The sequence below is a fragment of the Phoca vitulina genome, unplaced genomic scaffold, assembly GCF_004348235.1.
Source record: "Phoca vitulina isolate PV1807 unplaced genomic scaffold, GSC_HSeal_1.0 scaffold11, whole genome shotgun sequence".
Lineage (NCBI taxonomy): Eukaryota > Metazoa > Chordata > Mammalia > Carnivora > Phocidae > Phoca > Phoca vitulina.
This window is the reverse complement of record NW_022589714.1, coordinates 38932661-38999266: the sequence shown is the minus strand read 5'-3', so window position 1 is coordinate 38999266 and position 66606 is coordinate 38932661. Positions and strand designations below refer to the sequence as shown.

Here is a 66606-nt window from a genome sequence, read left to right as displayed (position 1 = left end):
CAAAAGTCCTCCCCAGTCTGTGAGGGACTGCCTTCTCACTTTGTTTTTAGTGTCTTTTGTTAATTTGAAAGTTTTTGAATTAGCTGGGTGATTGAAGCCAGGTGATTGATACATGGGGGTTTGTTACACTATTATCTCTACTTTTATGTAATTTTGAAAATGACCATAACAAAAAGTTTATAAAAATCCATAAAACAGATAATCCTCTACTATCTCAAATTCATAAAGATCAGCTCCTATATTGTATAGTTTTGCTTTCAGATCTCTAATGCCACCGGAATATATTTGTTTGTTTGTTTTTAAAGATTTTATTTTTGAGTAATCTCTACACCCAGTGTGGGGCTTGAATTCACCAACCTGAGATCAAGAGTTACATGCTCTACCAACTGAGCCAGCCAGGCGCGCCATACATTTATAGTTGGTACGGCAGAGGATCAAAATTTACCTTCCCTCTCATGGATGGCCAACTGTCCCAGCCCCATTTCCGACCCTGTATTCTGAACCTGTCCCTCCTCTTCTGATCAGAAACTCCCTCTTCTGCCCTATATATTCTTGGGTCTGTTTCTAAATTCTCTATTCTGAAAAAAAATTTTAAATAAAAATGAGTTCTCTATTTTGCTCCTTAGTCCCTGTGTCTATTTTTGCATTTTGCCACACCATTGTAATTCTCATATTAATAGATTGGCCACACTTGGTATTATCTCTTCTTTTTCTTCTCAGATTGACTTGGCTGGGGCACCTGGGTGGCTCAGTAGGTTAAGTCTCTGCTTTCTTGGGTACTGAGATTGAGCCCCATATGGGGCTCCCTGCTCAGCAGGGAGCCTGCTTTTCCCTCTGCCCCTCCCCCTGCTTGTGTGTATGTGCACGCTCTCTCTCTCTGTCAAATAAATATTTATTTGACAGAGAGAGAGAGCACACAGAGAGAGGGAAGGAGAAGCAGTTTCCCCAGCGGGCAGGGAGCCCGATGCGGGACTTGATCCCAGGACCCCGAGATCATGACCTGAGCTGAAGGCAGACGTTTAACCAACTGAGGCACCCAGGCGCCCCAAATAAATAAAATCTTAAAATCTTAAAAAAAAAAAAAGATTGACTTGGCTATTCTTGGTCTTTTTTTCTTCCATATAAATTTTTTGATCAGCTTACTCGATTCCAGAAAGGGAAAAATCAACACTGTTGGGATCTTAATTGGAGTCACATTGAATTTCCAGATTAATTTGAGGGAGAACTAACATTTGTATAACATGATGTTTTCCTGACCATTATTACCTTGGCACATTAATCCATATATTTAGGTCTTCTTTTTTGGTCCCTTGGTAAAAACTGTGTTTGCTTTCGCCACTAGGGTCTTGCTCAGTCCTTGTTAGATTTACTCCTGCGGCTTGCGGGTTTTGCCCCTCTCCCTCCCCGCGTCAGATGTGCCAGGCATGTCCTTCCTCACCTCCTGCTCCTGCCTCTTGGTCCACACCCCTCCTTCCCACCGTCCAGAAAGCAGCTGCCCTGCCCCAACAGCTGACTTTCCTGTGAGGCCAGTGTGAGTAGAGCTCACACTTCCCACCTCAGGTCCTGCCAGCTGAGTCTGAGGAGAGTGACGGTTGTTTTGGTGGGGACAATGGGCTGCATTCTGTACGGGCTCCCCTCTGGGCCCCCTTCTCCCTGGCCACAGCAACTGTTCTTGGAGATAGGGTAGGGCCCCACCTGTCAGCTCTAATTACTCTCCAGACGACACCCAACTCCCTGGCTCATTTCTTCATGCTTGGTTGACAAGTCTAGTATGTGTTCTCCTACCCAGTTGCCTGTTCAGGGGTCTATCATTGCCTGGAATTGGTGGGCAGAGGAATGGTGGTCATGGGTATGGGACTGTTCCTCCCAAGGGCATGATCTCTCACCTCGGAGGAGCTGCAAGTTCCCAAAATGTTCTCTGAGTTGTCACCACATCCAGGCCTCGGATCCTCACCACAGCTCCACTCAGATAGTTGAGCCGAGAGGAGCTGTGATAGGGAACAGGGCTGAACTCCCGATTCCAGGCTAGTGTTCTGCCCTTCCCCACCAACACTTCCTACCCCTGGCTGGCCTCCACACCTGCCCCTCAGCACCCGTACCCTTTTTTTTTTTAAAGATTTTATTTATTTATTTGACAGAGAGAGACACAGCAAGAGAGGGAACACAAGCAGTGGGAGGGGGAGAGGGAGAAGCAGGCTTCCCGCGGAGCAGGGAGCCCGATGCGGGGCTCGATCCCAGGACCCTGGGACCATGACCTGAGCTGAAGGCAGACGCCTAAGCATCTGAGCCACCCAGGCGCCCCAGCACCCCTACCCTTGATGAGGCCTCCCTGGCTTCTTTTGAGAACTTTGTTCAGGGGTCAACACTGCCCTCAACTTCCCACAAATGGGAAGGGCTCCAGGCCAGTGCTGATCCCTGAGAGGGGACAACAGGACAGTGAAACCTGACAGAGCCAGCAGCTGCAAGGGGACCCAGGCCTCCATCGATTTTTCCAGCTTTCGCTGAGGCCCCACATCCACTCGCAGGGGCTGGTCATGAGCATCAGGGTGCCTCACAGCAGGCCTTCGAGGAGCAGCCAATCGGGTGACTTACTGTCCAGTTCACAGGCCTCAGACATAGGGTGTACTGAGAGGTAAAACCCAAACGATGAAAGGAGGGAGACTCTTTGTCTACTGGACACCTTCTAGGAGCTAGCCCTGGACCTAGTATTTTCCCATGTCTTGATCCTGTTAGAGGCAGGAGTTATGGTAATTCCCACGTTAGAGAAGAGGGCCACCAGACAGCACAGCTCCTAGAAGGTGTTATTCCTTTTTTTTTTTTTAAAGATTTTATTTATTTATTTATTTGACAGAGAGAGACACACAGGGAGAGAGGGAACACAAGCAGGGGGAGTGGGAGAGGGAGAAGCAGGCTTCCCGCTGAGCAGGGAGCCCGACGCAGGGCTCGATCCCAGGACCCCGGGATCATGACCTGAGCTGAAGGCAGATGCTCAACGACTGAGCCACCCAGTGCCCCTAGAAGGTGTTATTCCTATCCCCACTTGTGCAGTGAACGGTCTGCTCATGGGGCGCCTGGGTGGCTCAGTCAGTTAAGCATCTGCCTTCGGCTCTGGTCGTGGTCCCAGGGTCCTGGGATCGAGCCCTGCATTGCATCATGTCCTGCCGGGTTCCCTGCTGGGGGGGGGGCTGGGGGGGGCTGCTTCTCCCTCTCCCTCTGCCCCTCTCCCCCCAGCTCATGCTCTCTCTCTTAAATAAATAAAATCTTTAAAAAACCCAATCTGCTCAAGGCATCCCTAGAGCCCTGACAGAGGGTCCCAAAGCCAGCCTGTGAACCCATTCTTTACCTCGTGGCCGGGGAGGACATGCAGTTGAGTGTTGTGGACCCCTGGATGGGGACAAGCAGAAAGGGGTGGGAGAAGCAGGAGGCCCAGTGCTCCAGGGTCCCGCAAGAACCCATTGGCTATATGGAGCGCCTGGCTGGTTCAGTGGGTGGAGCACGACTTAATCTTGGGACTGTGAGTTCAAGTCCCACATTGGGTGTAGAGATTGCTTGGGAAAAAAAAAAAAAAAAGCCCACAACAAAACCATTAGCTATATTGCAACTCTCACCCCCAGGCCTGGTCTCCCAGCTGCCTTTCTGGCACCCTATCTGCTGACTCTCAGTTTATCTGTTCCTCCGTGCCTTGCACAGGCCTGGCACACGCTTGTTTGCGCTCCAGGGCTTGTTGTTGACATGAATGGCCCAATTAATGGAAGCCTAATTAGGGGGGCGGGGGGGGCTCTCCAGAATGCTCCTGGACGGCCCTGAGGGTCTGGGAAGAGGACCAGGGAGGAGGATTGCAGGGGTGACTTACTGTCCAGTTCACAGGCCTCAACTTCACAAGTTGGCACGGAGATCCCTTTTTTTTTTTTTTTTAATTGACTTTAAGGAACAGGAGGTTTGGCGGATTTCCTCAAAGCTGTTGGCCTCTCCCCAGCAGCAGGGGGTGGGGGGTAGAGGTCAAGGTGGTGCAGGCAGGATCCATTACACAGGCTAAATCAGGAACTAGAAGGAATTGCTCTGTGGTAGCTCTCTTGCCAGAGAGGATGATTATCTTTCCAGGAAAGGCTGAGGAAATCCTTAGCAGAGCCCTTGGTTTTCTACCTTGGAGAAAATGTCTGGGGCAGGCTGATGGGTGTGGGGAAGGATTAATCCAGGTGAGGGTGGGGAGGAGGTGGACAAGGGCGTTAATCCCGGGGGAGTTGCGGGGTAGAGAGTAAGCTATGACCTGCCCCAGGTGGTGGCAGCTATTCCCCCCCACACCCCGCACCTCTACCCGCCCCCCCCTGCCCGGGGTTCCCCATTGTTACCAGAGACAACATCCTGTTTCTCTTACTTGCCTCACTGGCCCAGGCCCTGGATCCCCTCACTCTGCTGGGGTGGGGGTGAGGGGATGGGGGATGGGGCTGGCTCCAGTTCCAGGGTCCAAGGACCTCACAGCTGGGGAAACTGAGGTTGGGGGGGGTGACTTGAGGTCACAGCAGTGGCTTATGTGGGCCAGTGCTGGGTTGGGACCCCATGGTTCCCTCAAAATTACACACTTCAGAGGGGCCCAGAGGGAACCATCGAGTCTGACTTCTTCTCCCTTGGGTTCATGAGGTTGGTTCCCCCTCTCCAAAAGGCTCTCTCAGCAAGTGGGATTCTCACATCCTAGGAGTGTATCCAGATCAATGGAGCTCTGGGGTTCTGCAGCACAGGCTCTGGACGAGCAGGCCTGAGGTTGGGTCCCATCACAGAACCTCTAGTGATTTCGTCTTTTTTTTTTTTTAAGATTTTATTTATTTATTTATTTGTCAGAGAGAGGGAGCGCACAAGCAGGGGGAGCGGCAGGCAGAAGGAGAAGCAGGTTCCCCGCTGAGCAGGGAGCCCGATGCGGGGCTGGATGCCAGGACCCTGGGATCGTGACCTGAGCCAAAGGCAGACGCTGAACCCACTGAGCCACCCAGGTGTCCCCTCTACTGATTTATTCTTACATTGTTTATTGCCAAGCACTGAGGACACAGCAGCAGATAAAAGAGAGGTAAATCCCTACATTCTTGTGGGGGAGGCAGAGAATCAACAAGATAAGGAAGTAAAATAAAATATATAGCATTACGGATAATGATTCGCTGTGGAGATAAGTAAAACAGAGGTTTGGATAGAGAGGAGACAGAGGGGATGGGGTGGAGGAGCGTACTTTTAAATAGAATGGATAGGGACGCCTGGGTGGCTCAGCTGGTTAACCGTCTGCCTTCGGCTCAGGTCATGATCCCAGGGTCCTGGGATCGAGTCCCGCATCGGGCTCCTTGCTCAGCGGGGAGCCTGCTTCTCCCTCTCCCACTCCCCCTGCTTGTGCTCTCTCTCTCTCTCTGACAAATAAAATTTTTAAAAATAAATAAATAAATAAATAGAATGGATAGGTAGCATATGGGCAAAGACTTGGAGGTGAGAGATAGAGCGAGATAGATACCTGGAGAAAGAGCCTTGTGCAAAGGAGCAACAATAGGTGCAAAGGCCCTGAGGTAGAAAATACATCTGGCACAGTTAAGGAAAAGCAAGGAAGCCAGTGTGGCTGGAGCAGAATGACAGAGACAAGGATAGAAGTTGAGTCAGAAAGCTAGGGGAGGTCAGACCACCCAAGGCCTTGTAGGTCACAATGAAAGCCTTTGGCTTTAACTCTGAGTGAGGTGGGAGCCCCTGGACAGTTTGTGCAGAAAGAAGACAGGATCTGATTCATGTTTTATAAAGATCATTCTGGTCTCTGTATGGAAAAGAGAAACAGGAACACCAGTTAGCAGGCTACTACAATAATTCAGGTGAGAAATGATGAATGCTGAGACAAAAGGTAGTCATGACGACATCAGTGAGGTGGTGAGATTCTGAATATTTTGATAGTAGAGCTACCAGGATTTACTAATACGGGTAGTGAACTGTGATGGGAAGAGAGAAGTCAAGATAACGTCCAAGATTTTGGCCAGAGGAACTAGAAAGTGGCAGTTGCCACTTACAGAGGTGGGAAGGCCTGAGGGAGGGGCAGGTCGGGGGGGAGATCAGGCCATTTATCTGCTGTATGACTTTGGGTAAGTTGCTTAAACACTCTGAACCTCAGTTTCCTCATCTTTACAATGGTTATAATAATGGCAATCCTGCAGAGCGGAGGTAAGAGCTGAGTGAGATCATGAATTCACAGGATTGGCCCATATGTGGACTCAGTATATGTCCCGCCCATGGCCTGGGGATGGCCCGCGGCCAACACGTCTGCTGGGGAAGCACCCCGAAGGAGAGGAGCACTATGTCAGTAAATCTGTGCTCTAGCTCCTCTCCCCTGCTTCCTCCAGGCACAAGTGGGCCGGGCATTTTTGATATTTACGTTTTCTTTCTTCAAGGTCTTTGACAGTTTTAGAGACAGGGATGGTACTGATGGAGGCTGGTGGTGGAATGAGGATCATTGATACTCCCGAGGCTGGGAAGCTTACAAAATACTTTCATGGCCATCATCTCTTCTGACTCCAGAAAGGCAAAAAGTAGACCCATTTTAGGAAGTAGGAGGATGAGGTATTTAAAAACAAAACAAACCCAGGCTGTCTCTGTATGAGGCTATCTCATGGAGCTTCACTTAATCTTGGGGGAAAAGTGGGCAACGAGTGTCCTAAAGTGGGTCTCCCTCTTCCTGTCCTGAGTGGGAGTGCCACCCCACTGTGTCCAACTCGGCCCAGCTACCTGACGGACTGTGACCCCACTCCTCTACCCGCCGGAGACAGCCCACAAGCGCTTGCCCACGTCCTATTCTCCCTGTGTGGGTCACTCTCTGCTGGTGTGTCTAGGCCGCAGTCTTCCTGCTTCTGAGATTTGGGCAAGTGGGTCCCTCACATTGTTCCATTCTCGTTACCCCTGCCAGTTAACTCCCAGTTACTGAGTGAACAGAGGATGGGACTGGAGACCAGAGGAGTCAATGTGCCTGAGTCACACCATTAGAAAGTGCAGCCTGGGTTCTACAACCAGCAGGAAGAATTCCTGCATCTGTTCCTTCCACTTCTTCTAGCCCAGCAGCCTCCTCCCCTCAATATACCAGGTGCCAGAACACAGCTGTCTCTTCGTGGCTCCCCCCACCCAGGCAAGCTGTCCTAGGGTGGGGCTGAGCTTGGTGGGGCAGCCGGGTAGGGGCCAGTGAGGCTGTGCCCCTGCACGCAAATCCAGCCAGAGGTTCATTCTGAGCAACAGTTCTGACTGGTGAGAGCGGCTGCTGACCGGTGGGTGTGGGGGATTGGGAGGGTCGGAAGTGTCAGGTCAGGGTGGATCAAGGGGCCTCAGAGGAAAACTTAGAATTGCCTGGGGAAGAACTCCTGCTGGATTGAGAGGAGTTGGGGAATGCCAGGGAGCCTGAGGGTGTGAATGGGGTGAGGTGCGGGGTGGGGGGGGGAGATCTAGGGAACAGTAGGAGCCCCTGGAGGCTGGGAAGGGCAAACCGTAAGTCCTAGCCCCAGCTTTACTTTTGCCTTGGTGTCTTCATCTGCGCTATGGTAAGAACCCTCCTGCCCCAGCTGCCTTGCCAAGAGAAAGGGCTTCTGGAAAGCAAAAATGACCCATAAATTGAGGTGTGGGGGGGAGCATAAGGGTAGAAACTGAGGCGGAGGGGGGAAGCCTGCCCACCCCGAGTTTTTGCCCGGTGAGGATGGAGCAGGAAAGGGGCAAGCCTAGAGCCTGGATTGCCTCCACAGTCCCGGACCCAGCCATGCCCGTCCCACTGCTCCCGTTACTGCTGCGAACGCTGGCGGGCCGCCTGCTTCTGCCCGCCGCCCGCCTGGCCCGCCGGCACCTCCTGCCCCTGCTGCGCCGACTGGCCCGCCGCCTAGGCTCGCAGGATGTTCGAGACGCTTTGCTGGGCTGTGTGTTGTTCGTCCTCAGCCAGAGACGCCCGCCCGACGCTGAGGAGGCCTCCAGAGCGGCCGGCCAGGAGAGGAGGGAGAGGCTAGCTCCCCCCAAATGAGGCCGCGGTCCCTGATATTGGCTGTGTCATCGAAAGCCTTTCTTCTGGACTATGACAGTCCTGGCACCATCACTGAGCACAGCCTACCCAGTGTGCGGAAGACACGGTGGGAGACTGAACACAAGAAGGGTCTGACCAGGAACGCCTCCCCTCTCCCAACAGGAATGACTGGAAGGATGCCCAGCATCGAGCAGAAAACTGATCATTACCCCTCCTGAATTCCTCCTCCCAAGACCCCTTTTTCCTAATCACATCTGGCTCCAGGGAAGGGAGGAAGTGACTCTCCTCCCCTACCCCCAAACGGTGACATGAGGTCCAGTGAGGGACATTGCTTACCCAGGGACAACTGACAATTTACCTGAGAGGCGAGATTTTAACCCAGACGGTCTGTCTTCCAGACTCAGGATTTACCTTAAAAGAATAGGACCTTGGTTCCCTAGGGAGTCAGTCTTGCCCCAAAGCCCAGCATGCTGCAGGTGCTCAATAAACATTTGTTGATTTGAGTTCTTGGGACGCCATTTAAAGTCGTGTCACCCACGCAGCTCCTACGCTCCCACGCAGGGAGAGAGCCTAAGATGGCCAGGGGGTGGGGGTGCGGGTGGGGTGGGGGCGGGGGTGGGGAAACCACTCAAGGGTTCCTTTTGCTTCCTATCCCATTGTCCCGCAGTCCTCATCTCCTGGAGGTTGTTTCCCTTGTGTAACTTCAGTCAGTATGTCACACTGTGACCCAGCAGTCTTGGGTCCGATTTGGAGGTCTGGCTGGCCAGCTCAAGGTAAGGAGGAAAACGTCACGTCCTTGAGCCAGGTTGGAGACTCTTCTCACCTAGTGGTGTGGGAAGAGGGAGATTTGTTTGCCAAGGGACCCCTCGGGCAGCCACCCAGGGGAGCAGTGTAGAAATGCTTCCCCTGAGGGGCCCCGTGTCCCTGAAGAGATCTAGACGGGGTGCGGGTGGGGGAGTGACCAGAGGCACTCACCTCATTATTTCCGCCTCCCCAAAGAGCAGCTCCTAAGAGGTCAAATAAGAGCTGTCAGATTCATTTGCATTCAGCCTCCGGGTAATTTGCTTATGGTTCCCAAATAATAGTCCTCCCTCCCTCCAGGAGTCTTGGGCTGTGGGTTCAGAGGGGGGAAATGAGGGATGCGGGCCCCTTTCCGGACCCCCATCTGGTCCCCACACCTTCGTTCCGAAGCTCGGCCCCGGGGGAAGAAGTGAGGCCCGAGCTGTGCGCCCCCACCCCAGCCCCGCGGGGCTTTCCGCCAGACCCCGGCCTGGCCACCCCTCGGCACCATCTGCTTCCTCCTGGCGTCCTCCAAAGCCAGTGCACGTGCTCACCCCTCTCGGGAAGGCGACCTGGGGGAAGGGGCGGAGTGAAGGGAGTTCCAGCTCGTGGTCCCCTAACCCCGTTCCCCTCCGGGGTCACGGGCACCTTTTCTTCCGTCTGACCCCGGCCTCCCATGCCGCCGGCCTCCCAAAGCGCTCCTCGCTCCCGAGCGGCGCGGGGCGGGACAGGGCAGGTCGCCGAGCGCGGGCCGGGCGCCGGCGTGGCCGGTTGCAACCTCTCTCCCGCCGGCAGCGGAGACCGGTCAGACCCGGCGCGGGCTGCGAGCTCCGGCCATGGCCCCAGCCCCGAGGTGAGGAGGCCAGGACGGGGAACCAGAGGGGGATTTTCGTCCTCCTCCTCCAAATCCGGCGGGTGCTCGGGGAGCTGAGGCGGGCCGCTGGGCGGTGGGGCGGGGGCTGCGCGGTTCCCACGCGCCTCGCGGGGCCGGGCGGAGAGAGCTGGGGTGGGGGCCCTAGTGGGGCTGGGGTGGGGGGCTATACGTGGGGTCGGGCTCTGCGATTTCCGGCGGAGGGGTTGCTTTTCTCGGACTTTGAAGGTCACCCCGCCCCACTCCTCCACCCCCGCTGCGCCACCCCAACCATATCCAGATTCCCCCAAGGTCAGAGACCTGCCCAGGGTAAAGGGTAGGGGCAGAGTTCTGGGAAATTAGTCTGGGACGACCAAGCCCAGACGTAGTGAACCTCAAGTCTTGAACTCTGACCCTCATTCTCACCCTTAAGTACACACGCACTAGGAAAGTGAGGGAAGTGAGATGAGTCTGGCCCGGAGAGGGCTGGATCCTGTCTTTATTTTAAATGTGGATGTTTTGTTCATTATATCATTTTGTGCATTAACTTTGATTTTTTAAAAAATATCTCAGTAAAATATTATTTATCTTGATTTCTAAATTTTTGGGCGCCCCCATAAAATTTGCACCTCAGGCAAGTAAGTGCCTCATTGGCCTCTCCCTAGTCCCAGCCCGGCCACAGACAGGGCCATGGACACAGAGTTGGGAACAAAATGAGAGCGCACAGTCATGAGATAGGTGCTGGTGACAAACAGCCAAGCCAAGCAAACACACTTCCAGCAAACACAGATGGACACAGGCTGGGGAGAGTGGACCGGTGTGTGAGGTGGTGGGGCAGGCTTGGGGCCTAGAACACGAAGGAGGGAGTCTGGGGCAAGCGACAGTCTCAGAGTGGGAGATGGGGTGGGATCAGCCCTTTGCACCCTACTCCTATGCTAGGGACCTGAGGGAGAAAGACGTAAGACAGGGCAGAGGGTGACAGGACTGGCTGGGCCTACCCAGAAAACCTCCCGGCACAGGCTGGTGTGAGTTGAGGCCCTGAGGCTGTCCAGCAGAGGGCCCTGGCGCCCAGCAACCAACTCTGGTCAGGGAAGGGCTCCGAAGGGGCGTGGATGCTGGCTGGGGGCCCAGGCAGGGTGACCGCAAGATGGGCTTCTCTCCAGCAATAACAGTCCTGGCTGTTGCCATCTAGTGAGCAGGCCAGGCCTCAGCGGGGGTGGGGAGAGGAGCCAGCCTTTCCCCTGTCTGGCCTGGGACCCTCACCACTTCCCTCCAGTTGCTTTCCCCTTCCAGCCCACTCTGCACACAACCTCACCCACTGGCCACCAGCCTGGCCATGCCGGGCACGTCTGTCTGACCACTAAGTCCTGCCACCCCCACGGGCCCAAAGATGGGAAATGAAGGTGGGGAGAGAGACCCGGGCCAAGGAAGAGGGGAGAGGAGGGCTGGGAGAGGAAGAGCGAGAGACTGGACAAACACAGGATGGGAATGGGGGTGGGTAGACCCAGACATGAAGCGGCCGTCAAGTCGTGGGGCATTGCCTAAAAAAATACCACCCTACCCCTCTTCCTGCCCTCTGTTTGCTTAAGGCTGGGGGGTGATGGTGTGTCATGTCTCCGTGGGAAGCGCCGGAAGGCTGAGAACACCCCTTCTGGAGTAGCTTGGGGACAGTCCACTGACCCTGAGTAGAAAAACGACACCTCCCTTCAGTGCCCAGTCTGTTTCCTGGCAAGAGGGTATACCCTGCCTCATCCTTGATGGTAGTAATGCTAATTGGTTTGGTTTTTTTAAAATATATATTTATTTATTTGAGAGGGAGAAGGAGAAGCAGACTCCCCGCTGAGCAGCAAGCCCGATGTGGGACTCGGACCTCTGGATTATGACCTGAGCTGAAGGCAGGCGCTTACCGATTGAGCCACCAAGGCGCCCCCTGCTAATTGTTAATTAGTGTCCATAGCTTCTCCAGGGGCCAGGTTTCTTGGGTAGTTGGGGTGTGGGGGGTGTGGGCGTTGGATTGGACTTTGTGTCTTCAAACCTCACCAGCAGACGGATTATCCTCCAGCACTGAGGGCTGCTACAGGGGCCCTGATTCTCCCCTCCCCCCAATTTACTGGCCAACCAAAAGCAGGGGAATCATTCCCCCTCCTGTGGAGGTGCAGGAAGGGCAGACCACTCCTCAGCATGCCCACCCCCTTCCTCCTCAGCCAGTGGCGGATGTGGGACTCAGCAAGGCTTGGCATTGGCCTCTGACGACAATAGGATTCACTCAGGATGTAAGGCTGTTTGGGGCTTTTTTTTCTTACCATCTCCAACTGTTTCTCAGCTTTTCCAAAGTTCTGGATTTAGAAAGAGTGAATCTTGAGGGGCCTACAGACCTGTGCTGCCTCTACCCCATCCACTCCCCTCCCCCCAGACACGCATCCCCCTCCAAGTCCCAGTTGAGGTTGGTGTGGTGTTTGCGTGCGGGTGTGCGGGTCTGTGTGTGTTAGAGGTGGGAAAATCAGATCACTGATTATACTGACGATGCGGAGGGGTCCCTGGGCATGGGGGTTGGGGGAGCAGAGGATAAGTGCGAATGGCAGAAGGTGGCCCTGAAAAGGGAGCGGGCGCTGGAAAGGGAAAAGGTGCACTGGAGAAAGTGGCGTGGGAGGGGGTTGGGGGGAGTGATATGGAATATCTGGGAGGGGACTCCGCACCGCTCTGGGCAGAGGGTTGGCTGCAGGGACAGTAGGAGTTTCTGGACCCCCAGCGCGGAACAGACTAGGGATGATACCCCTCCAGCCCCGGGTGCTCGTTATAACGCGGCCGGGTTTGGTGTGGCACGGCCCAGAGGTCCTGTCTTAAGAAATAACGCGAGGGGTGGGCCCGGCAGCCCCGGGGGGAGGGGGCATGGGCGCGGCGGCTCGGGAAGGGGGGTAGGCTCGCATCCGGAGCTGCTGGGGGGGGGAGTAGCTGGGGCGGGGCCGCGGCGGCGCGGGCGGGGCGGGGGGGGGAAGCGTACGCGCGCCGGGTAGGGGGGAGCGGGCTGCGGACGCGGGCCGGGGCGGGCCCGGGCGGGCCCAGCGGAGGGCGGGTTTGAATGTGCTCCGGCGGGCGCGGGAAGCTGCCGAGAGGGCGCGCGGATCTCGGCGCCGTAGGACTCCTTCCTAGCAGGTGCTGCCCGGGCCGGGGTGCCGGGGGGTCGGGGAGGGGGGACCGGGAACCAACGGCGCGTAAGGCGCCTCTCCCCGCCGCCCCGAGGGCAGGGAGGCCGGGCCTGGCAGCTACGCGGCGCGCAGAGGCAACGCCGCGTGGGGCCCCCGCTTCCCCCGCGCCGAGCGTGCGGAGCCGCGCTGCACGTGGCGCGCCAGGGTCAGGGCGCGTGGAGACTCTGCGGAGATCAGGACCCGAGCGGGGCGTGGGCGGCCTGGCTCCTGGGCCTGAAACCGGCTGTCGCTGAGCTGACCTCCGCAAGGGGCGGGCGAGTAGATGGGTAATCTCGATGGATCTTGTCGGTACAGGAGAGGGGCCGCGCCGGTAACTGCGCTGGGTGGGGGGAATGGGCACGCAGGCACGCGGCTTGGAGGTGAATGAGCTGTCTGTTCCTGGCCTCCCCTTCCTGGGCGCATCCTCATTTACTCCCAGAGAGGACCCTTCCTTAACTCAGAACGCCTGGTTTCCTTCGGGGGGTGGGGTGGAGAGCAGTGGTGGGTGAGGGCTGGTCTCAGCCCTGCCCTTCACCCTTCTTGGGGCGGCCCCTTTGCCCATTCCTCTCGGTAACCTCCCACTTGTCCTTCTGCCTGTTGAGCTCTCCGTGCCAGGATGTGTGTGTTATTGGAGGGGGGAGGGGGTTGCCTTACACCTGAAGCTCTTGTCAGGCTTGAGATGACCTCAGCCCCCACCCTATTTTCCCCCTCATCTCCCAATATACGGGGCTAGCTGAGAAGCAGCCTTTATACCTACCTCCCCACCGCAGAAGAAGGCTAGAATAAGTTGCACATTGAGTTGGAATTCCAGCGCACCCCATTCACTAGCTCTGTGACCTTAGACAAGTGACTCAACCTCTCTGAACCTCAGCCTCCCCCATCTGTTCCATGGAGACAATTTAATACTAGCTTATGGGTGGTTGTGAGGGCAAGAGGAGCTACACGCAACCCCAGGGAGTAGAGAATTTGATGGTACCACAAAGGTGTGTCTAGAATCTGGGGTGCATGAGAGGTGCTGGGGGCCTGGGGGTAGGGAGGTGCTCAGTCTGTGTGGTGGTTACTTTCAGGGCTCCATCCTGGCAGGCCAGGGCATGGCTGGAGGGACACCAGGTGCTCTGAGCTGGTATCAAATCCCTGGTTGCTGCTGGGCAAAGGCAGGCAGGAACAAAATACCTGGGCTGGCCAGCTGAATGTCAGGATGTGGGCAGAGGGGAGAGGCTCCCCTGGAGTTGAATTGTGCCCAGGACTGAGGTGGGGATGGCTGAGAACAGAACGTGGGCGGGTAGCTGGGGGAGAGGGCAGAAATGAATACTTTCCCAAGCCTAAGGCAGATTTTACTAAGGAAGGGGAGATACTCTATTCTCTCCACCCCAGCTCCCATCTGGGTTGAAGCTATACCAGTTCTTTCACTGCCAGGAATCTTGCCTGTGGGGGCGGGGGGGTGGAGCACGGGTGTGCTGAGGTGTGAAGCTGGGAGATCCCCTCCCTAATACCTAATAGAAAATCTGAGTCCTGAGCCTTCTCTGCCTGCCCCCCAGGGTAGAGCCTTCTTGCCCCCATCCTTCTTGAAAACATAAAAACTGTTGTTCACCACTCTGTCCATTCCCCAGTGCCTAGAACAGTGCCTGGCTAGCATGCAGAGGTCCTCAGTCAATATTTGTTGAAAAGATGAATGGAAGAAGTCCTCTGCCTCCATCTGGAGGTGTGTGGGTGTGTTCCTCCTGTCCCCGCCCTACAGCCCCCTACAACCCACATGTGGGCTGAGGGGCTGAGGAACGCCTTTGGAGAGTCTGGAGTTCACCCAGGGAGGGGTTGAGAGGAATTATGGGGAAGGGTAGAGAAGCCCATTGAGGGCGTTGGGGGTCCCTGGCGGTATGTGTCTGCCGGTCTCAGGCTGGGACCTGGAGCACGGGCAGTCCTGTGAGTTGCCCCACCCCCTCAGCTCCCCTACCGAGACTGCTGGGTGGCTTATCTCCCAGGCCATCTACAGGAGCAGTTTTTTTTGTTTTTTTTTTTTGTGTGTGTGTGTGTAAGAGGCTTCTCAGAATGGGGCCGATCCCTCCCACAGCAAGGCCTGCAGGTGCAGGGTTCTCTCCCCATCCAGCCTCTGCCACTTTATTAATTCTGGACCCTTACCCAGGGGGAGCCCATGGACAAGGCCTGCTGCCAGAACCTGAGCTAGGACCACCTCCCAAGGATTGCCCAGGCCCCCTCTGCTCTGACCCTTCTGCTGGCAAGTCTGGGCATCCGGTGAGTGCGGGCCCAGGCCCAGGCCCAGGCCGGTGGGGAAGCCAGTCCTCACCCCAAACAGCAGACCCGGTTCCAGAGCTAGGCCCGCACGTGGGGGATGCGCCAGCACACGCCTGCCTGGCTTTCCATGCTATCCAAAGGGAAAGCTGTCTCATCTGGTGCCAGGGTGCCTCCCCTACACGAGTGGGAAGCAGGAGGGGGATACTGAGGGGGGAGGCTAGGAGCTTTAGGTCAGGCCTGTGCCCCTACTCCTCCAGTCTTCCCTTCAAGTTTGGTCTCAGAAAGGGGAAGAGGACAGGGGCCTGGGAGTGAGTCAGAGAGGAACCGAGGGGGGATGGGGTGACCCTGGTGCCAGGACAGGGGAGGGGCAAGCTTAGGGGAAGGGCTATGTCCCCACATCGTGGTGAAGCGTTTTCCTAGAAAACTGGCCAGGACTAGGAAACCCTTGGGCAGTGACTGCAAAGGAAGGTTAAAGCGCCCCCGGCACAGAGAGGCTGGGGGCTGGGGGGCCTCCAGGAGGGGGCAGGCTCTCCAAAGTCCACTCTTGCCATGAGTGCAGGGCCCCCCCCCCAGAGGGTGTGAAGGTCAGAGTTGCAGAGAGGGACCTGGGCGTGGGGTGGGGTGCGGGGAGGCATCTCTGGCTTTAGTCCTTTATCATCGCTGCAGCTGCGAATGTTTGTTGTCTGCCCTCCCTCCTCCCCTCCCGCGCCCTCTTTGCTCTGACTCCTGTTTCCCTCCTCCTGTCCCTCCTTCCCCCCATTATCGCTGCAGTCCCTGACCCCTCTCATCCTCTTCCCTTCCTTCTTTGCCAGTCCTTCCCTCCCTCTCGCTCATACTTCCTCCTCCTCCTCTCCTGCTCGCCACTCTCCTGTTTCCCAGCTTACAAACTGCTTCGGCTGCCGGATAAAAATAGCGGTGGCCAGGCTGGGAGCCAGGTAGCTCCTGAGCAGGCAGGGGGCCCGACAGCACTGGCCGCAGGGGTCAGATTGAGCAGTCCCGAGGGCCAGGGCCGGGGGGGTACCTTCTGGACTCTTCAGTTTGCCCGCTCTGTGTGCCCTCCCCACCGCCGCCTACCCCATAAGAGTCTAAAGAGGCCTATGAGGAAGCAGGGCCAAGACGTGGCCTCACGCTGCTTCTGCCCCCAGCAAGCGCCAGAAGGAGGGAGCTCTCAGCCAGGCAAACCCGACGCCGTCGTCACCATGACAACCACTCACCAGCCTCAGGACAGGTACGGGGACCTGGGCTGGGCATCCAGGGGGGCGGACATGGGTCTCCAAGGGGCTGGGTGCCATGTCCTTTGGAATTTGGGGTTTCCACTGCTGACTGGCCTTCCGGCAAAGTAGCTGTGAGTCAGGTCTGCCCGAGGGGTGGGGGCCGGGTGCGCCTTAGCTGGGGTGCCTGTTGGAAGGGCCAGGGTGGGTGGGCGGCGGCAGCCCCTCCCTGGCCTCTCAGTGTTTCCACTGTTGCTCTCCAGCCAGCTAGCAGTTTCCAGCTTCTCCTCCCATCACTCTGGGGAAATATTTGGCGGCACCCCTCGTTCCAGAACACATCTGGCAGAACTGCCCTCTTCCTCAGGCCTGGCCTTGAGCCTCTGCCTCAGATGACCCTGGCCCACCCTGGTCCTTGAGCTGACCTCGCTCTCGCTTCCCCACCCCTGGAGCCTATAAGCTCCTTTAAGTTGAACCTGCCACCACGATCATGCATATGTGTTTTGTGGGGGAAGAGGCTGTAGCTTGGTTGAAGCTCTTCAAGGAGTCTGGGTCCCAAGACAGTTGATGAAGCCATGCCTGCGGTCCCAAACTCCCTTCAGCCCAGGCCCCCAACCGCATCCCCTCGCCCCTGCGCATCCTGTCTTCCTCTTGTGCCAAAAGGCCGCCAAACTAGGCCACTTCTGGCTGTGGGACCTCTCTCTCTGTGACTGTTTCCCACCTGTAAAATCGGGGTGGGGTTTATTTGGGATGGGAGGGAATTTAAGGAGACCTAGTAACTGCAGGCCCCAGGTTGGGTCGCTCCCTGTCTCCTCCGTTCCCAGGCCGCCTGTCCTGTCAGAGCCTCACCCGTTGGTAGCAGTTCTGGGAACCCCTCTCCCATCTCCATGCACCTTGGTCTCCTCACCCAGCCCTGCTCTGACCATCTGTTCTGGGCAGCCTCGGCCAGGGGCTTCTCCCTTCATTCTGGGCCTCTGAATCAAGCCCTTAGCTGTGTTCTTCAAGGTCATGAGGATATGAGGTGCGGGGGCGGTGGGGGGCTCTGTAGTTGAATGGCTCGGGCCTCCCCACTCAGAGCACTCACCCGGGCCTTTCCTGTGTGAGGCCAGGCCCTGCGCTCTGGCCAGACCTGTTTCTTCCCTGCCTTGGACTTTGTCCCTGCCACTCAGTGAAGAAAGCCGGCGTGGGCTGTGGGTGGGTATGGCAGACATATCCGGAGACCACGCTGGAAGGGCCCAGGGCTGCCTGGGGGAGGCTGGCCCGTCGCACACAGGCCCTGAGGTGTATGGCTTGGGGGCAATGCCCCAGGCCCCGGGCCAGCCGAATGGGGCGGCACTCATTTGCTCTCTGCGGCCCACATGACGTCCAGTGGCCTGTTACCACCTGGCCTCCCCTATGTGGTGTGACCTACAAAGCTAGTTTTGTCTGGGCCGGGGAAAAAAACAGCTCCCTCACTTCCCAGCCACCCCAAGTCACCCGCCCTCCTGTCTCACTAGGTCCAGAGTGGTCTGGGAGTTTCTTGACCTCAGACTCCTCTTTGGGGAGCCACACAGTGCCTGCCCAGACGGCATAATCACTTCCAGCCTGCCCAGTGGGGGTGGAAGACACTTTCTGTTTGCTTTCTTGTTCACCCGCCCACCCCCAGCCCCTAGCAGGATTTCCAAAACCACCTCCGGATGTGTGGGTCACACTGGTTCCCAAGCCTGCAGGGTCCCCCGAGTCTTCGGGGCTGAGAATCAAGGTCCTGTTGGCCATGCCTTTCAGTCCTGTGTCCCTCCCTGGCCCTCCTCCCCCTATGGACTTGTCTGCCCTTTTCCCTATCCCAGGACGCTTTCCCTTTCCACGTAAACCCGTAGGAAGACTCAGGCACATGGACATAAACACGGATGCCTGTGTCCTGCGATGGCTGGAGAGCCCGAAGGTTGGGGAGGCAGGAGCTTTTAGGTTTGATCTGGGAAGAAGGGTGGGATGGTGGATCATTTGGCCCCTTTTTCTCTCCCATCCTCAGGTACAAAGCCGTCTGGCTTATCTTCTTCATGCTGGGTCTGGGGACGCTACTCCCATGGAATTTTTTCATGACAGCCACTAGGGTGAGACTCGGGGACCTGGGCTCCAGGGGGCATGTAGGGCCTGGCTGCCATGTCCTCGGGAGCGCTGGGAGAGAAGTCTCAAGGCTTCTGTCTTGCAACCCCCACAGTATTTCACAAACCGCCTGGACGAGTCCCAGAATATGTCCTTGGTCACTGCCGAGCTGAGCAAGGACATCCAGCCCTCAGCCACCCCCACAGTGCCCTCCCCAGAGCGGAACTTGCTCAGTGCTGTCTTCAACAATGTCATGACGTTATGTGCCATGCTGCCCCTGCTGTTCTTCACCTGCCTTAACTCTTTCCTGCATCAGAGGTGAGCGCCTGGGCCCCTGGCCTGACCCCTCGATGCCTCTCTCTCTCCCTGGGCTGAGCCCCCGGCCTCACCGCCCCGGCCTCTGGGCAGGATCCCCCAGTCTGTTCGGATCCTGGGCAGCCTGGTAGCCATCCTGTTGGTGTTCCTGATCACTGCTGTCCTGGTGAAGGTGCAGCTGGACGCCATACCCTTCTTCGTCATCACCATGGTCAAGATTGTTCTCATCAACTGTAAGTGGGGCTGGGAGGGGGCAGAGATCTTCCCATATCTCCCCACCCTTCCTTCAGACCCACAGTCAGCCAGGAACGGAGCCCCATCCTCCCCCCGGAGGAAAGAAATGGATGACGTGGGCGGTCTGGGCTCCAGAGGCCTGAGCACGCACGAACCAGGGCTGGGAGGCAGGGCAGAGAGGGCTGTGTTTGGTGTCACAACTCCACCGGGACCCGTTTTCCCACGGGCCTCCAGCCACCCGCAGCGGAAGCAAGTCCCACTCTGCTCCCTCTCCCCTGCTGATGCCCACCTCGTGCCCCCAGCGTTCGGTGCCATCCTGCAAGGCAGCCTGTTTGGTCTGGCCGGCCTCCTGCCCACCAGCTACACTGCCCCCATCATGAGTGGCCAGGGCCTGGCAGGCATCTTCGCCTCAGTGGCCATGATCTGTGCCATTGCCAGTAAGTATGGCCACCTGTCTGCCTGCCGGCCTGGTTGGTGAGGTGGGGGAGGGGAGGGGCAGGGGAGGGGCAGGGGTCGGGACAGTCTCTGATCACTCACATGCTCCACTCAGGTGGCTCAGAGCTGTCAGAAAGTGCCTTCGGCTACTTTATTATCGCCTGTGGGGTTATTGTTTTAGCCATCATCTGTTACCTGGCCCTGCCCCGACTGGTAAGCAGATGGAGAAAGCCGGATTTGGGGTGGGGGTGGGGAGTCCAGGGCTCCAGACCAGTGGTGTTCTGGGACCCAAATCTGGCGTTGGAGGGGGGAATTCTGGAGCTTCCACCTCTGAATCCACCTCCCTGGTGTCCCTCACTTGGTAGGAATTCTACCGCTACTACCAGCAGTTCAAGCTTGAAGGGCCTGGGGAGCAGGAGACCAAGTTGGACCTCATTAGTAAAGGTCAGAATAGCTTGCAGAAGCTGGGGTGGAGGGCGGCCTGCCCACCAGTGGGCAGCCTGGGTACAGAGGGCAAGAAGGAGTGTGCTGTATTGGCTGGCAGGGATAAGCCAGCAGCCAGAGGGACTGGGGCTGGGATGAGGGGGGAGCAATAGGAAACAAAGGCCGGGAGAGGTGAAATGGGGGGAAATGCTGGATGCCCTTGAACATCTGAGGGCAGTGGGAAGCAATTTCAGATTCTTGTAATAGAACCTGAGGCTCCTGGGAGAGGTCAGGACCCCTGGGACTTGTGATGTGGGACTTACAGGTCTGGGAGGTCTGGGCTCGGTGTTAGGGTGTGGTTGTGTCCTGGGGAAGGGGTCTCCAACCCCAACTAACCCCAGCCCTTTGGGGGAATGTTTCTGTCATCTCTTACTGTTCTATCTTCCCTACAACGTGATGCTCCCACAACCTGTCACCCCCACCCCACCCCAGGAGAGGAGACAGGAGCAAACAAAGAGGAGTCCAGAGTTCCAGCCCCCAGCTCTCAGCCCACCAACAAAGGCCCCTCAATCCGAGCCATCCTCAGAAATGTATGTGGGACATGGGTGTTCTGCCCTCTGCCCCTTACCCTCTTTTTCTCTTACTTTTGCCCCTCCCAACCCATGCGCTATCAATCCACTCCCTTTCCTACCCGAGACTGGCCACTCCCCTGGATTCTGTGTGTGTGTGTGGGGGGCAGATTCTGGGCTTTTTGTTGCACAGCCACCTTGAAGACGCGGGCCTGGGTCCGTTTCCTCCAGATCTTAGTCCCGGCTCTCTCTGTCTGCTTCATCTTCACGGTCACCATTGGGGTGTTTCCTGCCGTGACTGCTGAGGTCCAGTCCAGCATCGCGGGCACCAGTGCCTGGGGTGAGGACACCGTGGGTTCCCAGGATGGGGGCACACCGGGGCTAGAGCAGGTTTGGGAGTGGGGGGCAGGGGGAGCCTGGGCTTCCGTCTCCCCAGCTAAACTCTCCTGGCCCATTTGCCCTTCCCTGACCTGGAAGCATCTTCTCCATTTTACAGCTGGGGAAACTGAGCCCCCGTGAGGGTTAGGGTTGCTGAATCTGTCTCTCTGGACCTAATGACCACCCCTGACTCTACTCTTCTTTTTCCAGGAGACTACTTCATTCCTGTGTCTTGTTTCTTGACTTTCAATGTCTTTGACTGGCTGGGCCGGAGCCTCACAGCTGTATTTACATGGGTAAGTGGAAGAAGGAGGCGCCCAGCCCCTGCGCGAGGGAGGGCAGAGTTCAGCCTGAGACCCAGAAAGGGAACCAGGAAAGTATGGTGATAATGGGACCATGCTTTTTTTTAAAAAAAAAAAACAAGACATAATCTATGTGTACTAAGTCGTACAGATCTTAAGCGTACAGCTTAATGACCACACGCACGCACGCGCACACGCACGCACACGCGCACGCACGCACGCACGCACGCACGCGCCGCTGTATAATCACCAGCCAGGTCAAGATACAGAACGTTTCCAGCTCTCGAGATGGCTCAGCCATGCTCCCTCACAATCCGTATGCCCGAAGGGTAACCAGATCCAATTCAGATCCTGAGGGGCCCCAAGCGGAGCGCTGGGGGCCAGCCCAGGCTGAGCACCACCTGTCCCTCCGTAGCCCGGGAAGGACAGCCACTGGCTGCCAAGCCTGGTGCTGGCCCGGATGTTGTTTGTGCCCCTGCTGTTGCTATGTAACGTCCAGCCCCGCCGCCACCTGGCCGTGGTCTTTGAGCACGACGCCTGGTTCATCATCTTCATGGCTGCCTTCGCCTTCTCCAACGGCTACCTCGCCAGTCTCTGCATGTGCTTCGGGCCCAAGTGAGTGGGGCCCCTGGTGGCATTAGGCAGGGTCTAGAGCTCCAGTGGCGGACAGCCCGTGGAGGGGGAGAGGGCAACAGGAGACTCCCTGATCCTGGAGGGGCATGTAGGTGAAGGGGTCGTGGTGGAGGGTGGGGCACCCAGGGTACCCAGGTGGAGATGCGGGAAGGTGGGAGACAGCCCCCTTACGCATTCCCCCAAGAGGCAAAAGCCAGATTGGAGGTGGGAAAGTAGGATGGGCCTGGGGAGCAGCAGAATTCTGTGCTCAGGCAAGTCTCGCCATCACAGATGCTCTGTGGGGGGAGAGCTGGGGGGGGCTGGGGTAGGGGCCATTCTAAGGAAGCCTTGCCCTCCCGCCTTTAGGAAAGTGAAGCCGGCTGAGGCAGAGACAGCTGGAGCCATCATGGCCTTCTTTCTGTCTCTGGGCCTGGCACTGGGGGCTGTCTTCTCCTTCCTGTGCCGGTCTATTGTGTGACCGTGATGGATAGAAGGACTGCACTGACCACCTGCTCCTGCGCCCTCTCTTCTCCTTCAGGGATGGGCAGGGGTGGTCTGGAGGTTTTCTCTTTTCGCCAGCTTCTGCTTTCTCACAGCCTGTTCTGGGCCTGGGTGTCCAGGCCCTGAGGAGGGAGCGTCTGCGGATGGACAGTGGGGACATTGTGAGCCTGAGGGTCAGAATCCAGGGAGGGCATGCCGGCTGTGCATCTGCTCAAGTCCCCTGCAGCCACCGTCCCCCCGCACTTGGCTCTGACTGATCGCTGCTTGAGCAGGGCAGCAGGGGCTGCTAGGCTCAGAGAGAGAGGGTGTGTGGGTCTATGTGTGTGTGTGTGTCTCTGTTCAGCATATTATACCAGCAGTGGCTTGGGGCCGGGACTGTCTGTCTAAGGTCCCGTATATTAATATTTCCATATTCTCCCCATGTGCCTCCTCCCCCCACATTTCCATGTCCCTCCCCTGTTCCCCCTGCCTTGTTCCTACCAATCATGCACCTTGTACAGTTGCCATTTAACTGCTTTTTTTATATTCAACAGAAACCAGGTGCCTTCAGAGGCTCTCTGATGAAATAAATTTTTTTTTTTTTCTCCACGGCTCCCTGTGTCCTCCAGCCGCAGCTCCTAGAGAGGGCAGCAGGATGGCAGCCTGTATCTGGGGGATGAGCATGACCCAGCTGAACCCTGGCCAGTACCGTGCCCGTGTCCAGTGGTGGGGGGGTGGCGGTTAGTCCTCTTAGCCTCAGTGGGGCTGCAGTGCCCCCTGCCGGGGCCACAGAGGAGGGACAGGCCTGGAGCCAAGCCTGCTGGCTGAGACTGAAAAAGGCCATTTTTTTCTTTGCTGCTCAATTCCTTCTTTCACAGGACTGGGGGTAGGGACAGTGCTCCGTCTTTCTTTTGTCTTCACTACCACCCTCACCTGTCCTCACCCCTCAGCCCCAGGAATAAACCTGCGACCATGGTCCGCTCCTCCCCGCCACGAACATCCCCTCCCCTGCACTCCCACACCTCCAGGCAAGAAGAGGCTGCAGCCCCACCATGTCCCCTACCTGGCACTCTGCCCTGACACCTGGGGAACACGGGGCCTCTGTGTCCTTGCATGGAAATGGGGCCCCCTCCCCTTTTCTTCTCCCAACTCTCTTAGGGAGGGGTCTGTGGGACTGTAAGAGTGGCTCCGTGGAGGGAGCCGTATCACTGGATCCCCTTCATAGAAATGACTCTTCCTGACTGGAAGTGGGAGTTCTGGCCACTGGGGCGGGGCGGGGACAAACGGGGACACACGCACACGCACACATGCTCACACAAAGGCTCACTAATCCCTGACTTGCAGATAGCTACAAATTGGCACCTCTGTCAGGGCTTTTGTTTATCAGTTTAATTTAATTGAAGGCTTCAGGCTTCATTAAGGGCTCTCAGCACATTTTTAAGGCTGTTTGATGAGCTCCGAAGTTCTCAGGGGGTAGTTAAGCATATCATTATATGGAGAACTGGAGTCCCTGGACTCCAGGGGTACACGTCAAACCAAGGTTTATATCCGAGGTTGGTGGAAAATAAGGTACTCCTTTCCTATCAGATTCAAAAGCAGGGTTCCCTGAGTATGCCTCAGCCTTTGCAGTGCCCTCTGGCCCTGAGGCTGAAATAAACCTGTGCTTTTCGTCTTCTCTCCCTCAGCCCCTCTTGACCTTCCCATGGTACCCCAACCTGAGAGTCCTATTGGGCTCCTTCCTTGGCACCAGCAGCCCCTCAGGGACGCTGTGCTTCTTCCCTGGGTTCCTTCCACTGCCTTCTGCCTGCTCTTTCAGGACCCCAGCCCAGGTGTCCTTCATTCCATCCCACACATGGCCACAGCATAATCCAAAAAAACTAACTGATATGCTGGTCTCTCTCCAGAGTATGCTGAGCATTTCCTGATTTCCCAGCAATGACAGCTAGTTTATGCAATTCCTTCCCCTTCTGTGCCTCAGAGCTTTTGTAACTTAGTGACCTAACTTTTATCATGCCCTTGACCACCATACTTCAGCTACCAGACAGAACTCTTGTTTTTCGAGATAGGGTCTACATTCTATTCATGTTTTCACTCTTTCAGCTGCAGGTGCTTTACCTGGCTCCCAGAGGTACTCACAGAATTGTCCCTCCCCAAGCACTCCACATGCCTGACTCCAGCTGTGCGGTGCCACTCATTTCCATTCCCTGTGCTCAAGGGATGGAGATGGGTGTTAAGTAGGTTTCTCTGGACGCCAGCAATGATTCGAAGGATGGAAAAACAGATAATCACATCACTTTCCTTCTTTCTGTACTCAAATAGACGTGGAGGAAAATTACTAGAATATTTTTTCCAAAAATGTTTTCTAATGCAAATGCCAAGAGTGTGCACTCTCACACTCAGTTTCTATTCTCCTGACCTCAAGTCTTGACCTGAAGACAGGAGAGGTGGGGGCGAGAAAACGTAGCTCCCAGGTCTCCTGCCCTGGACCCAAGCACAGTGATGGCTCCTGACCACAGCAGGTGCCCTGAAGGCAACACCACAGGGTAGGAGGCAGGCCTCCACTTTGCCCCTAGCACTTGCTTCCTGTAAGGTGGGGAAGGGCTGAGCGTGAGAATCAGGCGGGAATCACGGGTATCACGGACTCTGCCGAGACCTGTGCTGGTCATCACCTTCCTTCCATGTGACATTTCTGCCTGAAGCATCAGTCTGTGTATTTAGCTGCTGGCCTCCCTGGGGTGGTGGCCACTGCAACACAGACATTTCCCTTGTGTTTGATCTTATATGGCGAATTGTTGGGACTCAAAACTTTTGAAAAGCTAAGAGCCCCAGTAAAATCAGTCGTCCTTAAAAATAGAAGTCAAGACTCCAGTATAACCGAGGAACTGGAACATATCTGTATCTATTCTCTGAGGTGAATATGGAAGGAGCATAGTGAGGGCAGTATAATGGGTGGGGGGCTTGAAGGGAAAACTCCAGTTAGGGGCAAACAAATACTCAGAATGTTAAACTATGATAAGGATTCAAAATCCATATGAGTGAGAAATGCAGAATCGCTTTAAAGAGATGGCTGTGCTTTCTGGCTAGCAAGCTCTGCCTGAAACCCGAGTGTTGACACACCCGAAGGGTGGCAGGCTGAGGGACGTCAGCCAGCCAGTAGAACTGGCAGTGAGGCCCCAGGTTTCTAGGGCAAGTTGGCAGTGAGTGTGGAGATGGGCACCTCACATGAGCACAACCCATGCCCCCCCTCCTCCCCAACCCATCAATGGCAGTGCCCTAGCTGGGCTCCTAGCTCCTGCACACATCCCCTCCAAGAGGAGGTGCTCACTGAGAGCCCTCTAGATCCTTGGCAGTCCTGGTGCTCCCTGTGAATGAGCCAGTTGGCATTCTGGCCCCAGACTACAGGGCAACTGCTAAATGAGTCAGCAGGACCCCACAAAGTGGGGGGCCTCTCCTAGGCCCGTCTACGGGGTTGGTTCCGATTCAGAGCCCAGGATTCCATCTTGGGCCTGCCAAATACCAGCTGTGTGACCCCAGGCAAGTCACATCCTCTGAGCCCAGATCCTTGTTCTTCAGGAGGGGTGATCTATATGTATGGACTTGCTAAGGTGATTTAGGGAGTCTGCGGGAGAGCCTGGATGCAAGAAGTGATTACCCTAGACACGTGGCACCAAGAATCAATGAAGATGAGCCGCAGCCTGGTGCGCTCCCGCTCTAAGCGGCTCGCTGCCCCTCTCCCCAGCTTCAGTCCCCAGAGCCTTCCAGAGCCAGACCTCATTTTCCCCCACACCAGCCATTTCCAGTGCCAACCGCCCCGCGGGTCCCAGACGAGCCATTGACAGCGGGGAACCGCCGAACCGGACGGGGGCTGGGCGCGGGGGGCGGAACGAGGGGGGAGCCTGCTGAGCCCCGCCCCACGGCGGCGGGGCGGGGGGGGGATGACGTCGCCGTCCCGCGTGCTGCGCGGCGGCGCGGCCGTTCACACCTGACCCCTGGCGAGTGGGAGAGCGGATTGGGCGTCTTGAGGCCGGCTCCGCTGCCCCTTAAGCCTGGGTGACCTTGAACGAGGCATTTTCCATCTCGGAGCCGCTCATCTGTAAAGCAAGGGTAGGCACACGCGCACTGCCTTTCTCTGGGCTGTGAAACTCGGACCAAGGCGGGGAACAACAACTCTTGCTTTCACCTACCACCCTGCTCCCGTCTCCCTGTAACCCTCTGCGGTGCTGACCATTGCTATGCCCATTGTACTCCAGGAAACTGAAGCTGGAATGGTTAAAGGATGGAAAAATATTTTGTAAACCGCAAAGCACCGGGTAAATACAAGTCTCTGCCTGTCTCTCTCTACCTATCAGATAAGCAGAGAGACACACAGACTCGGAGAGATGGGGAGAATTCCCAGACAGTGAAGGAGATGGAGATACAAGGCCTCTTGTGATAGTGTGGCACCATAACGCAAGCCCGGGATACCTTCCTCCCTAGCCTTCAAAACATTCCGGAGAGTTCTTTCACATACCCAAGGATCCCAAGCCTCCCAGGAGCTGGAACTCCCACGTAATCCTCTCTAGGTGAAAGCAGCGAAGTCCTTCCTGATGTCTAACCCTAGTCTCTCCTGTTTGTGAGTTCCTCAGCACTTAGCACTACCACAGCCTTACCAGTCCCTTATCTGGGCGCAGGTGGGCCGGGCAGGCACTGGGCCCAGAAATCCAGTCAGGTGGGAACTGTACTTTGGGCAGTGACTTGTGCCTGGGGCGGGTCAGGTGGCAGGCAGAGTAGTTAAGTAGGTCAGGGTTGTTTGTGGTAGAACCCACCCCTCCTGCACCTTCCCCTGCCTGTAATTTACTCTGGGCTGAACTGATTTGGAGTTAAGTTTTACCTTAGTCAAAGGGACCCAGGAACACTGAACAACACCCAAGACAAAAAGGGACACCTGGTGGGCATCATGGCCCGAGGACAACAGACAATTTAGAGCTCAGTTGACAATGACAGACAGGACTCAGTCACACACACACCCCCTTAGGTCACTGATACTATGGCCTCAGAGAGTCAAGACGCACTCATATGTGTATTAATAGAGTAGGTACCAAAGATACCCTATTTACAAGTTCAAATGGCTTAGATCATAACTCTGGTCTTTTCACTACCCTCCCCTGAGAAATGGTGTTCTTGCCCATGCCTTCAGCCATCAGTCTCTGTCTCCTGGACATTCTTTGGTGCCCCGTAACATGCCTAAAACGGATTCTTGACCCCCTCCAATGCAGAGCGGTCCTCCTCCCCAGGCTTCAGCCCTCATATTCAATCATTCTACCACAGAAAAGGTGAACACTGAGCCTCTTCCCTACCCCTGTGTGATCTCCCCACTTTCGGCTTCTGCCTTCTCCAAGCTATGTCCTGTGGAGTCTCCAAGTGTTTTTTTGTCTGTTTTGAGCAACACAATTAACTGGCTTGACTTAATAGATTTAATATATTTAGACTTTTATCCAATAACTAAATAATACATATTTTTCTCAAGCATGCATGGAACCTTTACACATATTAACCACGTCCTAGATTACAAAAGAAGTCTCAAATACAAAAGAGCCAGTATTATACACACTGCATTGTATGTCTATAACATAATTAAGAGATAATATAAAAATAATTGGAAATGTTGAACACTTTTTTTTTTTAAGATTTTATTTATTTGACAGACAGACATAGCGAGAGAGGGAACACAAGCAGGGGGAGTGGGAGAGGGAGAAGCAGGCTTCCTGCTGAGCAGGGAGCCCGATGCAGGGCTCGATCCCAGGACCCTGGGATCATGACCTGAGCCGAAGGCAGGCGCTTAACGACTGAGCCACCCAGGCGCCCCTTGAACACTTTTTTAAAAAAGATTTTCTTTATTTGAGAGAGAGAGAGAGCCCGCGCTCGAGAGAGAGCACAAGTGGGGTGAGGGGCAGAGGGAGAAGCAGACTCCCCACTGAGCAGGGAGCCTGATACAGTGCTCAATCCCTAGACTCCGGGATCATGACCTGAGCCACAGGCAGACACTTAAACAACTGAGCCACCCAGGTGCCCCTTTTGAACACTTTTAAACTGATCAACGAAGATGTCATAAGAAGAATCAGAAAACCCTTAAAACTAAATTATAATAAAAATACTATAGGGGCACCTGGATGGCTCAGTTGGCTAAGCGTCTGCCTTTGACTGAGGTTGTGATCCTGGGACCCTGGGATAGAGTCCCACATCACGTTGGGCTCCCTGCTCAGTGGGGAGCCTGCCTGCTTCTCCCTCTCCCTCTGCCTGCTGCTCCCCCTGCTTGTGCTCTTTTTCAAATAAATAAATAAAATCTTTCCAAAAAATATTATATATTAAAACATGGGGATATAGCTAAAATAGTACTTGAAGAGAAATTTGTAGCCTTAAATCATAATGTCAGAAAAGGGGAAAGGCTGAAATTTAATGTGCTAGGTTTTAAAGCTAAGAAAATAGAAAAAGAACAGCAGAACTGGGGCACCTGGGTGGCTCAGTCATTAAGCATCTGCCTTCGGCTCAGGTCATGATCCCAGGGTCCTGGGATCCAGCCCCGCTTCAGGCTCCCTGCTCAATGGGAAGCCTGCTTCTCCCTCTCCCACGCCCCCTGCTTGTGTTCCCTCTCTCGCTGTCAAAGAAATAAAATCTTAAAAAAAAAAAAGAACAACAGAATTGACCCAAAGTAGAAATAATAAAAATTTTAGCAGAAATTTAAATACATGAACATCGATATAAATAAAATAGACAAATCTCTAGTGAAACTTTTCATGAAAAAAGGAATAAGACATGAAAAATAATTTTAGGGATGAAAAAGAAGATATACTTTAGATGGAATAGAGATTGAAAAGAGTCAAAGAGAAGACTATGCCATAATAAAGCTTTCAAGAAACGCCCAGAAAAATTATTAAACAAAATTGACAAGGAGAGGTAGAAAACCTGAATAGTCCTATATCATTAAAAAAAAAAAAAAAAAAAGAGGGGCACCTGGCTGGCTCAGTGGTGGAGCATGCAACTCTTGATCTTGGGGTTGTGAGTTCAAGCCCCATATCAGTGTAGAGATTACTTAAAAATAAAATCTTAAAAAAAATAATAATTTATTATTATTTATTTATTTGACAGAGAGAGACACAGCGAGAGAGGGAACGCAAGCAGGGGGAGTGGGGGAGGAAGAAGCAGGGGGAGTGGGGGAGGGAGAAGCAGGCCTCCCGCTGAGCAGGGAGCTCCATGTGGGCCTCGATCCCAGGACCCTGGGACAATGATGGGAGCCAAAGGCAGACGCTTAACGACTGAGCCACCCAGGCACCCCTCTCTCTCTCAAATAAATAAATAAAATCTTTTACAAATTAATTAATTAATAGATGGATTCTGCTTAATATTACTAAGTCTGTTAATTAAGCATATAAAGGAATTTTTAAAAACAATAGTCTCGCCGTAGATGCAGAAAAGTAATTTTGATACTCGTTCAGATTAAAATTTATAACAAGTTAGGGATAAAAAGAGGAAATATTGTGCTCAATGATGAAATATTAAAAGCATTCCTTTTCTGATCAGAAATGAGATAGGGATTCCCCAGAATCACTGTTTCCACTCATCATTGTCTTGCAGGTCCTAGCTGGTGCAGTGTACCAAGAAATAAGAGATACAAGGATTAGAAAGTGAGAAACCAGACTGTCATTGTTCTCAGATGATAGGTAGGGTTGTACTTAAAAAAAATAAAAAACAGGGGCGCCTGAGTGGCTCAGTCGTTAAGCGTCTGCCTTTCGGCTCAGGTCATGATCCCAGAGTCCTGGGATCGAGCCCCAGATCGGGCTCCCTGCTCCGCGGGAAGCCTGCTTCTCCCTCCACCACTCCCCCTGCTTGTGTTCCCTCTCTCACTGTGTCTCTCTCTGTCAAATAAATAAATGAAATCTTTAAAAAAATAAAAATAAAAAACAAATTAAGAATTAATAAGGTAGTTTACCAAGCTGTGGGACCAATAAACAAAAGTCGAAGCTTTCCAAACTCTTCGGGAAACCTAAAATGAAGGAAAATTGCCATTGCCATTGCATCAAAAACAAAAACAAGAAACACAGTACTAACAATGAAGGGAGTGAAAGTTGTGAAAGAAACTTCTCATGTCCCAACCGCATGTGGAAACTCAGGCAGAGCGGGAGCCCAGGCTGCCAGGCAGACTGGCTCAACTGTCCAACATCTCTGAACATTAAGTCCATTGGCCTGTGAGGATGTCATTGCAGGGTATCCCCCATGGAGTTCAGCGATAATAAGCCTCATGGAACCGGGTAGAACCAGAACAGACAGGACCCATTCTGGCAGCCGCTGAGCTTGGGAAAGGTGCCTGTTCCAGGAGTTAAGGATCCAGAGCTACTCCCCGTGCTTATACAATCCCTGAGGTCCTGCTGCTGTGGGTTGCCTTATTCATCCATTGCCTCTTATCTTGGCAGCTTCCCTGAGCCCCTTGAAAGCCCAGTGGTGCACCCTCATTAGGAGAATTCCCAGTCGGAGCAGCAGCTGAGTCTCTGCTCCAAGACCTCACTCTGCTTTAGCTAGATCAGGGGTCTGTAAGTCTTCTCTGTAAAAGGTAAGAGACCACATATTTTAGACTCTGCAAGCTACCTGGTCTCTGCTGTACTATCAACTCTGCCATTGCAGCATAAAATTAGCCAAAAACAACATGTAAACAAATGAGAAGGGCTATGTTCCAGTAAAGCTCTATGAGCACAAATTCAAATTTCATGTACTTTCCACATGGCAAAATATTATCTTTCCCTTGACTTTTTTCAACAATTTAAAAAATGTAAAAAACATTCTTCCCCATAAGCCATGTAAAAACAAGCAACAGGCCCACCAGCTGCAGGCCACAGTTGGTCAGTTCTTGCTTCATCTGGCTACCCTCCAACAACAGAAGGTTGGGCTGGGTCTTTGAGGCCTGGTCAGGAACAAAGGGTATCTTGGGAACAGTGAGCATTTCAAGTGCTGCCGGAAATAGTTTTCTGGAGATCTAGGGGGTTTAAGCTGTTTTTAATAGCCTTCAGTGGCTTCCCTCACTCTGAGTTAAGGTCAGGACGTCTTAGCATGGCATTTGTGGCCCTCTGTGACCCGAACCCTGCCTGCAGGGTCACTTTCAGCGCTTCTGCCTCCCTCAGGGGCCCCTAGGCTGTGGTCCTTCTGTCAGGGCTGTGCCTCTCCATGTTTTTCCCTCTTCTGGGAATAGACCTGTGCCGTGGGCTGGCTAGCCTTAGCCCTAAGCCTGCCCCATTGCTCAGGCTGAGCTGGGAGTCTCTGATAGTTCTCCCACGTGCTATGATTCACACTTGTCCTGCAGCAGCCCCTTGTGGGCTGAAACCTCCATCTTGTTTATGCATTTTTGCATCCCCAAGCACTCACTGTGGGGGCTTAAGTGAGTGTCAGTGAGTGGGAGAAGGCTTCCAGAAGAGAAGGCAGAATTTCTGTGCTAGTGCAAGATTTGAGATCTTCCCATTAGAAGACCCCTGAAAGGTCTCTGGTCCTAATACTGATCAACAGGAGTGATGTCTGGGATGCCTGGGTGGTTCAGTCAGTTAAGTGTCTGCCTTCAGCTCAGGTCATGATCCCGGGGGCCTGGGACATGGCAAGTCCCACATTGGGCTCCCTGCTCGGCGGGGGGCCTGCTTCTCCCCCTGCTCATGTTCTCTCTCTCTGTCTGTGTCTCGAATGAATAAATAAAAAAATCTAATAAATAAATAAAGGAGTGATTTCTGCTCTGCCCTGGACTTGGGTCCTGGGAGGGGAGAGACAGCATCTCCACTCCATTTCTGGAGCAAGGAGCAAGGGTTGGTGCACCAAAGGCTTTGAGCTGACTGATCTCACTGAAGCCTTGCTTTCCTGCCCGGTTCCTAGAATGGGGAGACTCACTTTCACCACTTAACAGGACCATGAAATGGTGTCAGTGGTCTTTGTGAACTAGGGAGATTTTTAATTTGCTAGACCCCTTCTGCCCAGAGGGAGAGAGGGTATGTTGAGGGATGACACACTTCCTTTGAGATTTTGATCAGGAACAGAGAATCCTGGGAGATTCCTGGTAAACAGCACCCTTCCCAAGCCCATTAACTTCCAGTCAAAGGTTTTTCACACACCGTAAGAAAGGGGAATAGAAGAGTAAGGAGAAATAAAATTGGGGTGGTGGCAGCCGGATGATGAGGTCTGGAGTGTGGGGCAAAGATAAAGAAAGGGAGGGTCCTTTGTTTTCTGGAATTTAACATATGGATAAAGAAAATACAAAGGAAGGAAGACCGGGCACCAGGGCTGTTGAAGGAAGGAGTAGGGGTGGCGGTGGGGGAACCCCTCCCCAGCATTCCAGTGGAGGACACTGTGGGCCAGGAAGGCAGCTGATGGACATCTCCAAGGTCACAGAGCAGGAAGTGGCCATTCTCTTCCGGAGGAGCTGTGGGTCCGACAGGATTCCTAAATGAGGCCTTGGATAGACAAGGGTTAGGGTTAGGGTTAGCACGCAAAAGGGGCAGAGCCAAGCGAAGTATGGCGTCCCACAGCCCTTTGGGCAGGCTAACGGTTTGGGGGCTTGGGACCTCCGGCGCCACAGCTGAAGAGGAACAAATTCTGGCAGCCTGCAGCAGGCTACCCTCTGGCCAGCGTCTTCAAGCGACCTCCAAGAGTCCCTGCTACTCTGCAGGGGTCCCAGGAGACCCTCTCCTCCTCCGGTCTGGCAGCTGCAGGAACGAAAAGGGCGGAAAAAATGAAACCAGACTGAGAAATGGCTCGATGTGCTCACGCAGGGGAGACGCATGTCTCAGTGATCTACACACGTGGGCGACTGCAGGAGTTGGGGAGGGTACCCCCCTCCCCCGCGGTGGCGAACGCGTCCCCAGTCTCTGCTCTCTGAAGGCGGCGCCGGCACAACCGCTCCTACAGCCCTGTGCCGTGTGGTTGATAAGGGGAGAGGTGGGGGGGGGGTCAGTCAGTCATTCCCTTTATGCTCCATCCCACTCCCGAGGGAGTTCCAAGCTAGCTGGCTCTGGCAGGTGGAAAACAGGGTCCCGCCCGCGGCTTCCTAGGATAAATAGGACTGGGACAGCCCACCTCCTTCACCCTGGGGACCCCGGCAGAGACGGATGGGTAACACAGCAGCTGCAGAGACGGCTCAGGCCGCAGGAGGCGGGGCGGGGCCTGGAGGAAAGGGGCGGAGCAGGGGCGGGGCCGCCAAGGCGGGTCTGGAAACTGCTGGAAGTAATCGCAGTACCGCCGTCGTCGCTCCTTCCGCTGGGCGCAGGCAAAGAATCCCCCTGCCAGCCCAGGCTGGCGCCCTTCCCCCCTAGCCGGAGCCACGCCCCGCTGCAAAGCCCTAGCTCTTCCCCCTGCCCCAGGGAGGGCCGAGATCCGGGGGCTGCCTGAAGTTAGACCTCGAATTCCGCACGGTCCCTAAAAAATACCCCTTCCCCTTATTGGGCTATAGGAGTGTGTAGGACAGATTGTAGCAAAGAAGTCGAACCTGGGAGCCGAGGTCGGAGCGGTTGGCCGCTTCTATCCCCGCCCTCCGCCTTTTTAGATGTTCCTCCAAGGCACGACTCTTGGGTCTGCAGGCGCTTGCCTCACAGGTTTATAGGAAGGTCAGTGGCATCCGCGCCCCTAGATCCCCCGTTTCTGTCATATGAGTATTCTCAATCTTTAGTTCTTGGAGAGGGCTCATGCTTTGAAGTGCGGAGACGGGGCCACGAAAAGGAATACTTGCGTGTGCTCTTAAGGCGGAGACTGAGACCTGGTGCTCCCGCCCTTCCCCGCCCCCTCCCCTATTTTGGACCATGACGTCAAGGTGGGCGGGCAGCGGCAGGTGCAGGGCTGACAGGCATCTTCCTTTAAGGCGGAGGGATTCGGGGGCGGGCAGCTAGTCTGTGCTTCGCCGTATATAGACCGACTGGGAGCGCACAGCCGCTCTCTTGAGTCACCCCCGCGCAGCCTTGTTGCGGAGACGTAGCCGGACGCAGTCCCTACCCACCGTGGTCTGTAGTGCTTGCAGCTCTTCTTTAAGGTAAGGTCGGAGCTCCCTTCAGATTTTTCTGTCTGGAATGCTCTTTTGAGTTGCTTTCGTTCCTCGTTTCCTTCCCAAAGGCTAGATTTTGTTGTGTTGGAGCGGCCCCTGGGATAGGACGACTCCAAATTTCGTTTGGGGGTGGGCGGGAGGGGTTTTGCGAGTTAGGCTTGTTTTTTCATCGGTGTCTGGGTGGCGGGGCTTTTCCCGGGCGGCGGCTAACCGTGGGGGAGGTGGGCCGCGGAGTGGGTTTGGGGTAGTGGGCAGCTGCACGTGGTGTCCGCGCCGGCCCGGGACGCTGCCATGTTTGCCCCTCCACTTCCGGACGCGGCTACGGGGCGCCGGAGAGTCCCCAAGGGTGGTGGGTGTGCGCGCTGGACGTGACTCAGCACAGCCTGGTGTTGGCTTGGCTTTGCCATCTGCCCTGTGGGAAGCGTTTTTCAAGTGTTCTCGGTTTTTTTCTGTGAGGTTCTAAGGCGAGGAACGTTTACGGCCGGCTCTGGCCCACGGTGCTTCTTTCCTCCTTCTAGATCTTTCTTGCAGTCGCGGGTCGGGGGGGAGGGAAAAGGAGGGGGCAGGCTCTGGAAGATTCGTGGGCCCTCTTCTCCTCCGCCCCTCCCAAAGAGCTGAGATTGTTCTGGAAGCTTCTGGAGCTCGGCGCCCCGCCCTGGTGCCCGGATGCTGGGGCGAAGGGAGGCTGCGCGGTGGCGCCCCCTCCTCGCGTGGCCCTGGCCGACGCATGTCCGGCAGTGACGAGGGTCTGCCCAGCGGATTACGGCCACCATCTTAAGTTGTGTTTGGTTTGGTACTATATTGTAGTCGTGTATGTTGAGGGGGGTCACGATGGAGCTTTTGCTTTATCGGTTCTTTGTCTTAGTACCTTCTTGGGCGGGTATCCACCGGTCTCAGAGGTAACCTTCTCCTACGTCCCGAGGCAGCAATCCCACATGTGCTTGGTGTGGGAGATAACCCAGTGGGAGAGACAATTCCAAATAATTTCTCTTTAAACATGACACCGGTCTCCTTGGGCTATTTTTCCTACCAAAAGAGGTAATAGAACTGTGGTCAGTGGTTTTCTCCTTCAAATGCCTGGAACCCTTTTCGTGTTGGAGCCAGGATCTGCATTTGCAACAAGCTACCCAGTGATGCTGAGGCTGTTGGGTCCCATGGACCACTTAGAGTAGTTAGGCTCCAAGATACCTTTCCAAAACATTTGACATTGCATATTGTGTTAAAGAAGCTTTTTAAGTTTTCTTTCCAAGTTGGGTTCCTACTAAGGGTACAGGCTGAAATATTTGAAAAAGAGGTTTTACAGTTTTTCAGGAATACGTTTAGTACACAGCTTAAAGCAGTTTGAACTAAATCTCTTTGAGTCTTCATTGAGACGGGGTGAACCAGTGTTAAATATGGGGCCATGGTGTTCTTTTGTAAGTCTTGACTGTTCTTATTTTAGATGCCTGAGGAAGTGCACCATGGAGAGGAGGAGGTGGAGACTTTTGCCTTTCAGGCAGAAATTGCCCAACTCATGTCCCTCATCATCAATACCTTCTATTCTAACAAGGAAATTTTCCTTCGGGAGTTAATCAGTAATGCATCTGATGTGAGTGCTTTGGGCACCTTCATTTGTGGTATTTGTTTTCAGCACTCAGAAGGAGAAGGGTGGTTTGGCATTTTGTGGGGCTGCTGTTGGAGGGGATAAAACTGCTGCTGTTCTTAAAAAAGTTCGTTTTATTCTATGGGGATAGATGGGATATTGTAACTGTAATTATGCGGTTCTTAAATCTCCAGTTGGGGTGGTAATCAGAACTTGAGGCTACTTGGAAGTGAAAAACAAAGTTTTCTTTTGGATGAAGAGATGAGCTTTAGGAAGCACAAAGGTAAAATCGAAATCTGTATTTTTAGGCCTTGGACAAGATTCGCTATGAGAGCCTGACAGACCCTTCCAAGTTGGACAGCGGTAAAGAGCTGAAAATTGACATCATCCCCAACCCCCAGGAACGCACCCTGACTCTAGTGGACACAGGCATTGGCATGACCAAAGCCGATCTCATAAATAATTTGGGAACCATTGCCAAGTCCGGAACTAAAGCATTCATGGAGGCTCTTCAGGTATGTGGTATTTTAGCTAGACATGCACCATTCATTTTTGTGGATATTCTTTGGTTTGCTGTGGTGTTTTTTTAAACTTGTGTTTGACTTTAAAACTTTCTGGCAGGCTGGTGCAGACATCTCCATGATTGGACAGTTTGGCGTTGGCTTTTATTCTGCCTACCTGGTGGCAGAGAAGGTGGTGGTTATCACAAAGCACAATGATGATGAGCAGTATGCCTGGGAGTCCTCTGCTGGGGGCTCCTTCACTGTACGTGCAGACCATGGTAAGTTGACTTTCTTGTTAGGTTGTCTGGGTTAGAATTCTGGGGAAATTTGTAATAGAGATCTTAAGCATGTTCTTTATCAAGTAATTATTTTTCATTACAGTTCTGTGTTTAGTTTTGTGTCCTTATGCTGTATTGTGATTGACTTTTCCTAGGTGAGCCCATTGGCCGGGGTACTAAAGTGATTCTCCATCTTAAAGAAGACCAGACAGAATATTTAGAGGAGAGACGTGTCAAAGAAGTGGTGAAGAAGCATTCGCAGTTCATAGGTTATCCCATCACCCTTTACGTGAGTGTGCACTGGTAATCCTGACATGTATGATGTCTGCTGCTCAGGAGAACGGGATGGTCCCCAGTTTTTTGGTGTTACGTATTCTGAAACTATTGTTTTTTTGTGTTCTCAGTTGGAGAAGGAACGAGAGAAAGAAATCAGTGATGATGAGGCAGAGGAGGAGAAAGGGGAGAAAGAAGAAGAAGAGAAAGATGATGAGGAGAAGCCCAAGATTGAAGATGTGGGCTCAGATGAGGAGGATGATAGTGGGAAGGACAAGAAAAAGAAAACAAAGAAGATTAAGGAGAAATACATAGACCAGGAAGAACTGAACAAGACCAAGCCCATTTGGACCAGAAACCCTGATGACATTACCCAGGAGGAGTATGGAGAGTTTTACAAGAGTCTTACTAATGATTGGGAAGACCACTTGGCAGTCAAGGTGAGAAGCCTTGCTTGTTGACTCAACAGGAAAAGCAGGCAGAAGGGTGGTGGTGGTAGTAGATAAGTGGAACTTGCCCACCTGGCTAGTAGGTGGGAACTGAATGCCACGGAGCCACATCCATTCACTTTCTGATGACCCTTCCAGGGTGAAGAAAGGACATCCTTCCCAGTGACCTCACTTTGTTTCCATGGCAGGTTCTGAATGGGACTGTTTTCTCATTGATCTAAGGGTTATACATAGGTGTCCCATTGTAGCTTAATTCAGGGTATAAGAGCTTAATTTGCTCAACAGCTGTCCTATGGCATCTCTTCTGTCCTTGGGGAAGATCTTGTCCTAAGCAATTCAATGAAATGATGTTGAGAGTAAACACTTCTATCTCGAAATACACTACTGGTTTACCTTGGATTTCTTTCAGCATTTCTCTGTAGAAGGTCAGCTGGAATTCAGGGCATTGCTGTTTATCCCCCGTCGGGCTCCTTTTGACCTCTTCGAGAACAAGAAGAAAAAGAACAACATCAAACTGTATGTTCGCCGTGTGTTCATCATGGACAGCTGTGATGAACTGATACCAGAGTATCTCAGTGAGTGTTGTCTTGGTCTCATGTAGTTAGTTGGGTACAGTCTCCTGTGAAGCCCACTCAGCATTCTCACAGTGAGGTCTTGTTTTGAAAAAAGTCTTCATTGTAGATAACATGGCAAGCGAAGGTTCCGTGAGAAAATGGGTCCTGTTGAATTTAGATAACCTTACTTTATTATTATTATTATTATTATTATTTTTTAATTATTTATTTATTTTTTATTTTTTTAAAGATTTTATTTATTTATTTGAGACAGAGAGAATGGGAGAGAGAGAGCACATGAGGGGGGGAGGGTCAGAGGGAGAAGCAGGCTCCCTGCCGAGCAGGGAGCCCGATGCGGGACTCGATCCAGGGACTCCAGGATCATGACCTGAGCCGAAGGCAGTCGCTTAACCAACTGAGCCACCCAGGCGCCCCTATTTTTTAATTTTTTAAAAGATTTTGTCAGAGTGTGAACACAAGCAAGGGAAGCGGCAGGCAGAGGGAGAGATGTGGGACTCAGTCCCGGGAATCCCGATCATGATCTGAGCCGAAGGCAGACACTTAGCAGCTGAGCCACCCAGGCATCCCTGCCCTGTCTGTGTTTACCTCTGCTTTCTGCCTGGTTGATTGCAGACTTCATCCGTGGTGTGGTTGACTCCGAGGACCTGCCCTTGAATATCTCCCGAGAAATGCTCCAGCAGAGCAAAATCTTGAAGGTCATTCGCAAAAATATTGTGAAGAAGTGCCTTGAGCTCTTCTCTGAACTGGCAGAAGACAAGGAGAACTATAAGAAATTCTATGAGGCGTTCTCTAAAAACCTAAAGGTATAGACGCAAAAAACAGTTATTTAATAATTATGGCGGAGGGTTATTTTTCATTTACATAGAGGGTAGCAGATTATTTACAAGTAAAATTGTTTTCTTTCCACCCCTGAAGCTTGGAATCCATGAGGACTCTACTAACCGGCGCCGCCTTTCTGAGCTACTGCGTTACCACACTTCCCAGTCTGGGGATGAGATGACTTCTCTTTCAGAATATGTGTCCCGCATGAAGGAGACCCAGAAGTCCATCTATTACATCACTGGTGCGTTGGACCCTGGGTCTGATCAAAGCCTCTCATGGGGTGTGAGGAGGGAAGGGAGGGCGTTTGGGAATCCCTGGGAACTGGCAGGAGGGGGGGGGCATTCTGACCCCTGAGTCACACTCAGTAACCCTACAGGTGAGAGCAAAGAGCAGGTTGCCAACTCCGCTTTTGTGGAGCGAGTGCGGAAGCGGGGCTTCGAGGTAGTGTATATGACGGAGCCTATCGACGAGTACTGCGTGCAGCAGCTCAAGGAGTTTGACGGGAAGAGTCTGGTCTCAGTTACCAAGGAGGGCCTGGAGCTGCCTGAGGATGAAGAGGAGAAGAAGAAAATGGAGGAGAGCAAGGCCAAGTTCGAGAACCTCTGCAAACTCATGAAAGAAATCTTGGATAAGAAGGTTGAGAAGGTAAACAATTCTGGGACTAGGATGTATTTTGTAAACAAGTGCTTTGAGGCCTGCTTCCTTCAGAATCTTGAGGTGCTACACAGTGAGTAGTTTTAAGGAGCCTAATTGGTTCAGAGCTTCCTTGCCTTGTCTTTACCAGACAGTTTAAGGTTGGTATTTCTGTAATGGTGGACAAAGATTTCTGCTCTTTTTCTTCAGAGAAGAGAACTTAACATACGGTCATTTTAGCCTGGAAATGGTAATCTGATTTACCATCAACGGAAAGTTTTTGTGACTGTCCACAGGTGACAATCTCCAACAGGCTAGTGTCTTCACCCTGCTGCATTGTGACTAGCACCTATGGCTGGACGGCCAACATGGAGCGGATCATGAAAGCCCAGGCCCTTCGGGACAACTCTACGATGGGCTATATGATGGCCAAGAAGCACCTGGAGATCAACCCTGACCACCCCATCGTGGAAACGCTGCGGCAGAAGGCCGAGGCGGACAAGAACGACAAGGCAGTCAAGGACCTGGTGGTGCTGCTGTTTGAAACAGCTCTGCTCTCTTCCGGCTTCTCACTCGAGGATCCCCAGACTCACTCCAACCGCATCTACCGCATGATCAAGCTAGGCCTGGGTGAGTACCTTTGTTACCAGGGCCAGGCAAGGAACCGGGGAGCTGGTCTCACAGGGACAAATTGGACTTCGTGGTATTTGGATCAAAGTTGACATGCCATTTTTTCTACTTCTAGGCATTGATGAAGATGAAGTGACTGCAGAGGAACCCAGTGCTGCTGTTCCTGATGAGATCCCCCCCCCTCGAGGGTGATGAGGATGCCTCTCGCATGGAAGAAGTAGATTAGTTCTACCTGCAGACCTTGTGCCCTCTGTATAGTGTCCCCATGGCTCCCCAGCAGCCCTGAGTGGCCCCGGTTCACCTGGTTCCCTCTGCTGATGTCTAGTGGTTTTTTTCTTTTTTTGTCCTGTCTTTGAGGCAGGAAAGAAGGCCCTCAAGCCCTATCCCTTCCGATATTTGACGGGGTTTGGATGTGTATTGTGGGGTTTTTTTTGTTTATTTTGTTCTGAGATTAAAGTATGCAAAATAAAGAAGATACAGTTTTATACAGTTATGCTCTCCCTTGTAAAGTGGATCTCATGCTGCCTTTGGAGTTTCCTTAGCTTCTCTATCCCAAGTTGAACGTGCTGTTGTTCTGAGGATAGGTATTCCTGGTACACTGAAAGGGTCACCGGTAGCCACTTTGCACTTTTGAAAATCTGGGTACCCAGCATTGACAGTAAAGGGTAGCTTCAAACTAGCAGGTATAATGCCCTTTCAGTGCCCTTCCTAAAGCATACGCCTCAGTGAGCCAAAACACATGACTTCAGCCCATTGCAGCAATTTAATTTAATAAAATAAAATTATAAGAGCAAAATTACAATTCCAAAGTACCAAAACCTGCAACTGGCTCTTGGAGCAGAGCCTAGGGATCCAGGAGCAGAGAGGGTGGTGTCACTGGGCAGGGCTCTCCCATCCCCCTCCTCCAGCACAGCACCATCTTTCACGGACTCCTGGGAAAGCAGCACTTGGAGCCTACAACACTTGTGCTTTTCTCCCCAGAGTAAGAACTGTAGGTCTCTGGGAGGGAGTCTGCAAGGGTGGGCTACTCAGGGTAGGGGACGAGCACAGGTGAGGTGTTGGGGGAGTCCACAGGGCAAGACTTCGGGGAACGTGAGGGGGTGGGGGCTTTGGAAGGTGCTTCTGCCTTCTCTGCGCCCCTGCAAGCCGAGGACGGTCCTCAGAAGAATCCCTACTGGAGAACAGGGGACTTAAGGCAAAGGGGAAGGCTGCCTCTTGGACTCAACCCCAACTTGCAGAGCTGGTTGGAGATACTGAGGAAAAACCCTGCCTTCTGCCCTCGAGCCAACCGCCTCCGAAGTTACAGTAGGAGAGGAAAGTTGGGATGTTGAGGGTCTTGTTCCACTTCACCCCCTGGGCCCCTCAAACTTTCTGCACAGGAGACTCGACAGGCACAGCCTTCTTAACCCGTTGCTTTAGACGACCCCGGGCATAGACTCTGAGCAGGAGGGCGGCAAAGACCACAGCCACCCCCAGGCCCCCCACCACAGTGACCGTGTGGCCGTAGAGCAGGCAGGAGAGGAGGATGGCGAAGGCCTGGCGGAGGGTCATGATGATGGTGAAGATGGCAGCCCCAAACTGCCCGATGGTGTAGAAGATGAAGAGCTGACCGCATGCGGAGCAGACCGAGAGCAGCAGGGCATGTGCAGCAAATTCACTGTGTCGCCCCATGAAGCGCGTTCCCTCCAGGAGGGCCCCCTGCTCTAGCAGGGAGCCCACCGTGAAGAGGCAGGAGAAGAGGTTGACCCCGAACATCATCTGCACAGAAGACATCTTATAGGCAAACAGGGCGTCCTGCCAGTTTGAGGTGAAGCTGTCAAAGGCAATGTAGCCTGCCAGCAGGATGAGGCCTGCCAGCGTGGTGGCGGGGGAGCTGCGGGGCTCGGGGCCGCTGGACAGCAGAAACATGCTCACCCCGATGGAGATGAGGCCGGCTGTCAGGTATTCCCAGTGTTCGTAGCTGCGCCGAGACACCAACTTGCCCATCAGCATGACCGGGATCACCTTCGAGGCCTTGGCCAGCACCTGGGTGGGGAAGCTGACGAACTTGAGCGCTTCATACTGACACCAGCTGCTAAGCACATTTGACAGGCTGGCAAAGGAGTACCGGTACATGGGTGCCCCGTGGCGGGGCTGCTTGCAGAGGACGCAGTAGAGGCCGGCGACGATCAGTGCCAGCACTCGGTTCATGAGCACCAGGAACTGTGAGTCTGTGAAGCGCTCACCTGGCGACGTGGCAGTAGCCCCGTAGCTGCGGGTCATCACTCTTTCCTGCAGCACTCCCCAAGTCAGATAAGACACCTGGGGGGGCGGGGCGCGAGGCCCGGGGAGAAGACAAGCAAGGGAAGGGAAAGATGAGCAAAAAAGCATCTAGACAACCTCCCTCTTCCTCAGACGGCTCAATGATTTAAAGGACGGCGTACATATTTTGGTCCCTCTGTAGTAACTAGAAGTTTCCTCTCCCCTCCCAAGCCTGCATTCACCTCGGAGAGAATCAAGTGTGTGTGAAACACAACGACAAGTGCTTTAGGACTGTCCAGACCCTGTGTGCCCCACACAAGGTTATGTTAGAGCTCACTCCATCCCAGGTATCTTCCTATCTACTCTCAATTCAGGGAGTAAAAAGATGGGACACCTGTTCAGCATGCACAGAACTAGCAGTGCCCACTCCAAAGTGCCAAGAGCTCAGCATCCTAGCTCCTTCTCACATGGAGTGGGGGAAGGCTGAACGGCTTCCCCAAACTTCGATCAGTGGGTTAACATACACAAGACACATCATTGCAGGGGAAAGTGTAGTAACAGCCCAGAAGACATCACAGACAAGAGGAGAGAAAAGACAGCACGTCCTCCAACCACTTCTAAGATGATGATGGTACAGCGTGCCCCTGGGAGGAGGGGGCCACGTAACACACTAGGCCAGGAAACTGTTGGGACCGTGCAGTCCCTGTCCACCGGGACCCAACCCAGGAACAGAAGCAGAGCCCGTGGGCCTACCTACCTGGAGCCCCGCAGCACAGAAGAGCAGCTTCAGGGCTTGCCAAGTGGGAGTGGTCTCTGCCGGCTCCGTCCGGGAAGCCAGAGGAACCTCGTCAGAGGCCTTGGGCTCATTGCCAAACACACAAGTTTTCACCAGGGGGAAGCAGAGACCCCTGCCTAAAAAAGACACACGAGGTCAAGATCTCATCTTCTCTCCAGCACCTCGTCTTCCCCAGAGCAGCCAGCTACCCTGCTGTCAGGCCGGCAGGTCTCCCTCCCTCCCTTTCCAAGCCACATCCCTATCTGGACTGCTGCTCAGCACTCATAAAACGGACCGAGCACACTAACCCACCCTTTCCGCACACACCTGTCTCCAGGTAGTTCTTCCGCCTGAAGTACTGCACCATCAGGTAGCCGGGTACCATAAAGCTGGCATAGCCAGCAGCATTCACCAAAAAACGGAAGAACCATAGCTGCGTCCATGACTCTGGAGGGGCTTCGGGGGTCTCCCCACCTGCCCCCAGGGAGGGGAGCGCAGCCAGCACCACCACTGCCCACCACCTGCGGGACAGCGGACGTAAGGATTAGGGTGCAGAGCCTAGTGCACTCGGCCCTCCAGAGGGGACTACACTGGAGAAGGGCCCGGAGTCTCCCCGCCCCCCTCAGCTGCAGCCCAGCCCGGACAAAGAGCCTCTCTCTCTCCTGGGAGGGGGGGGGGCGGGGGCGGCGCGGGCCAGGCAGGGCTCCCTCCCTCCCCCGGGGCGGACCCGCCCCTCTGACCACACAGGTTCCCTCTGTTCCCTCCAGCGCTCGCCGGCCGCTCGGGCCACAGGCGGCGCCCCCTCCTCCCACCCCGCCCTCCAGGATCCGGGAGCGCCAGGGTTCCCAACTCCTCCGCCCGACACTCCCGGACCCTGGCCAGGAGCACAAATCCACGCCGCGCCCCCCTCTCCCTGCCGGCTCCCGGCCCCAGCGGTCGGCCGCCCAGCAGCTGGGACCCCACCCCGGCCCCTCCGTGCCCAGCAGCGGCAGTCACGTGGCCCGGGGGCTCGGTCACGTGGGCCCGCCGCTCCCCTAGCCCCCCACCTGGCGTCCATGGTCCGGGCCGCGTGGGGCGGAGGGGGGCCGGGGAATGCGGTCCCCGGGCCGCGCGCTCCCTCCGCTTCCGCCGCCGCCTCCAGCAGCGGCCAGTGAGCGACCGGCTAGCGGAAGTGCCCCGCTCTTCCCGCCCCCTCCCCGCGGCCGCCCCTCCGCCCCCAGCCGCGACCACGCAGCGCCCCGGGCCGCCGGCGGGCCACAGCGCCCCCGCGTGGCCCGGAGGGAGACGCGGCTCGGGAGCCGGGAGCAGTGCTGCCCCGGGAGGGGCGAGGGGCGAGGGGCGGGGGATGGGGAGGCGGGAAGCCCCCAGGCCGCGCACCCCCACCCCGCTTCGCCATCGCCCTTAGCCCTCACAACCAACCCGGGAGGTAGTGGTGCCCCCTGCCATCTTGGGACGGGGACATTGAGGTTCTGCGTCCCAAGCACTTCCTCTTACGTTACCCCTTTGCCGATTTCTGACAGGAAGATCTTCCTTTCTCCGCTGAGCTGCAGTTCTGTCCCCCAACAACCCATGACCTTCGAGGCTCTGCACGACCTGGCCCTTCCACCTCGCCCACTCACCCACCCTCTGCGGAGTCCCACTGGCCTGCCCTCGGGTCCTCTAGTTCACCAAAGGCCTGCCCCTGAACGCTCTCCCCACATCCCTTACTCATCCTTCTGTCCAGGCTGCGAGCACACGCCTCAGAGACCTCCCCTGACTAGCCGAAGTAAGGCCCTCCACCAGCTTGGGTTCTCCTCACTTTACTTTTCCTTCACAGCATCCACTGCAACTTGTAATTACATATTTATTTGGATGTTTATGATTTTAATGGCTGTCTCATTCACTAGACTATAAGATCCAAGTGGCCGGAGACCGTGTTGGTTTATTCCCCCATACCCATATTGCCCATATTCACCTAACAAGGACTTCAAACTTGTGGAATGAAAGGAAAAACATACAAAGCCATAGCTCCCTTTTGTTACCCTCCATAGGCTCACTCTTCTCTCTGGGCTCCTCCAGGGCAGCGATGAGCACCCCCCTCCCGCAGCAGGGGGCGGGGATCTTCTCATTTCACCTCCTCTTTATCCCTCTGTTTCCACAGAAGGGCAAGGGTTTGTAATGGACAGAGAGGCCTGAGGACTGTTAGCGACCCCCCCAACTCCCCTCCCCCCCCCCCCCCCCCCCCCCCCCCCCCGCACCTAGCAAGGTCCTACCCTGCTCAGGTGGCAATTTCCTTCTCTCTGTCTCTACCATAAAGCCACAAGGCAGGCCTACCTAAAAATCCCCAATGTACATGGACATGCACATGCACAAAACAACGCTGGGGGGAAACTTTTTAAAGGTCTCTGCTGTTTTAGTGTCATGTTATTGAAACTTCCCCTTCCCCAAAGGCTCAGTTCAGGGCCTTCTGTGTGAAGTCTTTAAACAACAGTGTTTAAGAGTCCTCAACAGCAGTGAGATGAAACCCCTCAGGGTCCTGCTTGCTGATTTCAGTTTCTCTCCTCACTCGGGAGAGTCCATGTTTTCCTACTGGTTGGCAGTTTCAGGCTGACTGGACATGGGTAGAAACAAGAGCCCCCGCCATCTTCTAGAGTCAAACAGGCTTCGCCCAGGATACCCGGGGCTTTGGGAGTCTTCAAGAATCTCCGTCCACCTAGGAAGGTCTTCCTTCCAGACTGGCCTTCTCTCACTTGTGATCCCTCCTCTCAGCTCAGGACTGTGCTGGCCCCAGGCTGTGGCCTCAGCAGTCCCCAGGACACCAGGAGGGCACATTGTCTGGGCCCAAACTGCAGCAGCTATGGCTCCAGCTTCCATATGGGAAGAGATGGAGTCTCCGGGGCCCCAGACTCTGCCCTGGCTTCAGTCAGCACACAGCAGTGGCTTCCCAGAGATCTTCAGGTCATCAAAGGGCAAAAGAGCAAAGGGCTGAGAAAGAGAATGGAGAGAAGCAAGATCAGGGCCCATGGGGAAAAGGCAGCAGTGGAGGAAGGGAGCTGGGGAGACAGATTGGGTCTTTTCCCCTCCACCAAATGACAGCTGAAGGACATCGGGGAACAAATCTTCCTACTTCCTACTAATTCCCCAAATAGAGGCCCCTCTGGGCTAGGCAGAGCCCTGAAGCCTTAAACAAGCCCTCACTCTCTAAGATAATGTCAGGATAGCAGAGCTAACCAGGACCCCAGACATGATCTAGCCCGTAGGTCTGGAGGGATTTTTGGCAATGGGGTGGAGTACTTATGAAACATTTTGAATATTCTTTTAAGTAAGCTCTAGGCCCAACGTGAGGCTTGAACTCATGACCCTGAGATCAAGAGTCACATGCTCGACTGACTGAGCCAGCTGGGCACCCCCGAATACTTTTTTACACTGAACATTTTAAAATGGAAAGACTGTACAGGAAATCTAGGTTTTAAGGGGCCACCCCTCCCCAGGGGCCACCTCCTGCCCTGGGCTCCCCTAACCTTTCTCTTAAAAAACTCCAAGACTTGGAAGTGCTGGGCCCACATTCCTCCTCTGCGACTATCTGCTGAAGCCAAGTAGAGTGACGCTTGGGCATAGACTCTGATCTCCCACAGGCCCCACCACTCTGTCTTATACCTAGTTGGCCTCACTGATCCTGTTAGAGTCCAAGTTTGAGCTCCCTGGTCTTGACCAACTAAGAAGACAGGCTGAGGGAGGGGCAGAGGCTTGCCCCAGGTCCCACAGTTGGGGAGTGGCAGAGTCGTGGATTGTGGATGACACCCCGGAATCCCGACTCCTTGGCCCTTTCAGCTGTTACAGCGCCTGCCTCTGCTATGGGTGTGGGAGGTCCTGCAGAGCAGAGCCGAGCCTGTGCCCCTTACATCCTCAGCCAGGTCCTGGGGAGTCTCGTCCTCCACGTTCCGCAGCAGGGAGTCGGCGCCTGCCTCGCACAGAGTGGATGAGATGCTGCTGAGGCCCCGACCCGCCGCAAGGTGCAGGGGTGTGCACCCGTTGAGCATGCGGGCGTCTACCCGGGCACCAGCCTGGAGCAGGAACTGCACCAGACCCCGCTCCTGGGTCTCCACAGCCAGGTGCAGCGCGGTCTTTCCACTCGTGCCCTCCTGGAGGGGAATAAGGAGGTCAGCCAAGGGGCCTCAAGCCGCATCCTGCTGGGCCCGGGGCCCTGGATAAGGAGGTGAGTGCCACCACTTCTGACTGCTGGGCAGGGGAGCCGGGGCTGGATCAGGCGGTGGGGCAGGCCCCGGGCTGGGTCCCGACTGGCCCCCTCACCTGCGTGTCAATGTCAGCTCCGTTCTGAAGCAGCAGCTGCATGAGCGGCCGGTTCCTCTGCAGGGTGGCGATGTGGAGACAGGCCAGACCTGGGATGGGGTGAGGGTGGGGGCTGCTCATCTGCATCCAGCAACTCTCTCTCCCCCGCTTTCAGGGACCTCCCTGCCCCTCAGCCCCAAGGGACTTACTGCCCACTCAGTGCCTCTGATCACAGGACTGTTATAACACAAACCCAAAAAACCCCCTCAAAAGTCTGAGGGAAAAGGAACTCAAAGTTTCCACCTTTTCAGAGTCATGTTATTGAAACTTTCATGCTTCAGGGGTTAGGTGGCTGAGTGACACCCCACATACAAGCGCACCCTCCCCCCCATACCCCTCCCCCATTCTCTCTCTCCCTCCGCCCCCCACCTCTCTCAAACTCTACCCGCCTTCACGCCCTGTGGCAAAACCACCTTCTTCACAGCTCTCCAGGATCCCCAGGCCCCAGCCCCTCCCCAGGGGCCACCTCCTGCCCTGGGCTCCCCTAACCTTTCTGCTGACTCCTTTCTGGCGTGGAACCCCCTCTGCCTCCAGACCTAGATTCAAAGTGACCTCCCTCACCTCCTTCAAGTCTCTGCTCAAATGTCCCTGCTCCCTGAGGGTTTCCTTGGCCATTCTCTTTCAAAATCACACCCACCCGCAACCCTGCCGTTCTAGTTCTCGCTCTGCTCTACTTTTCCCACAGGACTTCCTGCTTGCTAACCTGCTAGAGAACTCCCTGCTTAGCCTTACTGCTGGCCTCCATCATTCTCTGTTTTGTTCACAGATGCAAGTCCGGCTCCCAGAATAATGTCTGGCACATAGGAGGCCCTCAGTACGTTTTTGTTACGTGAATTAATGAGTTCATCTAATCTCTGTTAAACTAAATACCTCGAGGGCAAGGTTTGGCTCTCTCTTTTGCACACAGCAGGCTCTCAGTAAATTCTCAAATTCATTCATTCATTCATTCATGCATCCATTCATTCAGCAAAGATGTACCGAGTACCTACGTGCTTGGAACTGGTCCCTCTCCGGCCCCTTCTCATCCCACGGGCCCTGAGGCCGCCCATACCTTGCCAGTTTTGCAGCTGGAGGTCCAGGGAGTGGGGTGGTCCTCGGCCTGGCTCTGGCCGCCCCTCCAGCAGGCAGCGGGCACAGGCCAGGTGCTGGCGCTGACAGGCCACATGCAAGGCCGTGTCCCCGTGTCGATCCTGTAGCACCCGACTGGCCCCCTTCAGCACCAGGGCCCGCACGGCACCGGGCTGGTCCAGATGTACAGCCAGATGGAGTGCTGTCTGTAGGCACAAAGGGGCCCGGGGCTACTCCAGCGTGCTCTTCCCTCTGGGAACGTGCTAGGGCGGACCCAGGAATTACGAGCTGCCAGAACCTTCTTTGAGGGCAGCTTAGAAAGGCTGTGGCCCTGGTCTTCCAAGGAAACGCTGCTAAACCCTTCCCTCTGTCACTGCCCCCGAAGCTCTTGGGACCCCCATTTCTGGAGGCAGGGTGAGGGAAGTGGGCCCCTCTCTTCTTGCAGGTCCCCACAGCCCCTGGAGAAAGGACAGATGGCGGCGGGGTCTACCCCCTCCCCCTCTGGGGAGACCTCTGCTATCCCCAGGGGCCAGGTGACAAGGAAAGGTTGGAGGGAGGAAAGACAGAGGTACCAGGCAGCCTCCACCTGGCGTACTCCTCTTTTAAAAGGCTCCACGCAGATGCCTCCTCCTGAATTCAGCTTTCCCTGGCTGCCCCCACAGACACTGGGTCCCACAGTAGCTGGTATGTGTCTCTATCACAGTTCTTGTCACCGTGCTCTGTAACTAGGTGTTGACATGAGCCCCCTCGCCCAGGGGGCAGAGGCTGTGTCTTACTCCGATCTGTATCACCAGCTTCTATCCCGGTGCCTGTCGTCCGGTTTCCGGAGTTTGCAGCCCACTGTGGCTGCTAGGAATGGGGCAGGTGTAGGGACCTGGGCAGAGCCCACCCTCTCCCCCCACCCACCTGGTAGAGGTTGTTCTGAATGTCCAGGACCTCCTGGGGCAGCAAAGCCAGACAGCACAGCAGCACAGCTGGGGCCTCGTGAATCACCGCCAGGTGGACAAGCCTGGGAGGGGGAGGCAGCAGGAACAGGGATTAGTGTCAGGGCTCGGGCCCTAGACGGTGAGCTAGGGTCCTGGGGTCCTGGGGTTAGAAGGAAGAACACATCAATCTCTAAGAAGCCGTTCACAGGGTAGGTAGGTGTAGGAAGTGAGAGTTCGGGCCAGGAAGTGAGGGTTGGTGAGGGAAGCCAGGATCCTGGGGCTGCGAGCTCCAAGTTCCCATCTCTGGCCTTCAGGAGGGCCTTGGCAGAGTGGGAGAGTGGGCAGGGTGCTGATGGGACAAGGTCCTTCCTGTTCGGCCTGCCCACACCCCACTCCCCTCTGGCCCCGGGGCCCTGGCAGGCCGGCTAGAGCTCAAAGCCAAACTGAAAGCTGCCGGGGTAGCACAGAGGTGGTTTCCGGGCCCGAGCTCCCCACCTCCACCAACCCCAACAGGGAGGACTCAGAGGGCAGGAGTGGGGTTACCCCCACTCGCAGCGACTCAATGTTACACATTCCAGGGCAGAGAAAACAGAAGCTCTTGGAAGAGGAGCCAGGAGCCAGCGAGGCATCCTGTTCTGCTGCCCTTCACAGGGGAATGGAGGGGGTCAGTCTTCAGACAGCGCAGACGGGGTGGGGCCTGACCAGAGGCCCTCCACTCAGCCTCCACTTCCAAGGGGAGGTCTGTGCAGTGCAGAAAACGTGCGGCTCTTGGGGGCCAAAGAGCCTTAGCCTCTTGCTAAGGTGGGAGGGGGCAGCTGGGAAGGGAAGTTCCAGTCCTGGGGTTTCCCCACATCAGGTGGGGAAAACGAAAGCCAGAGCTGGAGGGTCTAGGCCGGGACAGCTGCCTTGGGGCATTAACTGCCCTGAGGGGTAGTTTGGGTAAAGGCATATCTGGGCTGGGGAGGGGGCTGCTCAGGCAGGAGGGGGGCAGGCTTGGTGGCGGGCGGCAGGAGAGAGTGACGGAGGGAGGGCGGGAGGAACCGCTCTGGAAATCCCCTCGGCCAGAGCCTGTTCTCTAGGTCACATTCCTGCAGCCACCTCCCTTTCTCCCTGTCTCCCCTCCTCCCACTTCCTCTTCCCACTTCCATAAGTCCTATAGGCCAGACACCCTTGAGGGAAGAGAGTGCCCCCTCCCCTCTAGGGACCTCCTGGGGAGTCTTGACACCTCTTCTCCACCCACCCACCCCAACTCCACAGTCTAGACACAACACCTGTCTCTAACTAGGTAACGGCTGCACACAGAGAGAGAGGCTAACAAAGGACAGCAGTGTCAGAAGACTTCAATCCCTAGGTCAAAGGCCAGTCATAGGTATTCCACATGGAGCCCCCCCAAATCTTGATTCTGGGCCTGAGGGCTGCTGATCTGGGCAGGTCACAAAAAGGCCTGGGGTCATTCCTCTCCCACCCACCGGGTCCACAGGCTATCTTTGTCAAAGGCAACCCAGGATTAGGACCCTCCCATCTACAAAAAGCAGGTCAGGACAGACACCTCCGGCCTCCTCTACCTTCCCCACCCCCACTCATTCCAGCATCCCCGATCTGGGACCCCAGCCCACTCCACTCTGTTTCTCGCCTCCAAATCCTCACCTGACAGTGTTTCTTCTTCCTAAGGGGCAAATCTTCAGCTGGCCAGTCCCTCCCACACAAACTGCTTCTTACTTCAACTGCCTGCCCCCCAGCCCAGTCCCCACCAAACTTCACCTGGGCCTGGGGGAGGAAGAGTAAAGTAAAGGGATCAGACAGGACAGTGAGGGGGACTTGGGGGGCTCAGGAGGTGGAGGGTGTCCGTAAAGCTGACTCCAGCCCTCACTTCCCCTTTTGCAGCAGAGAAGGAAGTAAGCTGGGCAGCCAGCCGCCTGTCTGTCTGCTGGGGCAAGAGTGCCCCAGCCTGGCTCACCCCCTCTTTCTTAGGGCTAGCCTCAGCTCTGCACCCTGGCAGTACCCACATCCTTTGCTTCCTGACCCCCACTGGCAATCTGTAATTGGCACCTTTTGTTCCTTGAGACAGGGTATTCTGAGGTCAGGGGCTGGGAATCCCAGATAGTGAGCAAACAAGGATGCCCTCTCCCCCAGCGAGAAAAAAAAAAAAAACACAAAAAAACCCTGGACTGGTCAGGGGAATTTTCCCTTCCAAGGGTGGGTCATTGGTAGCTTTCCAAGCTGCTAGCTGGGGTTCCAGGTGTCTGGTAAGGGCCCTGTCAGCTCTGCCCACCTCCCTAAGGGAGGGCAGAGAGATGATGCCAGGGCCTCTGGTCCGGGTCTGGCCAGAGCTCAAAAGTGGGCTGAGAGTGAAGTCTGGAGTTTGGAAGAGAGAGTGGGGACTGCCCCTTCCAGCGCGGGTGTCTTGAGGGATCCTCACAGAGTGGGTTCCCGGCCTGTTGAAGATCCTGGCGGGCCGGGAGTTAGCATCAATTGGAAGGGGTCCCTGTCTCACCCTAGACCCCATACTCACGTGTCTCCATCTTCAGAGATGTAAGTGAGCGCTTCCAGCTGCTGAGGGCTCAGCGCCCCCGCGGCGGCGAGCGGCGAGCGTGGGGCTGGGTTCTCGGTCTCCGTGCCCCCCAACAAGGGCAGGGGCTCGGTGAGCGACGAGGAACCATAGGTGGAGTCAGCTCGCTCCCCATCTGTGTCTTCCTTCTGTGGCTCCTCGGCTGTTCCCGGAGGATGAGTCCAGGGCTGGGGGCCGCCGCCATCCGAGAGCCCAGAGGCTGGGGTCGGGGTGGGCTCGGGCAGGGAGCGCAGAGAGCGCAGAGACTCGATGCCCGAGTCATACTGGCTCTCATCTGTCTCGTCCGGCCCCTTCCGCGCCTCCGACATGCCAGCGGTGCCGGCCCGCGGGGGCCAGGTCCGAGTAGGATCCGGCTCCGGGCTCCGCCGCGCCGCCTTTCCGGGTTGCAGGTCCGCCCTGCAGAGCTGGCGCCCGGCCGGGAGTGGCCTCCTTCCCGGGCTGCGGGAGCCCCAGGGGTCGGCGAGAAGCGGAGGCGAGCCTCGGAGCGGGGGAGGCTTCCACGGCAGCGGCTACTCCGGGCAGCTGGACTGCCCAGTCGGACTCGCTCGCTCGCCCCGCCCCTCAGGCCCCGCCCCCGACAGGCGCTTCCGGACCGAGGCCCCGCCCTCCGGAATCCCCCTTACCCCGCCCTCTGGGTTGGCTTCGAGTCAGGGGTTACCCGGTCCTGAGTCACTCATGCGTTAATTCACCCACTCATTCATTCATTCATTCACCCATTCATTCATTCATTCATTCATCCATCCATGCATTCATATTTTTCTGTTCCTTCTTTGCATTCATTAATTTCATGCATTTTCTTTCCTTCCTTCCTTCCTTTCTTCCATTTCTTCATTTTTTCCATTCATTCATTCGTTTTTATTTTTATTTTATTTTTAAGATTTTATTTATTTATTCATGAGAGAGAGAGAGAGAGAGAGGCAGAGGGAGAAGCAGGCTCCCCGCTGAACAGGGAGTCCGATGCGGGACTCGATTCCAAGACCCTGGGATCACGACCTGAGCCGAAGGCAGACGCTTAACCATCTGAGCCACCCAGGCGCCCTATTTTTTATTTTTTTAAATATTTTTTTAAAAAGATTTTATTTATTTATTTGACAGAGAGATACACAGCGAGAGAGGGAACACAAGCAGTGGGAGTGGGAGAGGGAGAAGCAGGCTTCCCGCGGAGCAGGGAGCCTGATGTGGGGCTCGATCCCAGGACCCTGGGATCATGACCTGAGCCGAAGGCAGACGCTTAACGACTGAGCCACCCAGGCGCCCCTATTTTTTAAAATATTTTTATTTATTTATTTGACACAGAGAGAGAGAGCACGCATAAGCAGGGGGAGAGGGAGAGGGAGAAGCAGACTCCCCATCCAGCAGGGAGCCCAAATGGGGGCTTGATTCCAGGACCCCGGGATCATGACTTGAGCCGAAGGCAGCCGCTTAGGCGACTGAACCGCCCAGGCGCCCCTTTTCGTTTGTTTTTTTTTTTTTTTTAAAGATTTTATTTATTTATTTGACAGAGAGACACATAGCGAGAGAGGGAACACAAGCAGGGGGAAGGTCAGAGGGAGAAGCAGGCTTCCCGCTGAGCAGGGAGCCCGATGCGGGGCTCGATCCCAGGACCCTGGGACCACATGACCTGAGCCGAAGGCAGACGCTTAACGACTGAGCCACCCAGGCGCCCCTTTTCGTTTGTTTTTAAAGGAATATTTATTAATCGTCTGCACAGGCTGGGCATCTTGCAGGGAGAGCACTGCTTCCTATCTCCTACCCATTTCTCTCAATTTCTGTGGTTTTCTCATCTATCGGTGCCCAGGAGTTTGGGTAGGGAAAGAAAGGGGATACTTACTGTCTTTAAAGGACCAGTTCTCCCTTTGTGTCCTGGATAGAGGGTCTCCTGCAACAACTTCCCAGATCACATAGAATTGGGCACAAGGATGTTTTTTGTTTTTTAAGATTTTATTTATTTATTCAACAGACAGAGAGACACGGGAGAGAGGGAACACAAGCAGGGGGAGTGGGAGAGGGAGAAGCAGGCTTCCTGCTGAGCAGGGAGCCCGATGTGGGGCTCGATCCCAGGACGCCGAGATCACGACCTGAGCCGAAAGCAGACGCTTAACAACTGAGCCATCCAGGCGCCCCAAGGATGGTCTTTTTGTTTTTGTTTTTGTTTTGAAAGTGAGTTTTCTCAGGCAAGCTGTTGTCTTAAAAAAAAATGCAGAGTGGTCATGTTTTTTTGTTGTCTAAAAAAGCAGACTGGTCATTCTTCACAGGGATGAAACACTGGCTCTGGGCAATTACAACATCTGGTTACCCCTAGCGGTCAGGGAAGTTTAGTTCCTCATGGTGGGGCCAGAATGGGGAGGCCCCAGACATGCTGGGCCATGCTCTGCTGAGGTCCCCACCACAGCCACAGCCCCAGTGCCAGCACATCTTTCCTCCTTCCCTGTCCCTGCTTTCCCTGGGCCTAAAGGGCCCAGGGAGGTTGTAGGCAAACTCCACCCACATAGTGATCCCCAACCTGTGCCCCATGATTCATCCTCTACCCCAAGTGCCATCAACCCAGGGGCATCAATGACCTTAGAAGATCATCCCCAAGGGAACATTTCCCTTTTCCAGCTCTGGCATTGGGGGAAGGAAGCTGAAGTGAGTGTAGACAGCTACGAACCAGCTTTTCTACTGCCCTCCTCCATGTAACCTCATTTTATTCATCCATCTATTCCTCTGTTTGACAAACATGTATGGGGCTTTTCCTATATGCCTGACATTGGTCTTTCTGCTGGAAGCAAAACCAAGTATCATAGTAACGGTAATAACCAACAACCACTAATCCTACCCCCATTCAAAAATGTCCCATGGTCCCAGCCTTCAAAAATCTCCCTGGCAATGATAATAGAGTGCTTGTGCTAAGAGAGGAGTGAGAACAGGGTGCGGTGGGGGCACACAGCGGGGTCGACTACCCAGTGGAGTGAGGGGAAGGGAAGAGGGCTGGGGAGAAGAGAGGTACCTAGTGTGTGTGCTTGGAGGGGTGAGTCAAGAGAGAAGAGTGGTGGGCAGATGGGAGGAGATGCCCCACTGCTCTTCATCCCTGTGGAGAACCAGAGTGGAGAGGATGTGTTGAGCATGAGGCAGTGAGAAGCCACGAGGGGAAAGCCCAAGGAAATTGAGGCATCTCCTTCCCTTGAGGTCAGTGTGATTTCAGATGTTCGCAACTTCCTCCCCTGACATGTTCCTCTCTCATCTTCAAAGGCTAGAGCAAAAATACAGTCAGGAACTCCAGACCCACACTACATGGGCTCAGATCTGGCACTATCACATCCCCATCTTAAAGTTGGGAAGCTGCAACCCAGAGACGTGAGTTGAACTGCCCAAGATCAAACCAGTCAGGAAGGACAGGGCCAGGTTCTCCTGTCCCTAATCCAAAACTTTGAAAAACATTTTCTTTTTATTTATTTATATTTATTTATTTGTTTATTTATTTATTTATTTATTTTTAAAGGTTTTATTTGACAGAGAGAAAGACAACCAGAGAGGGAACAAAGGCAGGGGGAGTGGGAGAGGGAGAAGCAGGCTTCCCGGGGAGCAGGGAGCCTGATGTGGGGCTCGATCCCAGGACCCTGGGATCATGACCTGAGCCGAAGGCAGACGCTTAACGACTGAGCCACCCAGGCGCCCCTGAAAAACATTTTCAATGAAACTTTGTTTCCTTTATGAAGGTCTAAGGAGTTGGGGCGTCTGAACCCACCGCAAGGACACAAGAACTCAGGAGTATGCAGTGACCACCCTTTCCTTCAGACAGAGGCTGAATTTAAGGAAAAACCTATCCCAACTCAATCCTGCGTCTCGCTGGGAACCCCAACAGGTGTGTAGCAGCCCCTTTTCTGGCCACATGAGGTCAGCATTGAGTCACTCGCTGCTTCCAGACCCTGCCTGCACTCTGACAGGAAGCCCTTCTGGGGATACTTCAGAACGGGGAGAGGGACCATACAGTGCCATTTGGAAGGGTGACCTGGGGACTCTGACTCGGGCCTCAGCATGGTCAGGGCCCTGACTTTGCTTCCTCGGCCCCTCCAGTCCTCTTCTCTCTCCGCTGTTTTCTTCTGGTTCCCTTTGTAGTACCCCCACTCCCAGCTTCCACCCACCCCAGCCAGGCTCTTCTTCAGGAAACAGGCCCTGTTGCCATGGTGACCAGCTGGTCAGCTGGCTCCTTCCTCGCCCCCTCCCTTCACCCCTCTTTCCCCTGAGCTTCCAAGGAAGGGTGATGTGTGTGAATGGAGAAGGGGGGGGGGTTGTCAGGGGTCCTTTATCTCTTGGGAGCTCTGGGATTGGCCAAAAGGAGTTGGGCCAGCTCTCCTCCAAAGCCCCCCTGAGGTGGAGACAGGCAGGCAGTAGGCGTGGGGAACAGGAGCAAGATTACAACAACTAAATGGGGAGTGTGATCCTCCTATCTGGGTTAGGAAACGGCAGGGCTAGGAACTCTGCACTCTGTCTGCAGTGAGGACTGAACTAGGTGGAACCGGCTGAGACCAGAAGAGGGGTTGGAGTTAGATGTGAGGCAGGGCTTCCCACAAAATATGGGTGGGAGACACTGGAGTTAGCCACCAAGTGAGATTCCTCCTCTGCCATGAGAAAGGGGGCGAGGCCTGCCTCTTCAGGACCACACCCCTCCTCTGTTCAGGTCTGGAGGACAGAATGACTGACCCGTGGAGGATCATGCGGGCTGGATGGTTCTGAAGCAGGAGGCAGCCAGTCGGCCACCTTCACTTTGCCTGGAAAGAGGAGAATAGGAAAATGGAGGCAGGACCAGGAGTGGGTGTGTGTGGGGGGGCGGGGGGGGCCAGAGGCTGTGGCTACTCTGCCTCAGGTGAGAATCCCAGCAGATTGGTGCGCTCGTCCTCCGTCCCAAAGACTAGATTCTCCAAAACTTTGCCTTAAGCTAACTTCCTACCCACAAATATCCCCATGGCCTTTGGAATGGGAAAGATCTGGATTCTAGGACTAGCTTTGTGAATACTAGCAGGTGACCTTTAGTAAATCATTCACACTCCCTATACCTTGGTTCCTTGTGGGTAAATGGGGGACCAGTTACTATATGTCAAAGACTCTAATGTAGCACAGGGCACACAGTAGGATTCCACAGTGTGTACACACAGATTGAATATGCATAGCCTTTATACTATTTTATCATAATGATTGCCCCCTCCCCATTAGACTTTGTGCTCTTTGAGGGTAGAATATTGTATGTTTCATTTCTGAACAGGGTACACAGAAGGTAGCCAATGCCTGTTTATTGAATGGATGCATCCAGGAATGAATGAATGCATGTCAGTTTTCTTTCTGCCGGTCCCAGGCAGTACAGGGAGAAGCAGTGTGGGTGGATGGCAGGAAGGGGTGGGCTACTTGCAGTCACTCAGCCTGGCCTGGGGTCTATGATTTTGCCTCCTACACCCACAGAAGAAGGGCAGAGGCTTAGAGACTGTCCAGGCAACTTCTTCAAGGCACAGATGAGGAAACTAAGGCTTAAAGAGGGGGAGGCACTTGCCCAAGGTCACACAACCCCTTAATGGCAGAGCCAGGATTAAGAATTGGAACTTAGGTTTCCTGATCTCCAGCCTAGGGCAATGCACACGCTTCATTGCTTCTTCGGGACTGTTTCTTTAGGGAAGGAAAATGGCTCTGTGAAGCCCCATTCCAATGTCCTCCCCTCTGCCCTCTGTTAGTCCTTTCTCACATCTAGCTCCAATCCTTTCCCTTTCACCCGATTCCATCTCTGTTCACTTGGGTCTGGCCTCTGAAGGCTGGCTCCCGCCTTAACCGTTACCACCCAACTGGGAATAAGGATCTTCCCTAGGGTTCCAAGGCTCAATTTCCTTTCCCCACCCTCGGCCCCAGGAACTTGCGGGAACCAACGACGGGGAGGGATGTTGGTTGAACCGCTGGTGCCCCCTCCACCGAGAAGGGACGGAAGGAGTTGCTGCACAGATCTTCCCGGGATGGGGGGTGGTGGTGCGGTGAGCAAGGCTGGGAGTGGGGAAGGGGTGCGGGGAGCCCCTGTTGCTTCTCCTCTTTGGGGGGTGGCTATTAGGTAGGCTTGAGGAAGGGGGAGTTGGGGGGGCGGGGGGCGGGGCTCCTGCGCTGGGAGGAAGAGGGGGGGCGCGCTGGCTCCAGCTCGGCTCAGACAAAAGGCGGCGGCGGGAGCGGGCGGGAGGCGGAGCGGCGCCGCGAGGGCCTCAAGGTGACACCCGCCCCCGGCCCCGGCCCCCCCGGCCCGGCCCCCCAGCCCGCCTCCCCACCCCCCAGCCCCTAGCCCCCTACCCCCGGTGCCCTTTCCAGGCCCCCTCCCCCCGGCGGGGGGTGGGGAGCAGCGAGGGCCCCGCCCCCTCCCGCCCCCTCCCCAGGGCCCGCGCAGGATGCCCTCGGCCCCCGGCAGCCCCCCGGGAAGCCCTGAGCTCGACGCACCCCCTCTACGCCATGTCCCCCCCTGGCTCGGCCGCGGGAGAGAGCGCCGGCGGCGGCGGCGGAGGTGGCGGCCCCGGGGTCCCGGAGGAGCCCACGGCGGCGGCGGCGGCGGCGGCGGCGGACGAGGGCCCCGCCCGAGAGGAGGTGAGAACAGGCGGCGCCCCTTCCCCGGGCGCGGCCGCAGCCTGGCCCCCCATCCCCCGCCGCGCGCGGCCCCCGCCGGTTCCGCCGCAGCGCGGCCGGCGCCCCGCACCCCGAGTCGGCCGCCGCAGCCGCAGTCCCGCGCCGATGCCCCCGCCGGCGGCCGGAGCTGTCCGCGGTGGCGGGGAAGGGGCTGCGCCGGGGGCGGGGCTCGGGGGGGGTCCTGGGCAGGGGGAGGGGCCTAGGGGCGGAGCCTCGCGGACCCCGGGCGGATGGGGTGGGGACGGTGGCAGGAATCCTGTTTGGCGGAGGGGATGCTATCTTGAAGGCCAGGAAGGGCGACTTGTAGGGGCTACAGAGGCAGGAGAGTACCATGGGGAAATGGGGGTGGTACCTGAGCTGTGGTCCTAAGAAGGTCAAATGTGTACAGAGGCGATTCCCCCTGGGGTCACTGGGAGTGTGTGAGTGCACCTCTCTCCCCCAATGTCCATGAAGCTCCCCCACTCCCAGGGGGGCCCTGAGCCCAGGAATCCTTCAGAGTGTTGGAAATAAGCATATCCCTAATTGGGGGCCCTACTCTTCAGTCCTCTGAACCTGGAAACAAAGAGACTGAGGAAGGTACCAGTAGCACTGCTCCCCTCCCCCCATCTCCCAAGCACACTCGTGCACACACATACACACTGCACTAGGGCAGAAGCACATGGGCAGGGACAGACCTGCAGGTAGAGACCCTTTCAGATCTGCTGTCAATGGGACACGTGCACACTCAGGTGGGCCCACGGAGGTGCACATCTACACACCCCCCAAGGACAAGGCTCCCGGGAAGGCACATGTACCCTCATCTTGTTTGTATATGCTGTGTGCTATTGCCTAGCCCACCTACCCAACCACACTTCCAGATCTTTCCTCGCATTTCACACCAGGTCCAGGGCCTACTGTCTGTGACTGTGCCCTTCCTTTCTACCCTTTTCTCCCTTCCCGTGGCTAGACTCCAGGTCAGGCCTGGGGAACTGGAGGAAATCGGGACCTCAGTGGGGGGGGTGTGTGTTGGGGGGGGTTCCTAAAGCTGGACAGCGGGGAGGAGGAGTGGGAAAGCACAGCCCACCACCAGAAATCCAACTCAATTCTCATCTATTAAGTGGCTGCTGGGCGCCAGCACCATGGTGGGCACCCAGGATGCAGAGAATGAGACCCTGCCCTCAGGAGCACCCACTCTAGACGTGTAAACAACTTACTGGGGTGACCGTGGGATGGAGTGGGCCAAGTGCTTTAACAGGCCCCCAAAGAGCCCCAAGAATCATTTTGACAAATGACTGGACTGCAAACGTCTTCCTCCCTACCCCACTAACGTGGTCCCACAGCCCCGCTCCCCAGCCACTTGTCTCTGCCCTTCTGGATGTCTCCTCCTGGACTGCCTTCTACTCAGAGATGTCAGTCCTCTTCTTCTCATCTTAGAACAGGGGAAGGATGTTAGGGTCCAGGAAGGAGACTTACAGGGGGCCTGGGGGTCAGACTGTGGGGAGAGTCAGAGCTTGGGGTTTCCTGGGCACCCCCCCCACCCCTCCAAAGGAGGTATGAGACTAATTGTCTGTGAGGGAGGTGGATGGGTCAAAGAGGACTGGCTCCTCTAGAACCCAGGACTCAAAGAATCGGGAAGATGTGAGGGTCCCACCTGTTAAGTGGGAAGGTGATGTCAGTGGGTCCCTCCCCACTTTCCTGGAACACCTGGAAGGAGTCCTGGCTGGGGACCTGCCTTCGCTGATGCCTATCTGTCCTCCCTTGTCTTCCCCATCCACACCTCCTGTTTCATGGCCATCTTTATGTCTGTCTTTGGACTCTGTTTCTCTGGGTGCCATCCTATCCATCTGTGTCTTCTCTGCCACCCGGGGCCTCCTCCCTCCGTCTCTGGCTCTGATCCCTCTCTGCCTTTTGGGGTGTCTGTCTCTCTCCACACTTCCCTGTATTGGTGTTCTGTTTTCTTCTCCTGTCCCCATGCCTCACTCTGGGTCATTTCTGCATTTATCTTTGGTCCTCGGCTCCCATCTCGGTCTTAACCTCTTCTCTCCATGACCCTGTCTGCCTGTCATCTCTGATGCTGGCTTCCACCCCTCCATCCATCTCTGTGCCGGGTTCTGCCACTCTGTCTCACTCCCAATCATCTCGGACCTTCCCCCGCCCATGTGAGCAGCAGCGTCCCATCCAGCCCTCTTTCACCAAGTCCCTCTGCCGTGAGTCCCACTGGAAGTGCCTGCTACTCTCGCTGCTCATGTACGGCTGTCTGGGGGCCGTGGCCTGGTGCCACGTAACCACGGTGACCCGCCTCACCTTCAGCAGCGCCTACCAGGGCAACAGCCTCATGTACCACGACAGCCCCTGCTCCAACGGCTATGTCTACATCCCCCTGGCCTTCCTGCTCATGCTGTACGCCGTCTACCTGGTGGAGTGTTGGCACTGCCAAGCCCGCCATGAGCTGCAGCACCGTGTTGATGTGAGCAGCGTGCGGGAGCGCGTGGGCCGCATGCAGCAGGCCACGCCCTGTATCTGGTGGAAGGCCATCAGCTACCACTATGTCCGCCGCACCCGCCAGGTCACCCGATACCGCAATGGAGACGCCTACACCACCACCCAGGTGAGGGGCTGGAGGGGGGGGGCACTGGGACCCTGACTGATTGCCCCCAGGGGGAGGAACTCAGGCAGCAGTGAGCTCTTGTGGACCCTGAAACAGGAGGGCAGTACCAACCATAGTAATGACAGCAAACACGTAGCAGCCAGGCCCTGCCCGACATACATCATAAATACCAAATCATTTCTTTAATCCTCATAACAACCCTATGAGTTAGGTAACTACTATCCACATTTTACAGATGAGGAAACTGAGGCCTGGAGAGGTTAAGTACCCTGCCCAAAGTCAAACAGCTAGTACGTGGTGGAGCTGGGATTTGACCCCAGGCAGTCTGGCCCCAGGGTCTGTCAGGATCTCAGCTTAGTGCTTAATGGTCGGAGATGGCTTCACACGCACTCTCTCACAGCACGCTCTCACCCGTTCAGTGAGGTGGCTGCTCCCAGGTCCTTTTCCACAGGTAAGGAATCCTAAGCTCAATGACTTGCCCAAGGTCTGCAGCTTCTAAGTGGTAGTGCTAGACTCAAACCCAGGGCCCTGGATCCCAAGTCCAAGGTTCCCAGAGGTGGGAGTCTGCTGGCAAAGAGGTGGAGGTAGGCACGGGAGGCCCCATGCAGAGGTGGGGGTGGGGGCGGGGGCTAATTAGCGTTTCCTGGACCCGCCAGGAGAAGGCATTATTAGAGCCCTGGAAGAAGAGGAGATTTTCTCAGTGGAGAGTGATCTCTGTCTCAGTGCTGGGATGGGTAAACAGAAGCCTGGGGCCTGTGACAATCATGGAGGGGGCTGGGTGAGAGCTAAGGTGGGAACAGGGAGACCAGAGACAGAGACCGGTCGACAGGGCCCTCCGTGGCCCATCTGGGAACACACTTGTAAAAGGGAAGAAGGGGCAGCGTGGGACTTGGGAGACGGGGCAAAAAGGTCGGGCAAGCCCGACGGGCAGTTCAGGGCCAGCGCCTGACCCCCTGATGAAGCAGGGCTTAATTAAAATTAGCGTGCACCCGGGTAGGTCCGACTTCCAGCCCATCCTCCTCTCTAATGGATGCCTCTGAGGGCCTGCGTTGCTCTGTAAAGCAGATGTTAAGATCCTACCCGGCTCCAAGCGGGCCCTAAAGCGGGGCAGGCTTAGGGTTTGAGCGGGCAGCAAGAGCGGCGATGGGGCGGACGAGGGTGAGCCGACAGAAGCGACTCCCGCCGCCCTCCCCGGCGCCGCAGGTCTACCATGAGCGCGTCAACACGCACGTGGCGGAGGCCGAGTTCGACTACGCGCGCTGCGGCGTCCGCGATGTGTCCAAGGCGCTGGTGGGGCTGGAGGGGGCGCCGGCCACGCGCCTGCGCTTCACCAAGTGCTTCAGCTTCGCCAGCGTGGAGGCCGAGAACGCCTACCTGTGCCAGCGCGCGCGCTTCTTCGCCGAGAACGAGGGCCTGGACGACTACATGGAGGCGCGCGAGGGCATGCACCTCAAGAACGTGGACTTCCGCGAGTTCATGGTGGCCTTCCCGGACCCGGCCCGGCCGCCGTGGTACGCCTGCTCGTCGGCCTTCTGGGCCGCGGCGCTGCTCACGCTGTCGTGGCCGCTGCGCGTGCTGGCCGAGTACCGCACGGCCTACGCGCACTACCACGTGGAGAAGCTCTTCGGCCTGGAGGGCCCGGGCTCGGCGAGCAGCGCGGGCGGCGGCCTGAGCCCCAGCGACGAGCTGCTGCCCCCGCTGACGCACCGCCTGCCGCGGGTCAACACGGTGGACAGCACGGAGCTCGAGTGGCACATCCGCTCCAACCAGCAGCTGGTGCCCAGCTACTCGGAGGCGGTGCTCATGGACCTGGCGGGGCTGGGGGCGCGCTGCGCGGGGGCGGCGGGCGGCGGCTACGCGCCCGCGTGCCGCTACGGCGGGGTGGGCGGCCCGGGCGCGGCGGGCGTGGCCCCGTACCGGCGCAGCTGCGAGCACTGCCAGCGCGCCGTCAGCAGCTCGTCCATCTTCTCGCGCAGCGCGCTCAGCATCTGCGCCAGCCCGCGGGCCGGCCCGGGGCCCGGCGGCGGCCCGGGCTGCGGGGGCAGCCGCTTCTCGCTCGGCCGCCTCTACGGCTCCCGACGCAGCTGCCTGTGGCGCAGCCGGAGCGGGAGCGTCAACGAGGCGAGCTGCCCCACCGAGCAGACGCGCCTGTCGAGCCAGGCCAGCATGGGGGACGACGAGGACGACGACGAGGAGGAGGCCGGGCCGCCGCCGCCCTACCACGACGCCCTCTACTTCCCGGTCCTCATCGTGCACCGGCAAGAGGGGTGTCTGGGCCACAGCCACCGGCCGCTGCACCGCCACGGCTCCTGCGTAGAGACCTCACTGTGACCTCCGGCCCCCCCCCCGCTGCCCCCCCGGCAGGCCCACCGTCCTCCCTCCTGCCCCTCGTCGGACCGTGCCCCTGGCGTGTAGTGGGGGGAGTCGTGATGGTGACTGAGGCTGTGCTGGGCACGGCGCGGGGAGCAGGGAGGCGAGGGTGCGCGGGACGGACCCCGATGGGGTTCGGATCCCCCCCCCCGCCTTTCCTGTACATAAAGAGACCGACGGGTGGGAGGGGATGGGCGGCTCCGGGGAACCCCGCCCGGACACGGTCGGCTCTTCCAGCCCCGCCCCTCGGTTCCTAGGGGGACACCGCCCCTTTCTCCACGCACACTCGCACACTCGAGATTTCCCGTTCAGCCTTTCAATGAATCTTCTGACTGTTAGCGGCGACTGTGCTGTGGCACCGCGTGGGGCCCGTCGCAAGGGCGAGGCCTTCGCTGTGCAGCTGGGGAGGTCTAGAGGCCGGAGGGGGCTTTCCTTCCTTCGCTGCCTGGCCCCACCAGGGCCTCTCTCTACGGAGGGGGCGGTGGTTTGGTGAACAGCAGGGCTGACTTCCAACCTGCTAGTGGATTCAGTGGGTCTGAGGCCGGATGTCAGCCCCGATGCTCCATCTCAAAACCGTGCAAATGTTGCTCTCCTCTTCTTGGCGCTGGCCCCAAAACATCGGGGTTTCCTTTTTGCCGCTCCGTTCACTGCTGTTTATTTTGCTGGGTCCCTGGAGTATGGGTCCTGGAGGGACTGTGCTCACACCGCTCGCGTCACTCTCCTCCCTTCCCTCTTGCCCTCTGGCCCTGAAGAGCAGTTGCCCAGGGAGGAGGGAGGCAAAATGTGGAGGGTATGTACCTCAGTCCTGTCTCTAAACTCTGCAGCCTCCTGACCTGGGTTCTGGGAGGGCTCTCCCTTCAGAGGGGGTGAGATAACCGCCCCCCCATGCCCCCCCGCCGCGTGTTCATTAAAGCTGGTCAAGGTGAATGCCTGGGTGGGAAGAGTGGGAGACAGACCTGGGTGACAAAGGGGAACTCTCCTAGCAGGTGGGAGTGGGCAGTGGAGGGAGATGGAAAGGACCTCCAAAGGTGGGGGTGTCTGGGGCAATCCTTGCCTTCCCCAGACTTGTGGGGGGTGGTGTGAAGAGCTGTTGTCCCCACACATTACTTCTGCAGGGCTGAGGATGTCCTCACGAGCCCCGACTGGAGAAATACTCAATTCCACTGGCAGGGTCAGAGGCAGAAATTCTCTAAATCTTGCCTGACCCCATCTGTCCTCCTCTATCCCATGAGCTGAAGCCCTGCAGCGTGCCCCGGGGTCTTCAAAAGGGCGCCTTGCCACCACCCAAGGGCGCTGGTCCCACGTCCTGTTCTAAAGCTCTGACACGGCCTTTTCTCCCCCCCCCACTCCCACCCTGATGTGCTTCAGTGTGCATGTCTATGTACAACCCCCTGCCCTCCCAGCTCCCCTGGCTAAAGTTTTCCCAGCAGACTCAGTGCCCAGGGAGTGAGCTCATATTTCAAGCTGGAGAGGATAACCCTTGGGCCGCCAACATCGCTCACCCCTGATGCTCCTCACTTTGCCTGAGCCATATGAGTTCCTCCTTCCCCTCCTCCAGCCTCCTTTCCCATCTTCCTCCAGCCTCCTCTCCCATCTCCCTCCAGCCTCCTCTCCCATCTCCCTCCAGCCTCCTCTCCCATCTCCCTCCAGCCTCCTCTCCCATCTCCCTCCAGCCTCCTCTCCCACCTTCCTCCAGCCTCGCCAGGCCTACACCTGCCAAGGGCATGATGGTCACCTATGCAACATCTCTGGCGCCCCGTCCCCCTTCCGTGGGGGACTTGGGAGGTACAGATTGTGGGGACACCACGGCCCATGGTCCGTCAGGGTTGAGCTTTCCTGTGGAGATGGCTGAGTGGGAAGGCAGAGGAGGCGGGAGAAGGGGAGGCTTGGGCAGGAGGGAATAGCTGCCCACTAGGTTTCCGTGGGCCTGGGCAGCCATGGCCACCTGCCTGTCAGCACTGAGCCTGCCTGGACCCCGAGTCTGTGCTCCTTGGGGCCCTGGTGGTTGGAGCACCCCTCTTTCCTCGGAGGGGACATCTGTGAGGTCCAGGTGGTGAGCCGTGGCCGCAGGCCCCAGTTCTTGGCCAGCTGGCACCGGGATGTCCTGCCCTTGTATGGAGACAGCCTGGCCACTTCCCAGCTCCAAGGAGGGAGGGACTCAGCTCCTTCTCCCTCAGGCCCATTCCTGAGACCGAGCCTGAGCTAGGAGGAGGGGACAGGGGACCCCCTACTATTATTTTTGCCTGTATTGACCATTTCTGCCTAGGTCTTCTTACACAGACAGCCTCACCTTCCACACACGCGCAGACTTAGAGAGAAAGCGATTCTTTGGTCTATTTTCTTGGTAGCTTTATTGATTGCCAGGGAAAATGAAAACCAGAAAATTAATCTCTAAAATTAAACTTTACACTGAATGTTCTTGTTTCTCTAATTAGAACTTCTGCTAGCAGCTGTGGCTACGTACACACACACACACTCACTCACACACACCCTCACATCTACACGTTTGCACTCCCGAACTGTCAGAGGGTGTCAGGCACAGACAGACTCTAGCTTGCCCAGACAGGCACACAAGTGCAGTCACTCCCAAGCCCCCTTTGGTGCTCGGCGTGGCGCCTGCTTGTTGGAAGGAGTCCCTGGAGAGCAGGCACCCCTAGGCGGTGGCTGCAGCCCGTGACCCATCCTTTGGAAAGACCACAGGTCTGGAGGCTCTGGACTCCTCAGCGGGGTGGGGGAGGATGGGAGATGGGGCTCAGCCTGGACCTATTAGGTCCTCTTGTGGCCCTGGGCATTGATGTGACCCGTGTGGGCAGCCACAGAGTGCTGGGGACTCTCGGAGGGCACCTGGAAGGCTCCCTATGTGCTGAGGACAAGGGCTTGTGGGGGTGGGCTGGGCCTGGCTGGGGAGAAGACAGGTCTCTGTCAATTGGGTGCATCACACTGTGGCCTTTCTGTCGTGGATTTCCAAGCGCAAAGATTGTACAAATCAAATGTGGATAATAAAGTTGTGGATGACTCACTGACTTCCTCCCCTGTGTGGCACCTCCCCCATGCTCTCCTCCTCCCAGCAGAAGCTCCCCGGTGGGGGCAGTGGGTCTGAGTCCCTTCTGTCACCTCTGTTTCCCCCTTCCCAGGTTGTGTGTGTGTTGGGGGGGGGGATGAGAATTAGGGGATGGAATGGCCTGTAGAATGGGATCACTTTAGCAGAGTCAAGTAATAGCGAGGTA

At 55.8% G+C, this 66606-nt stretch overlaps 6 protein-coding genes across 10 annotated transcripts; 4 read left to right on the top strand and 2 right to left on the bottom strand.

Moving 5' to 3' along the window:
• The first annotated feature begins 7750 nt into the window (after positions 1-7750).
• MYMX (myomixer, myoblast fusion factor) lies at positions 7751-8005 on the top strand. The gene has a single exon (XM_032409744.1). It carries the CDS (start codon positions 7751-7753, stop codon positions 8003-8005), a length of 255 nt encoding a protein of 84 aa, XP_032265635.1.
• A 1576-nt stretch (positions 8006-9581) lies between these two features.
• SLC29A1 (solute carrier family 29 member 1 (Augustine blood group)) lies at positions 9582-22797 on the top strand. 3 transcript variants are annotated; one of them, XM_032409743.1, is made up of 14 exons: positions 9582-9638; positions 14961-15070; positions 16216-16298; positions 18287-18368; positions 18476-18678; positions 18769-18908; positions 19212-19346; positions 19460-19557; positions 19710-19788; positions 20260-20357; positions 20568-20676; positions 20925-21010; positions 21432-21631; positions 21995-22797. In XM_032409743.1, the coding sequence occupies exons 3-14, from the start codon at positions 16270-16272 to the stop codon at positions 22104-22106; spliced, it is 1371 nt and encodes a 456-aa protein (XP_032265634.1). In that variant the 5' UTR covers positions 9582-9638; positions 14961-15070; positions 16216-16269; the 3' UTR covers positions 22107-22797. The 3 variants fall into 3 exon arrangements, with proteins under 3 accessions (XP_032265634.1, XP_032265633.1, XP_032265632.1); XM_032409742.1 differs by lacking the exon at positions 9582-9638 and adding an exon at positions 12650-12788; XM_032409741.1 differs by lacking the exon at positions 9582-9638 and adding an exon at positions 12941-13107.
• Positions 22798-34035: 11238 nt separating this feature from the next.
• HSP90AB1 (heat shock protein 90 alpha family class B member 1) lies at positions 34036-40379 on the top strand. The gene is made up of 12 exons (XM_032409737.1): positions 34036-34133; positions 35587-35733; positions 36036-36242; positions 36349-36508; positions 36664-36797; positions 36913-37221; positions 37640-37805; positions 38418-38608; positions 38721-38868; positions 39004-39272; positions 39557-39890; positions 40006-40379. Exons 2-12 carry the CDS (start codon positions 35587-35589, stop codon positions 40080-40082), a joined length of 2142 nt encoding a protein of 713 aa, XP_032265628.1. The 5' UTR covers positions 34036-34133; the 3' UTR covers positions 40083-40379.
• Positions 40380-40639: 260 nt separating this feature from the next.
• Positions 40640-44079, bottom strand: SLC35B2 (solute carrier family 35 member B2). Of its 3 annotated transcripts, none has more exons than XM_032409738.1 (4): positions 43953-44079; positions 43234-43427; positions 42889-43043; positions 40640-42191 (listed from the first exon to the last, which is right to left on the bottom strand). In XM_032409738.1, the coding sequence occupies exons 1-4, from the start codon at positions 43961-43963 to the stop codon at positions 41253-41255; spliced, it is 1299 nt and encodes a 432-aa protein (XP_032265629.1). In that variant the 5' UTR covers positions 43964-44079; the 3' UTR covers positions 40640-41252. The 3 variants fall into 3 exon arrangements, with proteins under 3 accessions (XP_032265629.1, XP_032265631.1, XP_032265630.1); XM_032409740.1 differs by lacking the exon at positions 43953-44079 and adding an exon at positions 43870-43878; XM_032409739.1 differs by lacking the exon at positions 43953-44079 and adding an exon at positions 43780-43853.
• Positions 44080-45165: 1086 nt separating this feature from the next.
• NFKBIE (NFKB inhibitor epsilon) lies at positions 45166-52343 on the bottom strand. The gene is made up of 6 exons (XM_032409736.1): positions 51742-52343; positions 49210-49312; positions 48287-48509; positions 47197-47285; positions 46788-47027; positions 45166-45870 (listed from the first exon to the last, which is right to left on the bottom strand). The coding sequence occupies exons 1-6, from the start codon at positions 52104-52106 to the stop codon at positions 45805-45807; spliced, it is 1086 nt and encodes a 361-aa protein (XP_032265627.1). The 5' UTR covers positions 52107-52343; the 3' UTR covers positions 45166-45804.
• Positions 52344-58236: 5893 nt separating this feature from the next.
• TMEM151B (transmembrane protein 151B) lies at positions 58237-63544 on the top strand. The gene is made up of 3 exons (XM_032409735.1): positions 58237-58383; positions 60569-61009; positions 62213-63544. Exons 1-3 carry the CDS (start codon positions 58252-58254, stop codon positions 63338-63340), a joined length of 1701 nt encoding a protein of 566 aa, XP_032265626.1. The 5' UTR covers positions 58237-58251; the 3' UTR covers positions 63341-63544.
• Positions 63545-66606: the final 3062 nt, after the last annotated feature.

Coding starts and splice junctions, on each gene's coding strand:
- HSP90AB1 (XM_032409737.1), top strand. CDS start 35,587: ATGCCTGAGGAAGTGCACCATGGAGAGGAGGAGGTGGAGACTTTTGCC. Junction 35,734..36,035: donor TAATCAGTAATGCATCTGAT/GTGAGTGCTTTG, acceptor CTGTATTTTTAG/GCCTTGGACAAGATTCGCTA. Junction 39,273..39,556: donor TGGATAAGAAGGTTGAGAAG/GTAAACAATTCT, acceptor GACTGTCCACAG/GTGACAATCTCCAACAGGCT.
- NFKBIE (XM_032409736.1), bottom strand. CDS start 52,106: ATGTCGGAGGCGCGGAAGGGGCCGGACGAGACAGATGAGAGCCAGTAT. Junction 49,313..51,741: donor ATCTCTGAAGATGGAGACAC/GTGAGTATGGGG, acceptor TCCCCCTCCCAG/GCTTGTCCACCTGGCGGTGA. Junction 48,510..49,209: donor TTCAGAACAACCTCTACCAG/GTGGGTGGGGGG, acceptor TTGTGCCTACAG/ACAGCACTCCATCTGGCTGT.
- SLC29A1 (XM_032409741.1), top strand. Junction 18,909..19,211: donor CAAGATTGTTCTCATCAACT/GTAAGTGGGGCT, acceptor TCGTGCCCCCAG/CGTTCGGTGCCATCCTGCAA. Junction 20,358..20,567: donor TCCGAGCCATCCTCAGAAAT/GTATGTGGGACA, acceptor CGTTTCCTCCAG/ATCTTAGTCCCGGCTCTCTC.
- MYMX (XM_032409744.1), top strand. CDS start 7,751: ATGCCCGTCCCACTGCTCCCGTTACTGCTGCGAACGCTGGCGGGCCGC.
- TMEM151B (XM_032409735.1), top strand. CDS start 58,252: ATGTCCCCCCCTGGCTCGGCCGCGGGAGAGAGCGCCGGCGGCGGCGGC. Junction 58,384..60,568: donor AGGGCCCCGCCCGAGAGGAG/GTGAGAACAGGC, acceptor CCATGTGAGCAG/CAGCGTCCCATCCAGCCCTC. Junction 61,010..62,212: donor ACGCCTACACCACCACCCAG/GTGAGGGGCTGG, acceptor CCGGCGCCGCAG/GTCTACCATGAGCGCGTCAA.
- SLC35B2 (XM_032409738.1), bottom strand. Junction 43,044..43,233: donor GAAGAACTACCTGGAGACAG/GTGTGTGCGGAA, acceptor TGTCTTTTTTAG/GCAGGGGTCTCTGCTTCCCC. Junction 42,192..42,888: donor TCTGTGCTGCGGGGCTCCAG/GTAGGTAGGCCC, acceptor CCGCCCCCCCAG/GTGTCTTATCTGACTTGGGG.